This window comes from Anabrus simplex, chromosome 2 (genome assembly GCF_040414725.1).
Source record: "Anabrus simplex isolate iqAnaSimp1 chromosome 2, ASM4041472v1, whole genome shotgun sequence".
Taxonomy (NCBI): domain Eukaryota; kingdom Metazoa; phylum Arthropoda; class Insecta; order Orthoptera; family Tettigoniidae; genus Anabrus; species Anabrus simplex.
The window spans coordinates 1,143,070,947-1,143,143,035 of NC_090266.1; the positions used below are offsets into that span (position 1 = coordinate 1,143,070,947).

The 72,089-nt window shown below is 45.1% G+C and overlaps 6 non-coding genes across 6 annotated transcripts; 3 read left to right on the plus strand and 3 right to left on the minus strand.

The window, feature by feature from the left end:
- Nucleotides 1-12,922: 12,922 nt before the first annotated feature.
- On the minus strand, nucleotides 12,923-13,012 carry TRNAI-UAU (transfer RNA isoleucine (anticodon UAU)). Its single transcript is given in 2 exon segments — nucleotides 12,923-12,958; nucleotides 12,975-13,012. It is a non-coding gene; the product is annotated as a tRNA-Ile (tRNA).
- Nucleotides 13,013-14,400: 1,388 nt separating this feature from the next.
- Nucleotides 14,401-14,490, plus strand: TRNAI-UAU (transfer RNA isoleucine (anticodon UAU)). The gene is given in 2 exon segments: nucleotides 14,401-14,438; nucleotides 14,455-14,490. It is a non-coding gene; the product is annotated as a tRNA-Ile (tRNA).
- A 7,670-nt stretch (nucleotides 14,491-22,160) lies between these two features.
- TRNAI-UAU (transfer RNA isoleucine (anticodon UAU)) lies at nucleotides 22,161-22,250 on the minus strand. Its single transcript is given in 2 exon segments — nucleotides 22,161-22,196; nucleotides 22,213-22,250. It is a non-coding gene; the product is annotated as a tRNA-Ile (tRNA).
- Nucleotides 22,251-26,691: 4,441 nt separating this feature from the next.
- On the plus strand, nucleotides 26,692-26,781 carry TRNAI-UAU (transfer RNA isoleucine (anticodon UAU)). Its single transcript is given in 2 exon segments — nucleotides 26,692-26,729; nucleotides 26,746-26,781. It is a non-coding gene; the product is annotated as a tRNA-Ile (tRNA).
- Nucleotides 26,782-31,514: 4,733 nt separating this feature from the next.
- Nucleotides 31,515-31,604, minus strand: TRNAI-UAU (transfer RNA isoleucine (anticodon UAU)). The gene is given in 2 exon segments: nucleotides 31,515-31,550; nucleotides 31,567-31,604. It is a non-coding gene; the product is annotated as a tRNA-Ile (tRNA).
- A 6,452-nt stretch (nucleotides 31,605-38,056) lies between these two features.
- On the plus strand, nucleotides 38,057-38,146 carry TRNAI-UAU (transfer RNA isoleucine (anticodon UAU)). The gene is given in 2 exon segments: nucleotides 38,057-38,094; nucleotides 38,111-38,146. It is a non-coding gene; the product is annotated as a tRNA-Ile (tRNA).
- Nucleotides 38,147-72,089: the final 33,943 nt, after the last annotated feature.

Consider the following 72,089-nt stretch of genomic DNA (forward strand, 5'->3'; position numbering starts at 1 on the left):
ACAGGGGCCTTGTGTAGGGATGGGAAGATTTGAAGGGATAGGCAAGGAAGAGGGAAGAAGGCGGCCGTGGCCTTAAATTAGGTACCATCCCGGCATTCGCCTGGAGGAGAAGTGGGAAACCACGGAAAACCACTTCCAGGATGGCTGAGGTGGGAATCGAACCCACCTCTACTCAGTTGACCTCCCGAGGTTGAGTGGACCCCGTTCCAGCCCTCGTACCACTTTTCAAATTTCATGGCAGAGCCGGGAATCGAACCCGGACCTCCGGAGGTGGCAGCTAATCACGCTAACCACTACACCACAGAGGCGGACACAAAGTTACTTTTACTTTTGAAAATTAAAAATTAAAGTTCTATCACCTCGTCCTCTTCTTTAGTACCTACTGAATTAGCACCATTAGTGAAAGGATTTTGAACCCACTGATACGTATTTGACACAGCTTTCGGAAGGTAAATAAGCACCGAACAGAGATGAGTATCCTTCAATTATGGAAAACCGAGCTCGATACCTGCAGTCGCTTAAGTGCGGCCAGTATCCCGTATTCGGGAGATAGTAGATTCGAACCCCACTGTCGGCAGCCCTGAATATGGTTTTCCGTGGTTTCCCATATTCACACCAGGTAAATGCTGGGGCTGTACCTTAATTAAGGCCACGGCTGCTCCCTTCCCACTCCTAGGCCTTTCCCGTCCCATCGTCGCCATAAGACCTATCTGTGTCGGTGCGACGTAAAGCAACTAGCGAAGCCTGTAGAAAAGCTTAGGAGCGATGAAGACTGGTTGTGGATAGTTATTTGAATGAGATTTTCAGTGTTGTTTTCCTTAAGCGACAGCTCTAGGCTTTAGAAGTTGATCGGGCAAAGGGTGGGCAAACTTATACCGGGTAGGCAAAAACAAAATGGCCGGAAAATATTTATAAAACTGATGTGGAAGTGACACTTGTTACTGAATAGGAAAACTACCCATCATAGGAAATGCTGAAAATCGTCATTTCGATGCACCAATCAGTTGCTGTTACATGTCTCCCGCATGCTCAACCCGCGAAGAGCAAAATAAAACTGGCCCGGAAAATATTTATAAAACTATGGCTAAGATTTAATGAATTTTATCGGGTAAACACCAAATGTGTCAGCATACATCTTTTACATGCCGTCATGGTACGACATGGAGTGTCCAATGGATTTTAATCCGCCCTTCAATAATGCGACTACCTCTGCCGGGTTTGATCCGGAGGCCGACACTCTACCACTGATCTTTAAACAATAATTACAATTTGTGCTATATATTTTGATAGAATGCGTCAATATCTATGTTGGAGTGTAATATTTTTATTTAACTTGTGTGTCCGGCTCCATGGCTAAATGGTTAGCGTACTGGCCTTTGGTCATAGGGGCCGCGGGTTCGATTTCCAGCAGGGTCGGGAATTTTAACCACCATTGGATAATTTGGCTGGGTGTATGTGTCCTCTTCATCATCATTGCATCCTCATCACAACGCGAAGGTCGCCTACAGGAGTCAAATCAAAAGACCTGTAAACGGCGAGCCGAACACGTCCTGGGGCACTCCCGGCACTAAAAGCGATTTCATTTTCTGTGTTCGACAGACTGAAGAGCTTTTAAGTTCTAGTTAGGTTTTTGTCACATACGACGTTATCTAATCAATAACGACGATATGATTTTACATATTAGGTGCCAAGCCCCGCCTCCGTGGTGTAGTGGTTAGTGTGATTAGCTATCAACCCCGGAGGCCCGGGTTCGATTCCTCGCTCTGCCACGAAATTTGAAAAGTGGTATGAGGGCTGGAACGGCGTCCTCTCAGCCTCGGGAGGCCACCTGAGTAGAGATGGGTTCGATTCTCACCTTAGCCATCCTCGAAGTGCTTTTCCGTGGTTTCCCACTTCTCCTCCAGGCAAATGCCGGAATGGTACCTAACTTACGTCCGCTGCCGCTTCTTCCCTTCCAATCACCGCACATGGCTTCTGTTCAGCATAGCAGGTGAGGCCGCCTGGGCGACGTACTGTCCCTCCTCCCCAGTTTTATCATCCTCATCCAAGCCTCACGCTCCAGGAGTCAGAGGGGGATCCCTCGCTTCGTCCGAGGGAAAAAGCTACCCTGGAGATTAAACAGTTTAAGAAAGAGAGCTGCCAAGCCTATTCCTATGCTTCCTCCGACCAACCCGATCATAGCAGCGACACCTTCACACTATTCTTCACAGGCACTGGCAGCTTAAGGAAAGGTGTTACACTACCAATGAAATTTGTCAAATAACTTTTATAATATACCTTTTATGAAATATCTGATACTATGATGGAGAGCCTCACCGCAGGAGAGTGTCTGTTCAAAAGGGGTTCATTCCTTCTTCTTCTTCTTCTTCTTCTTCTTCTTCTTCTGCATCTTCTTCTTCTTCTTCGTCTTCTTCTTCTCTTTATCTGGTTACACTCCAGGGTCGGTTTTTCCCTAGTACTCAGCGAGGGATCCCATCTGTACCGCCTCAAGGGCAGTGTCCTGGAGCTTCAGATTCTGGGTCTGGGGATACAACTGGGGAGGATGACCAGTTACTCGCCCAGGCTGCCTCACCTGCTATGATAAACAAGGGCCTTGTGGGGGAAGGGATGTTTGGAAGGCATAGACAATTAAGAGGGAAAAGATCCGGCCGTGGCCATAAGTTAGGTACCATCCCGGCATTTGCCTGGAGAAGTGGGAAAGCACGGAAAACCACTTCATGGATGGTTGAGGAGGGAATCGACCCCCCCGCCCCCACTACTCAGTTGACCTCCCGAGGCTGAGTGGACCCCGTTCCAGCCCTCGTAACACTTTTCAAATTTCGTGGCAGAGCCGGAAATCGAACCCGGGCCTCCGGGGGTGGCAGCTAATCACACTAACCACTACACCAGAGGCGGACAATTAAGACTATCCAGCAAAGAAAAATGAGCAATTTCTTCAAACCGTGCTAGATTTCAAGCTTTGAGGCTTCATAACATTGTTCATGAAATTTTGAATTCGATTATCCGGAGTTTCGCTTCTCCGGATGACCCCTGGCACGGATAATCGAGTTCCTTTAGTTACATGGGTGGAAGTGTTACACGTATTCGTTTCGAAATCTCTCAACGCATATGTAAAATTTCACTTTTGGCCAGGGGGCGATGACCCAGACGTTAGGTCCTGTAAACAACAAGGATCATGCATCTGGCTTTTACATGTTTTGCTCCCCCCTTAATATTACAGCGTTACCCTATACTAATAAAACATACCCTGGGTGTGTCAGAATGCTCTAACCAGCTTCTAGGGATGATACAGGAGTCGAAATTGACGTGCGGGTGAACTGATATAGAGTGCGCGGTCAGGCAACACAGCGAGCATGGCTAGCGGTTAGCGTACGGAATAAACGTTTAGTTTACGAGGAGAGTTCTTATTGAGTGCACGTTAGTGTTACATTCCTACACTTGTTATTGAACGTTATTTGTGTTGGCAAACACGTATAATACTGGACACTTGATATTTCTAGTTCAAACACTTCTCATAAAGAAGAAATCATTTGACAGAAGCATTCGCAAATTTCTACTTCGTTTTCGTGGTGCTGCAGTGCCGTCGAAAGGATACAGACCGGGCGACATGGCCATACGGTTAGGGGCGCGCAGCTGTGAGGTGGTATTTGGGAGATAGTGGGTTCGAACCCCACTGTCGGCAGCCCTGAAGATCTTTTTCCGTGGCTTCTCATTTTCAAAGCAGGCAAATGCTGGGGCTGTGCCGTAAATAAGGCCACGGCCGCTTCCTTCCAATTCCTAGCCCTTTCCTATCCCATCGTCGCCATAAGACTTATCTGCGTCGGTGCGACGTAAAGCCACTAACAAAAAAAAAAGAGTACATAACAAAGTTAGGCAAGAAACAGGGTTTGTTTTAAACAAGAAATAACATATGTACAGTAAGCTAAGTTATTTTGGAATGTGTGTACTTGAAAATTGCAGACAGTACCGGTATCACATGTGAGTGTAAGTGGCCTTGGTCTAACTGTTGGCCTAAAATGGCACCTTCATGCCTTATCTTTATCTCACGACTAATAGTCCCACAGGGGAGCCGTGGAAATAATGCAAGTTATGCCAATAAATGGTTCGTTATTAACATCTGAGTTTTGAAAGACATATTTATTGTACCGGGCGGTACACCTCCACGCCGCTAATTTAAAATGTGCGCCAATTGAAACTCCTCTGCTGGAGGAAGTCTGAACTTTATTGACGGTATTAATTTTCTACCTTCTCAGAAGATGTCACTACCTGGAAATTTTGGAGTTTTAGAACTGTGTATTTTTGATGTGTTTTTGTTTTGCTTGAAGTAAGAAGTGTGAACTTTCTCTTCTAGAGGACACTACTGAAGATCAACAATAGTGCACCCTTGTGGGAAGTGAAAGAACTGGGTTTTTTTTGTTTTTTTTTTTTTTTTTGGAGAAAATGTAATTTCAAAAGTTTGTTCTTTGCTAAATTTCTTTCAGTCATTAGTTAAGTTGGCAATATTAACCCTTTCTTTCCCCTTGTTTTGTATGTATCCAATCCCGAATTTCTTCAATTTATTTCTGACCAATACGAGGTATCTTCCCCGAACTTGAATATGTTGCTGTATCCTACCCAATAAAGTGATTGTGGGCGGGTGTTTTCATTCCCCTAACGCCTAGAACCTTCCGCGAGAGTATATAAACTGCTGATTTTTGGGTCTCTGCGCCACTTCTGTTCCATCTTTCAGTGTGTAAAGTACATAGCAGGGGGCGGGAAGCGCCTCTTCCTTCGGCGACAGTCAACAACCAGGTAATGGCCGATTAATTCCTTCTTTTCTTGCTTGCTCAGCAGTTTAACTCTCGGGGCGGGTCCGAAGCTTTTTCCATTATGTAACCTTCCTTAAAATGTAAAGAAACTTGTATCTATTTCATCTTTTAAACTGCATATCGGGATAGAGAGTGCTTAACCCTCTCGAGCTCCCAATCATATTGTTTTGAGGTGAACTTATTTTTCTCAACCTATTCTTCGTTAATATAATGTAAATTGTTCTTTTCTGAAGTCACCTCTGTAGTATGGGATTAGCCCTTGCTTTAAAGGCCTAGCGCCAAGTAGGTTTTAAATAAAGTGTATTAGGAGTGCGGAGAGCCTCCTTTCAAGTTGGTATTTTAGAGGCCATATAATTAACCTTTTCTCACTTAATAGGCCTCAGTAGATTGGGTATTTTACCCCTGTGTTTATGTCCGTTGAGGACAGCTTGAAGGTGGAGTTTGGTGTGGCCTGGGAGAGGCTTACAGTAGAGAGCGAGTGGCTCTTTTTTTTGAAAACTGAGTGTTGTATGCCTCGAGGAGGCTTTACTGTGGAGCAAGTGCTCCAGGTTTTGATTGGGGTCTTCCGCCCCGTTGTTGAAATTTGTATATCGTAAAGTTGGGCTAGTTGCTCAAGAATTGTGTTTTCAGGGCTCGAAGCCCAAATCCTGTAAATACTGTAATTGTACCTTGTGGTCTTGCTACTCCGTACCTGCCATTCTTGTTATTTCTGAATTTTGGAAAGAAAATATAACCTTGTTAAATTTTACATTAACTTTGATTCCGTAGTTTGAGACCCGTTCACGCCCGCACCTTCTTTCACCTCTACCTACCGCTAAAACACGGTAACAGATGGTAGCAGAGCGTGGTTGAATGGGTCTCAATTTAGCCCCTTTTGACGGCTAAACATTGTTTTGTTCCGAACTCTAACAATTTTCTCAGTTGCTGGAATTTTTTTGATTTTTTCAAAATTGTTCTGTCATCATGCCCGGCCCTCGCGATGTTCTCCATCTTAACTATTTGCGCAAGGAGGAGTTAATCTATGAATTAACTATTAGAAATGTGCAATCTGGAGGCACGGTTGCAGTAGACACAAATAAGCTTAGAGAGTCCCTTGATTTGCCCATTTCCATCCCCACCTTGGGAGAGAAAGAAATTGACGACTCTCTTTCCACGATCGTCGAGAATATTACTGGGCTAGCCTCTGTAGTTAGTTTTTTTTGATGAAAATGATCCTTCTCCTAATCAAATTAAGCGTGTGCAAGCCAGGCTATATCACTTTTCAAATAGAGTTAACGATCTGTTGTCTCTGAAGTTGAATGACGTTCAGAGGAAGGAAGCTAGTACGCTGCTTGAAAATATGTCTGAATTATCTAGCAAGGTCACTCAATTGTTAACGGGGGAGGTTCCGCCCAAAAGCGATCTGCCCACCACAGTGAATATAGGTAGTGAGGAAGAGCCTCCTAAGGGAGAAGCAAATAGGAAAACCATTGCTGCTCAAACTATCTCTGCCCCATTAGACAACGAGTCTGAACGTCGTAACTCATTGACTAATGTACGTTCTGAATTAACTTCTTTGCCACTTAAACCTTTACCGACTATGTCACCTGGGTTCAGTAGTTTGCCCCATCCATTGGCAATGTTGCTCAGGGGTATCTCTAAGTTTTCAGTTAATACCACTAGTGAAGTAATTTCATTTTTAAGATTTCTAGTTGAATTTCAGGATCATGCCCTTGTGTTTTCTCTTTCTCCATGTCAAATTTTGCAAATTATCTATCCTTATGCAATTGGTATTCTCTCTGATAAAATAGTAAGAGCCATAGCCGAACAGTCATCTATTGAAGATTTTCATGCACACTTGCTTGCAAATTTTATTCCCGCCCGCGCGAGGTCATCTCTGATTCAGAAGTACTATTACCGTGTACAACGCTTGGATGAAAACTTGGCTGATTTCATACAGGACATTAAGTTTTATACTAGGGTGTTTGCTCTTCACTTCCCTGAGGATCAGATTGTACAAGCCATTGTAGAAGGCATTTCACCACCCTATAGGTCATATTTGTGTTTCGCGGCGTGCCCGCAAACCTTCTCCGAACTTGAAGCGTTGGCCGTCTCAGCGGAAGGAGTGAGATACGCCGATTCCTTGCGTGTCGCGAAAGAACCCCCGCCTTCTTTTAGTAATACTCGGCCTCCACCTCGCCGATCAGTCACACCCCGTAAATGTTATGCTTGCGGGTCGCCTGACCATCTTCGCAATAAGTGTCCACTGATCAAGTCGAGTGGGACAAGGAATGGGGCTGGTTCATCACAAGGCTGTTTTAAATGTGGGGCTTTCTCACATATCGCCAAGAATTGCCCAAACTCAAATAGCACCCCCTCCTGCTCAACTTCTGGTGCAAATTCCACCAATGCCAATAATAAAATGTGACTAGCGGTTTCGGCTGAGTCGACTAATTCTGCTTCCCAAGGCTCAGCCCCTGACAAAAAGGTCGTGAATTCAGGGAACGATCAGTCTTCAAATTCATCTTTTGAATGCCCTAAAGAATGTCTTAGGATTGCGGCGGATACCCCCGCACCTGTTCCTTTTCTTAAGATTGAGTTAAATAATGAACCTGTAACAGCTCTCTTAGATTCAGGCAGTGTTTGTTCAATTATTTCGGACCAATGGTATTCAAAATTGAAATCTATTTGTAAATTACCTGACTATGATTCATCTCCTGTTCAATATGTTTCGGCTAATTCATCCCCATTAGAAATTCTAGGTTTTGTAAATGCCAAAATTCGTATTTTTAAATTTACATGGAAAATCAAGCTGTTTGTGGCTAAGCACTTGTCTTGCCCCATCCTACTGGGAGCGGACTTTATTTCTCACACTGGTCTTGTGCTCGATCTCCAGAGTAAGGCGTGCACATTCAAGTTTGCGTCCAATTGTAAAATTCCCTTATTGAAATATAATTCAGTATCATGTTCATCTATTGCGCCTACCCAGGATGAGATGTTGTTAGACCTTAGACATCTACCTGAGGAGCAGGCTGATAGTATTCGTAAATTATGTCAGTCATTTACAGAGGTGTTCTCTGATACTCTTGGTGTTACTGACCTTATTGAATACAAAATTGAGGTCACGGATTCGATTTCTGTCCGTTTTCCACCATATAGGCTATCTCCACCTAAAATGAAGGCATTGAAAGAAATCATCGATCAAATGTTGAAGGATGGTATTATTAGGCCCTCTAAGTCGGCGTATTCGTCACCTATCTTTCTAGTCCCGAAACCCCAAGGAGGCTTCAGGCCTGTCATTGATTATAGGGCTCTCAATCGGAAGGTGGTGTTACAATCTGTGCCACTTCCTGACATTCATTCTTGTTTTTCATGGTTTCGTAAGGCCAAGTTCTTTACTATCTTGGACCTGAATCAGGCCTATAATCAAATTCCCCTTGCCGAAGAGTCTAAACACCTTACAGCGTTTGCCACGGACTGGAACTTATACGAATACAACCGCGTGCCTTTCGGGCTCCCCACGGGAGCAGCTGTACTCACTAGGCTACTAGATAGGGTCTTCTCCGACATCAAATTTGAGTACTTATATCACTACTTGGATGATGTCGTCGTATTTTCAGAGACTTTTGAAGAACATCTAGATCATCTGCGAGAAGTTCTTAATCGCCTTCGTAAGGCTGGGTTAACTGTCAAGTTGTCCAAGGTGGCCTTTGCTAAGCCCTCTATGTCATTCCTAGGGCATATTGTGTCACCTGATGGTGTAGCAGTCGATCATTCTAGAACACAGGCCATCCGTGATTTTAAACCTCCCAAGGACATCAAAGGTATCGCCAGGTTCATAGGTATGGTGAATTTCTTCAGGAAGTTTATTCCTAACTTCGCTAATAGAGCGGCGCCCTTGAACCTTCTTCGTAGGAAAGGCATCAAATTCGAGTGGGGACCTTCTCAACAAGCCGCTTTTGAAGATCTGAAATTAGCTCTCTGTAATGCCCCTGTCCTTGCTATGCCTGATTTCTCAAAGAAATTCATCGTCCAAACGGACGCGTCGTCGTCAGCAGTAGCGGCAGTCCTTCTTCAAGAGACTGAACTAGGGAGGCGACCCATCGCCTATGCATCTAGGACTCTATCGGCTCAAGAAGCCAAGTATTCTATCTATGAGCTCGAAGGTTTGGCAGTCTTATTTGCCTTAGAGAAGTTCCGTCTCTATCTGGAACATGTCAAATTCGACCTGGAGACAGATAATCAAGCCTTAAGCTGGGTCTTAGGTAGGCCGCGTCGTACTGGTCGTATAGCCCGTTGGGCCATCCGTATTTCTGCCTTCCAATTCGATGTCCGGCATATCAGAGGTACTGAAAATGTTGTTGCTGATGGACTCAGCCGTATGTTTTCCAACGACGTCGAGACCCATGAACCGGTCGACAGTTCATCACCTCCCGAGTCCATACTATTTGATGTTAATGCCATCTTAACAGATGCTCCCATGCTCTTTAGGGATATCGAGAAATACCAACGTGAAGATCCGACGCTGGCTCCGATAATGGAAACCCTTTCTTCTGGGGAACATGTTGTCCCTTATGTTCTGAGGAATGGTGTTTTATGTTGCCCTTCGAGGCATGATAAGATGATGAAAGTTGTCGTTCCAGCTGTTCTTGTACCTATGATCTTCAAGTACTATCATGAGACCCCATTAGGAGGGCATCTTGGAATCTTTAAAACTCGTGAGAAGATTCGTGAAAGGTTCATTTGGAAAGGTATGGACGGTGAAATCCGTGAACTCGTAAAAGCTTGTAAATCTTGTTTGCTTAGTAAACCCACCATGTCCACCAAGGTAGGCCTTCTGTCTTCGCATCAAGCGTCGCGCCCCATGGAACGCCTGTATATCGATTATGTAGGACCCTTCCCCCAGTCGAAGGGACATGCCAACAAATTCATCTTTGTATGTGTAGATGGTTTTACAAGATTTTCCTGGTTATTTCCGACTAAGCTGGCTACCGCTCAGTCCACCATTACTTGCTTAAATTCTATTTTTGCTTCTTTTGGTCCGTGCCAATATATTGTATCTGACAATGCTAAGGCTTTTACATCTAATTTATTTCGTAAATTCTGCTTTGACTTGTCCATCTCTCATGTAACTACTTCTGCTTATTACCCTCAACCATCTCTGGCTGAACGGGTTAATCGTAATCTCAGGTCCGCGCTTATTGCCTATCATCATGAAGATCATTCCAGGTGGGATACGTCCCTGCATTGGTTAGCTTTTGCTTTGAGTTCGGCGGTTCATGAATCACATAAGTTTACTCCAGCCTCGTTGATGTTCAAGTTTGTTCCCAACACGCCGCTCTCTAACCTCTGGTCTCTGAGTGACATTCTACCCGAGACAATAGATCCGGACAACATCAAAGATCTTTGGAAGAAGGCTAAAGCCAATCTTAAAGTCTCTCATGAAAAGGTTAGGGAAAGGTATGATCGTGGACGGAGACCCACCCCTTTGAAGGTAGGTGACCAAGTTATGGTCAAGAACTTTGTTCCCGCGGGCAAGCTTGCCCCCAGATTTCATGGGCCTTGTAACATTCTCGATTTTCTTACGCCGGTTACGTTGTTATTAAGTAATCCAGCCACCGAGAGGATATTTAGGGTTCACCTGTCACAGGTGAAACCAGTGTAAATGTTTGTGTTAACTTGCTTCATATTATTTCGAAAGGAATATGAAGGTTATATTTTTTGAGTTTCACTTTTAAGGCATTCTGCCCCTTCTATAAATTTAGTTTCATATTTAAGCATTTTTGTAAACCCTCCCCGCACCGTTAAACTGCCATTCTGTCCTTACCACGGCCATTACCACGCTCCCGTCTCCTGCTATACACACTGTGGCTTGCTTCTATTAAATGCCATGGATATCTGCACGCCGCTGGCCCCTCAACCTCTCCACCTAGCCTGTGCCCTCAAAAAAAGATGATGGTCCAACAATATTCTGCCGCCTAGCTTTAATGTTTCAGTGCCCCCGCAGCCGCGCGGCGCTGTGCCGCGACTGGGTTTGAGGACGGGCCCCCTCGACCCCAGCGAGGACGACATGCGCACGGCGAGCCGGAGCTCTCCTCCCGGCCAAGGCTGATGTGCGGCGCACGACCTGCTACTTGCCCGCAGCCTGTATATCTTCACCGCGGGCGCGGCGTGTTTCAACACCACTGCTCCCCTCATAGTGCGGGCGAGCGGTATCTCAGGGTACTTGAGGGGTCCGAGCGGCCTCCTTTGGACGCAAGCTGCAACGGCCGGTCTGGCCATCCAACTTAATCAACATCAACTACATGAACAGTTACTATAAGCAATGACTACACTTGGGAATTCAACAGCAATATTTGGTGGACATTGCAAAATTTTTCTTCACTTTCAAGTATTAAAAGTTTATCTTCTGAATTCCACTTCTACTACCATAAAGACTTTACTTCACCTGCAACAACAAAATTTTGAAACTGAATCAAACCACATTAAGAAAATCTTATAAATTTTTCGGCAATTAATCTCCATATCTACATCAAAACTTGGACCGGGTTTTCAAACAAATTTCATATGTCACCCCTGGAGGAACTTTTGGGGGGGGAGGTCTGTACCGGGCGGTACACCTCCACGCCGCTAATTTAAAATGTGCGCCAAATGAAACTCCTCTGCTGGAGGAAGTCTGAACTTTATTGACGGTATTAATTTTCTACCTTCTCAGAAGATGTCACTACCTGGAAATTTTGGAGTTTTAGAACTGTGTCATTTTTGATGTGTTTTTGTTTTGCTTGAAGTAAGAAGTGTGAACTTTCTCTTCTAGAGGACACTACTGAAGATCAACAATAGTGCACCCTGGTGGGAAGTGAAAGAACTGGTTTTTTTTTTGGAGAAAATGTAATTTCAAAAGTTTGTTCTTTGCTAAATTTCTTTCAGTCATTACTTAAGTTAGCAATATTAACCCTTTCTTTCCCCTTGTTTTGTATGTATCCAATCCCGAATTTCTTCAATTTATTTCTGACCAATACGAGGTATCTTCCCCCAACTTGAATATGTTGCTGTATCCTACCCAATAAAGTGATTGTGGGCGGGTGTTTTCATTCCCCTAACGCCTAGAACCTTCCGCGAGAGTATATAAACTGCTGATTTTTGGGTCTCTGCGCCACTTCTGTTCCATCTTTCAGTGTGTAAAGTACATAGCAGGGGGCGGGAAGCGCCTCTTCCTTCGGCGACAGTCAACAACCAGGTAATGGCCGATTAATTCCTTCTTTTCTTGCTTGCTCAGCAGTTTAACTCTCGGGGCGGGTCCGAAGCTTTTTCCATTATGTAACCTTCCTTAAAATGTAAAGAAACTTGTATCTATTTCATCTTTTAAACTGCATATCGGGATAGAGAGTGCTTAATCCTCTCGAGCTCCCAATCATATTGTTTTGAGGTGAACTTATTTTTCTCAACCTATTCTTCGTTAATATAATGTAAATTGTTCTTTTCTGAAGTCACCTCTGTAGTATGGGATTAGCCCTTGCTTTAAAGGCCTAGCGCCAAGTAGGTTTTAAATAAAGTGTATTAGGAGTGCGGAGAGCCTCCTTTCAAGTTGGTATTTTAGAGGCCATATAATTAACCTTTTCTCACTTAATAGGCCTCAGTAGATTGGGTATTTTACCCCTGTGTTTATGTCCGTTGAGGACAGCTTGAAGGTGGAGTTTGGTGTGGCCTGGGAGAGGCTTACAGTAGAGAGCGAGTGGCTCTTTTTTTTTGAAAACTGAGTGTTGTATGCCTCGAGGAGGCATTACTGTGGAGCAAGTGCTCCAGGTTTTGATTGGGGTCTTCCGCCCCGTTGTTGAAATTTGTATATCGTAAAGTTGGGCTAGTTGCTCAAGAATTGTGTTTTCAGGGCTCGAAGCCCAAATCCTGTAAATACTGTAATTGTACCTTGTGGTCTTGCTACTCCGTACCTGCCATTCTTGTTATTTCTGAATTTTGGAAAGAAAATATAACCTTGTTAAATTTTACATTAACTTTGATTCCGTAGTTTGAGACCCGTTCACGCCCGCACCTTCTTTCACCTCTACCTACCGCTAAAACACGGTAACATTTATGATCATCAGCTTTTCGCAAAGGGAAGAGTTTACATTTTTAAAATATTCCCCAGGTGAGGCTCGAACTCACAACCCCGGCATCTCTCGGCTACTGTCTTATAAGTACCGTGCGCTAACCAATTGCGCCACTGGGGAATGCGGTTGCGGTTTGTTACCACAAACATAATAGCCGAAACTCTCTCGAAAATGCATACCGCATTCTTCCGACGAGTCAGCACCACTAACGTCATCCAGCGGCTCGCGGTTATATTATAACTATATACTTACAGCTCTCGTCTGCTGGTGCTGGCTACTATGACATAATACTTGTATCAGGGATCTCGAAATTTAACTTGTATATGAAAACGTGTCCGCCTCTGTGGTGTAGTGGTTAGCGTGATTAGCTGCCACCCCCGGAGGCTTGGGTTCGATTCACGGCTCGGCCAAAATTTGAAAAGTGGTACGAGGGCTGGAACGGGGTCCACGCAGCCTCGGTAGGTCAACTGATTATAGGTGGGTTCGATTTCCATCTCATTCATCCTGGAAGTGGATTTCCGTGGTTTCCCACTTCTCCTCCAGGCAAATGCCAGGATGGTACCTAACTTAAGGCGACGGTCGCTTCTTTTCCTCTTCCTTGCCTGTTCCGTCCAATCTTCCCATCCCCCCGCAAGTCCACTGTTCAGCATAGCACGTGAAGCTGCCTGTCGAGGTACTGGTCATCCTCCCCTGTTGTATACGCCGACCCAGCGTCTGAAGCCCCAGGACACTGCCCTCGAGGCGGTAGAGGTGGGATCCCTCGCTGAGTTCGAGGGAAAACATACCCTGGAGGGTAAACAGATTAAGGAAGAAAAAAAACTTAGAATCAATACTATTTCATATCTTCTTCTTGGTAAACTGTTTACCCTCGAGGGTTGTTTTTTCCCTCGACCTTAGCGACGGATCCCGCCTCAGTGTCCTGGAGCGTCAGACATCAGTTCGGGGGAGAGAATGACCAGTGCTTCGCCCAGGCGGCCTCACCTCCTATGGTGAACAGGGGCCTTGTGGGGGATGGGAAGATTGGAAGGGCCGGGCAAGGAAGAGGGAAGGAAGCGGCCGTGGCCTTAAGTGAGGTACCATCCTGGCATTTGACTGGAGGATAAGAGGGAAACCACGGAAATCCACTTCCGGGATGACTGAGATGGGAATCGAACCCACGTCTACTCAGTTGACCTACCGAGGCTGCGTGAACCTCGTTCCAGCCCTCGTACCACTTTCCAAATTTTGGCAGAGCCGGGAATCGAACCAGGGCCTCCGGGGTTGGCAGCTAATCACGCTAACCACTACACCACAGAGGCGGACCACGTTTTTCATATACAAGTCAAATTTCGAGATCCCTGATACAAGTATTACGTCATAGGAGCCAGCACCAGCAGACGATAGCTGTAGGTAGCTATAACCGCGAGCCGCTGGATAACGTTAGTGGTGCTGACTAGTCGGAAAGCAGCGGTATGCGTTTCCGAGAGCGTTTCGGCCATTATATTTATGGTAACCATCTACACGCAGGTTCCCCAGTGGCGCAATTGGTTAGCGCACGGTACTTATATGACAGTAGCCGAGAGATGCCGGGGTTGTGAGTTCGAGCCTCACCTGGGGAATGTTTTAAAAAGTAAACTTTTCCCTCTGCGAAAAGCTGATGATCATAAATACGTCTTTCAAAACTCAGATATTAATAACTGAACCATTTATTTGAATAATTTACATTATTTCCACGGCTCCCCTGTGGGATACCCGGTAAATACTATCGATATTTTGACACTCCACTTACGATTTACTCGACACACAAGTTACAGTGCAGTACGGAAAACCTTTTACAAAGTTACTTTTACTTTTGAAAATTAAAAATTAACTTTCTATCACCTCGTCCTCTTCCTTAGTACCTACTGAATTAGCACCATTAGTGAAAGGATTTTGAACCCACTGATACGTATTTGACACAGTTTTCGGAAGGTAAATAAGCACTGAACAGAGATGAGTATCCTTCAATTATGGAAAACCGAGCTCGATAGCTGCAGTCGCTTAAGTGCGGCCAGTATCCCGTATTCGGGAGATAGTAGATTCGAACCCCACTCTCGGCAGCCCTGAATATGGTTTTCCGTGGTTTCCCATTTTCACACCACGTAAATGCTGGGGCTGTGCCTTAATTAAGGCCACGGCCGCTCCCTTCCCACTCCTAGGCATTTTCCGTCCCATCGTCGCCATAAGACCTATCTGTGTCGGTGCGACGTAAAGCAACTAGCGAAGCCTGTAGAAAAGCTTAGGAGCGATGAAGACTGGTTGTGGATAGTTATTTGAATGAGATTTTCAGTGCTGTTTTCCTTAAGCGACAGCTCTAGGCTTTAGAAGTTGATCGGGCAAAGGGTGGGCAAACTTATACCGGGTAGGCAAAAAAAAAAAAATATGGCCCGGAAAATATTTATAAAACTGACGCGGAAGAGACCCTTGTTACTGAATAGGCAAACTACCCATCATAGGAAATGCCGAAAATCGTCATTTCGATGCACCAATCAGTTGCTGTCACATGTCTCCCGCATGCTCATCACGCAAAGAGCAAAATAAAACTGGCCCGGAAAATATTTATAAAACTATGGCTAAGATTTAATGGATTTAATGGATTTTATCGGGTAAACACCAAATGTGTCAGCAGAGATCTTTTACATACCGACATCGTACGACATCGAGTGTCCAATGGATTTTAATCCGCCCTTCAATAATGCGACTACCTCTGCCGGGTTTGATCCGGAGGCCGACACTCTACCACTGATCTTTAAGCAATAATTACAATTTGTGCAAAATATTTTGATAGAATGCGTCAATATCTATGTTAGAGTGTAATATTTTTAATTTAACTTGTGTGTCCGGCTCCATGGCTAAATGGTTAGCGTACCGGCCTTTGGTCATAGGGGCCGCGGGTTCGATTTCCAGCAGGGTCGGGAATTTTAACCACCATTGGATAATTTGGCTGGGTGTATGTGTCCTCTTCATCATCATTGCATCCTCATCACGACGCGCAGGTCGCCTACAGGAGTCAAATCAAAAGACCTGTAAACGGCGAGCCGAACACGTCCTGGGACACTCCCGGCACTAAAAGCGATTTCATTTTCTGTGTTCGACAGACTGAAGAGCTTTTAAGTTCTAGTTAGGTTTTTGTCACATACGACGTTATCTAATCAATAACGACGATATGATTTTACATATTAGGTGCCAAGCCCCGCCTCCGTGGTGTAGTGGTTAGTGTGATTAGCTATCAACCCCGGAGGCCCGGGTTCGATTCCTCGCTCTGCCACGAAATTTGAAAAGTGGTATGAGGGCTGGAACGGCGTCCTCTCAGCCTCGGGAGGCCAACTGAGTAGAGGTGGGTTCGATTCTCACCTTAGCCATCCGCGAAGTGCTTTTCCGTGGTTTCCCACTTCTCCTCCAGGCAAATGCCGGAATGATACATAAATTAAGTCGGCTGCCGCTTCCTTCCCTTCCAATCACCGCACATGGCTTCTGTTAGAGCATAGCAGGTGAGGAAGAATGGGCGATGTACTGGTCCTCCTCCCCAGTTGTATCATCCTCACCCAAGCCTCACGCTCCAGGAGGCAGAGGTGGGATCCCTCGCTGAGTCCGAGGGAAAACCTACCCTGGAGGGTAAACAGTTTAAGAAAGAGTGCTGCCAAGCCTATTCCTATGCTTCCTCCGACCAACCCGATCATAGCAGCGACACCTTCACACTATTCTTCACAGGCACTGGCAGCTTAAGGAAAGGTGTTACACTACCAAAGAAATTTGTCAAATAACTTTTATAATATACCTTTTATGAAATATCTGACACTATGATGGAGAGCCTCACCGCAGGAGAGTGTCTGTTCAAAAGGTGTTCATTCCTTCTTCTTCTTCTTCTTCTTCTTCTTCTCCTTCTCTTTATCTGGTTACCCTCTAGGGTCGGTTTTTCCCTAGTACTCAGCGAGGGATCCCATCTGTACCACCTCAAGGGCAGTGTCCTGGAGCTTCAGACTCTGGGTCTGGGCATACAGCTGGGGAGGATGACCAGTTACTCGCCCAGGCTGCCTTACCTCCTATGATAAACAAGGGCCTTGTGGGGGATGGGAAGTTTGGAAGGGATAGACAAGGAAGAGGGAAAGAAGCGGCCGTGGCCATAAGTTAGGTACCATCCCGGCATTTGCCTGGAGAAGTGGGAAACCACGGAAAACCACTTCGTGGATGGTTGAGGAGGGAATCGATTCCCCCCCCCCTACTCAGTTGACCTCCCGAGGCTGAGTTGACCCCGTTCCAGCCCTCGTAACACTTTTCAAATTTCGTGGCAGAGCCGGAAATCGAACCCGAGCCTCCGGGGGTGGCAGCTAATCACACTAACCACTACACCAGAGGTGGACAATTAAGACTATCCAGCAAAGAAAAATGAGCAATTTCTTCAAACCGTGCTAGATTTCAAGCTTTTAGGCTTCATAACATTGTTCATGAAATTTTTTAATTCGATTATCCGGAGTTTCGCATCACCGGATGACCCCTGGCACGGATAATCGAGTTCCTTTGGTTACATGGGTGGAAGTGTTACACGAATTCGTTTCGAAATCTCTCAACGCATATGTAAAATTTCACTTTTGGCCAGGGGCCGATGACCCAGACGTTAGGTCCTGTAAACAACAAGCATCATAATCATCTGGCTTTTACATGTTTTTCTCCCCCCTTAATATTACAGCGTTACCCTATACTAATAAAACATACCCTGGGTGTGTCAGAATGCTCTACCCCAGCTTCTAGGGATGATACAGGAGTCGGTATTGCCGTGCGGGTGAACTTGGATAGAGTGCGCGGTCAGGCAACACAGCGAGCATGGCTAGCGGTTAGCGTACGGAATAAACGTTTTGTTTACGAGGAGAGTTCTTATTGAGTACACGTTAGTGTTAGATTCCTACACTTGTCGTTAAACGTTATTTGTGTTGGCAAACACGTATAATACTGGACACTGGATATTTCTAGTTCAAACACTTCTCATAAAGAAGAAATCATTTGACAGAAGCATTCGTAAATTTCTACTTCGTTTTCGTGGCGCTGCAGTGCCTTCGAAAAAATACAGACCGGGCGAGTTGGCCGTGCGGTTAGGGGCGCGCAGCTGTGAGCTGGCATTCGGGAGATAGTGGGTTCGAACCGCGCTGTCGGCAGCCCTGAAGATGTTTTTCCGTGGCTTCCCATTTTCAAAGCACGCAAATGCTGAGGCTGTGCCTTAAATAAGACCACGGCCGCTTCCTTCCAATTCCCAGCCCTTTCCTATCACATCGTCGCCATAAGACCTATCTGCGTCGCTGCGACGTAAAGCCACTAACAAGAAAAGAGAATACATAACAAAGTTAGGTAAGAAACAGGGTTTGTTTTAAACAAGAAATAACGTATGTACAGTAAGCTAAGTTATTTTTGAATGTATGTACTTGAAAACTGCAGACAGTACCGGTATCACATGTGAGTGTAAGTGGCCTTGGTTTAACAGTTGGCCTAAAATGGCACTTTCATGCCTTATCTTTATCTCACGACTAATAGTCCCATAGCATAGCGTCAGACATCAGTTCGGGGGATACAATTGGGGAGAACGACCAGTGCTTCGCCCAGGCGGCCTCACCTCCTATGCTGAACAGGGGCCTTGTGGGGGATCGGAAGATTGGAAGGGATGGGCGAGGAAGAGAGAAGGAAGCGGCCGTGGAAATAATGAAAATTATGCCAATAAATGGTTCGTTATTGATCGTTGCCTACGCTATAATACAAGGCCTGGAAATAGGGCCCGAAAAACGCTATAGAAGTGGTCACACTGCAGTTCATTGGCGGGCCGCTAGGATCGCTAACTTGACCCCAGTTTACCAGGTTCGCGTCTTTAAACGTGTGTATAGAGTTGGTTGTGAATGTGCGTATTCTTGTGATAATAAGCACTCGCCGGTTCAATCATGGTTTATTGCTGTGTTGCTTATTGTCATTCACGACAAATTAAAGGTAGTGGAATTTCATATGGTTGCTTGTTGCTATATCTCGCAGAGGAGACAAGCCGGGATCTCTCTGGGTTCCTACAGAAAAATCGAGGGTATGCAGTAAACACTTCAGAGAAGAAGACTTTAGTATAAGTACATCTAAAAAGACGCTCCTGCCTAATTAAGTCCCTTCAGTTTTTACAGAGTTCCCCAAACACAAACAAGTCACTTTAAAAATGTAGGAAAGCTCCTAAGAAAAGACACCTTGAAAAAACGGACAGTGAAAATGAGTATATAAGAAATAAGAGAAAATGTGTGGAACAATCGGATTCTCCTGTGCCTGATAATACTGGAGAATCTGACCTGATAAATGTAGGCACCACAACAGTAGGTACACAGTTTTCTCCCGTCCTAAAATCAACAATACCAAAATACATTACTTGGAAATTAAGGAAGGAAATCAGAAGAAATAGAAAGCACGTGACAATTATTAAGAAGTTGCGCGTAAAAATTCGTGACTTGGAAACAGAACTTAGTAAGGTAAAGAAGGATCCCGGAAATCTTGCAAGTCGAGTTTCTAAAATTCAGAAGGAAGCTGAGGGAGGTAATATGAAAGCAAACTTTTTGTTAGAACAACTTCAGAGCTTTGGAAAAAAGAAATGTAAATACCAGGAGACTACAGTTAAAATTTGTGTGCTATTATCTTCAAGGTCGCCAACTGGTTATCGGCTTCTCAGAACACTCGATATTTTGCATCTTCCTCATCCAAGAACGTTGAAATCGTATGTTGGATACTCAAAAGGGGAGACCGGCATGACTTCGCTAACTAAAGCCCGATTACTGGTAGAAAAACTGTCGTTAGTGAACGATAACGAAAAGGTTGGTTCCCTTATAATAGATGAAATGTCCATAAAGCCGAAACTTATGTATGACAGGAAATTAGATATGTTTATTGGACTGAATGACATTGACATTGACGCTCTTGGAATCGAAGATAGGTTAGCCAATAAACTACTCTGCATTTTGATCAAGGGACTCTACATATTACAGAATACCGGTGTCTTTCTATATCACTTCATCCATTACAGGCTCACAACTTGCAAAATTAACCTTGGATGCGTTAAATGCTGTTGAAGAGTGTGGTTTCAGAGTGATCAGAATTGTTACCGACAATTCTCAGGTAAATGTTTGGATGTGCGAAATATTATGTGGAGGAAGCATTACGCATGAGATACAACATCCAGCTGATAAAACTAGGCCTCTGTTCCTAAGTTTCGATCCCAGTCACTTCATAAAAAACGTGCGATCCCAACATTTGTCACGAGACTTTTTTTGTAAACAATGCTATCGTGACCGGCGATCATTTGAGAGGTCTTTTCAAACTCCAGAAATCTTCAATTATGAAGCCGGTGAGGAAACTAACCAGAAAAGTAGTTTACCCTACAAATTTGGAGAAAATGAATGTAGCAAGAGCCAAAATTGTATTTTCCCCTGAAACAATCGCTGGTTTGAAGGATATGGAGGTGATTTGTCCCGAGAGCATTAAAGACAGGAACAGTTTAAAAGAAACAATCTCTTTCATGGAGCATTTTATGAAGTGGTTCGATGCCCATGATGTCTGCAACACCTCGTATGGGTCATATTCCAGGAATGAGAACAAACTGGCATTTTTCAGCATTGAAGATGATCGCCTCAGTTGGTTAATAAATGATTTCCTGTCATATATCAAGAACATTCAAACGCATCCACAGAAAGAGAAAAGATTCACGAGGGAAACGTATCAGGCGTTGGTCTTGACTACCCAATCCACTGTGGCCTGCGTAAAATACCTCATAAGTATAAATTTTCATTATGTCTTGACGAGGAATCTAACAAGCTATGATATCGAGCTTTCCTTTAGCCACCTACGACGCAAAGCGGGATACATTGACAATGGACGCAAGGTCATGCCTTAAAGCAATCGAAACAAGGCTTCATACAAGAATTATTGCGGCTTCAAAACATGGCAATGTTGAGCTGAGGGATGAAAATAAGATCCGCAATGTACGAACCAGTTTACTACAACCAAGAATGTGCCAGATGGATGAAAGACATAGAAGGAATGAAAGTCGCGATGATGTGCAAATTCCGCAGCTTCCTGAACACGTAATGTCTATCATTGCAAAACCGTTGCAAGGTAAATTACATCAGATCTGTGTGAACAATACTTTTTTATTTAAGTGTTCGCTAGTACATACATATGATTAATTTGTTTCAGATTCAACAGCCACAATACCTGGTATTTCTCTAGCTATGGTAGCAGGATACTTAGTGCGTGTGGCAGAAGAACAAACAGACTGTGAAGACTGTTTAGAACATATCACTTCTCCAGCCAGTGAAGTCCAACATTGTGTCTTATTCGCTTTCAAGATCGAGGAGCCCTCAGATACCCGAAATCATCGTTTGTGGCTCTTCTGCAGTGCATGACGGAATTTGTTACCTCTGCTGTGCAGTATTTACCCCGACGACAGTTACTAAAAATGTGTACGTTTCTTCTGAAAACCAGGTTCATCAGTGAAATTAAGTGTAGAGAGTGTAAAGACGACAAACTACCTCTTTTTCTACTCCAAAAATTTCTGAGACCTCTATTAGACAACATTGCTTCGAGCCACTCAAGTAGAAGTGAGAAAGTTTTGAAACTCGATAAGAAGCCCCTGAGTAGGAAAGTTTTAAAAATGTAGACACCTACAGAATTCAGCTCTCTTTATTTAGGATATAATTTACTTATAGACATACACGTCCGACTCGTTGGCTGAATGGTCAGCGTACTGGCCTTCGGTTCAGAGGGTCCCGGGTTCGATTCCCGGCCGGGTCGGGGATTTTAATCGCTTCTGATTAATTCTTCTGACTCGGGGACTGGGTGTTTGTGTCCGTCCCAACACTCTCCCCTTCAAATTCAGACAACATACCACATTACAAACCACCACAGAAACCCGCAATAGTGATTACATCCCTCCATATAGGGTTGGCGTCAGGAAGGGCATCCGGTCGTAAAACAGGGCCAAATCCACATGTGCGACCCCACAGGTGTGGGAAAAGCGGTAGGAAAAGAAGAAGAAGAAGAATAGACATACACGGCCATGCGAACACAAGGGGGCAACAGCGCGATCCTAGTGGCTGAACGGTGAACTAAGCTGGCACCCGTTTTCATTAGTGCATTTCAAGGCCTTGTATTATAGCGTAGGCAACGTTATTGATATCTGAGTTTTGAAAGACATATTTATGATCATCAGCTTTTCGCAAAGGGAAGAGTTTACATTTTTAAAATATTCCCCAGGTGAGGCTCGAACTCACAACCCCGGCATCTCTCGGCTACTGTCTTATAAGTACCGTGCGCTAACCAATTGCGCCACTGGGGAGTCCGTTTGGTGTTTGTTACCACAAACATAATACCCGAACTCCCTCGAAAATGCATACCGCAGCTTTTCACAAGTCAGCACCACTAACGTCATCCAGCGGCTCGCGGTTATAACTACCTACAGCTATCGTCTGCTGGTGCTGGCTCCTATGACATAATACTTGTGTCAGGGATCTCGAAATTTGACTTGTATATGAAAAAGTGTCCGCCTCTGTGGTGTAGTGGTTACCGTGATTAGATGCCACCCCCAGAGGCCCGGGTTCGATTCCCGGTTCGGCCAAAATTTGAAAAGTGGTACGAGGGCTGGAACGGGGTCCACGCAGCCTCGGTAGGTCAACTGAGTAGAGGTGGGTTCGATTTCCATCTCAGTCACCCTGTTCTGAAATCTTTCAAAAATAGAAAAGCACCAGGGTTAGACAACATAAATATGGAGTTGTTCAAATATGGTGGGATCATTCTTAAATTTAGAATGTTACATTTAATTAATCTTTGTTGGAAAAGAAGAAATATACCCGAAGAATGGAGAAAAGCTAAAATAATGTCACTTTTCATCATCATCATCATCATCATCTGTTTACCCTCCAGGTTCGGCTTTTCCCTCGGACTGAGCGAGGGATCCCACCTCTACCGCCTCAAGGGCAGTGTCCTGGAGCTTCAGACTCTTGGTCGGGGGATACAACTGGGGAGTATGACCAGTACCTCGCCAAGGCGGCCTCACCTGCTATAGTGAACATGGGCCTAGTAGGGGGATGGGAAGATTGGAAGGGATAGGCAAGGATGAGGGAAGGAAGCGGCCGTGGCCTTAAGATAGGTACCATCCCGCCATTTGCCTGGAGGTGAAGTGGGAAACCACGGAAAACCACTTCGAGGAAGGCTGAGGTGGGAATCGAACCCGCCTCTACTCAGTTGACCTCCCGAGGCTGAGTGGACCCCGTTCCAGCCCTCGTACCACTTTTCAAATTTCGTGGCAGAGCCGGGAATCGAACCCGGACCTCCGGGGGTGGCAGCTAATCACGCTAACCACTACACCACAGAGGCGGCCATGTCACTTTTCAAGAAAGGAAATCGAAGTTTTTGCAGTAACTATCGAGGAATAAGTTTATTAAATGTTGGCTATGGTCCGCCTCTGTGGTGTAGTGGTTAACGTGATTAGCTGCCACCCCCGGAGGTCCGGGTTCGATTCCCGGCTCTGCCACGAAATTTGAAAAGTGGTACGAGGGCTGGAACGGGGTCCACTCAGCCTCGGGAAATCAACTGAGTAGAGCCATCCTGGAAGTGGTTTTCCGTGGTTTCCCACTTCTCCTCCAGGCGAATGCCGGGATGGTTCCTAACATAAGTCGGCTGCCGCTTCCTTCCCATCCAATCACCGCACATGGCTTCTGTTAGAGCATAGCAGGTGAGGAAGAATGGGCGAGGTACTGGTCCTCCTCCCCAGTTTTATCATCCTCATCCAAGCCTCACGCTCCAGGAGTCAGAGGGGGATCCCTCGCTGAGTCCGAGGGAAAAACCTACAATGGAGGGTAAGCAGTTTAAAAAAGAGAGCTGCCAAGCCTATTCCTATGCTTCCTCCGACCAACCCCATCATAGCAGCGACAACTGCACACTATTCTTCACAGGCACTGGCAGCTTAAGGAAAGGTGTTACACTACCAAAGAAATTTGTCAAATAACTTTTATAATATACCTTTTATGAAATATCTGACACTATGATGGAGAGCCTCACCGCAGTAGAGTGTCTGTTCAAAAGGTGTTCATTCCTCCTCCTTCTTCTTTTTCTTCTTCTTCTTCTTCTTCATCTTCTTCTCTTTATCTGGTTACCCTCCAAGGTCGGTTTTTCCATAGTACTCAGTGAGGGATCCCATCTCTACCACCTCAAGGGCAGTGTGCTGGAGCTTCAGACTCTGGGTCTGGCGATACAACTGGGGAGTATGACCAGTACCTCGTCCAGGCGGCCTCACCTGCTATGCTGAACTGGGGCCTTGTGGAGGGATGGGAAGATTGGAAGGGATAGGCAAGGAAGAGGGAAGGAAGCGGCCGTGGCCTTAAGTTAGGTACCATCCCGGCATTCGCCTGGAGGAGAAGTGGGAAACCACGGAAAACCACTTCCAGGATGGCTGAGGTGGGAATCGAACCCACCTCTACTCAGTTGACCTCCCGAGGCTGAGTGGACCCCGTTCCAGCCCTCGTACCACTTTTCAAATTTCGTGGCAGAGCCGGGAATCAAACCCGGGCCTCCAGGGGTGGCAGCTAATCACGCTAACCACTACACCACAGAGGCGGACTCAAACATTTCTCATAAAAAGAAATCATTTGACAGAAGCATTCGCAAATTTCTACTTCGTTCTCGTGGTGCTGGAGTGCCTTCGAAAGAATACAGACCGGGCGACATGGCCGTGCGGTTGGGGGCGCGCAGCTGTGAGCTGGTATTCGGGAGATAGTGGGTTCGAACCCCACTGTCGGCAGCCCTGAAGATGTTTTTCCGTGGCTTCTCATTTTCAAAGCACGCAAATGCTGAGGCTGTGCCTTAAATAAGACCACGGCCGCTTCCTTCCAATTCCTAGAACTTTCCTATCCCATCGTCGCCATAAGAAATATCTGCGTCGCTGCGACGTAAAGCCACTAACAAAAAAAGAAGAATACATAACAAAGGTAAGAAACAGGGTTTGTTTTAAACAAGAAATAACATATGTACAGTTAGCTAAGTTATTTTTGAATGTGTGTACTTGAAAACTGCAGACAGTACCGGTATCACATGTGAGTGTAAGTGGCCTTGGTCTAACTGTTGGCCTAAAATGGCACGTTCATGCCTTATCTTTATCTCACGACTAATAGTCCCACAGGGGAGCCGTGGAAATAATATAAATTATGCCAATAAATGGTTCGTTATTAACATCTGAGTTTTGAAAGACATATTTATGATCATCAGCTTTTCGCAAAGGGAAGAGTTTACATTTTTAAAATATTCCCCAGGTGAGGCACGAACTCACAACCCCGGCATCTCTCGGCTACTGTCTTACAAGTACCGTGCGCTAACCAATTGCGCCACTGGGGAATGCGGTTACTGTTTGTTACCACAAACATAATAGCCGAAACTCTCTCGAAAATGCATACCGCAGCCTTCCGACGAGTCAGCACCACTAACGTCATCCAGCGGCTCGCGGTTATATTATAACTATATACTCACAGCTCTCGTCTGCTGGTGCTGGCTACTATGACATATTACTTGTATCAGGGATCTCGAAATTTAACTTGTATATAAAAACGTGTCCGCCTCCGTGGTGTAGTGGTTAGCGTGATTAGCTGCCACACCCGGAGGCCCGGGTTCGATTCACGGCTCGGCCAAAATTTCAAAAGTGGTACGAGGGCTGGAACGGGGTCCACGCAGCCTCGGTAGGTCAACTGATTATAGGTGGGTTCGATTTCCATCTCATTCATCCTGGAGGTGGATTTCCGTGGTTTCCCACTTCTCCTCCAGGCAAATGCCAGGATGGTACATAACTTAAGGCGACGGCCGCTTCTTTCCCTTGCCTGTTCTGTCCAATCTCCCCATCCCACCGCAAGTCCACTGTTCGGCATAGCACGTGAAGCTGCCTGTCGAGGTACTGGTCATCCTCCCCAGTTGTATACGCCGACCCAGCGTCTGAAGCTCCAGGACACTGCCCTTGAGGCGGTAGAGGTGGGATCCCTCGCTGAGTTCGAGGGAAAACATACCCTGGAGGGTAAACAAATTAAGGAAGAAAGAAAAGTTAGAATCAATACGATTTCATATCTTCTTCTTGGTAATCTGTTTACCCTCGAGGGTTGTTTTTTCCCTCGACGTTAGCGACGGATCCCGCCTCAGTGTCCTGGAGCGTCAGACATCAGTTCGGGGGATACAACTGGAGAGAATGACCAGTGCCTCGCCCAGGCGGCCTCACCTCCTATGGAGAACAGGGGCCTTGTGGGGGATGGGAAGATTGGAAGGGATGAGCAAGGAAGAGGGAAAGAAGCGGCCGTGGCCTTAAGTGAGGTACCATCCTGGCATTTGCCTGGAGGATAAGTGGGAAACCGCGGAAATCCACTTCCGGGATGACTGAGATGGGAATCGAAACGACTTCTACTCAGTTGACTTAACGAGGCTGCGTGGAGCTCGTTCCAGCCCTCGTACCATTTTCCAAATTTTCGCAGAGCCGGGAATCGAACCAGGGCCTCCGGGGTTGGCAGCTAATCATGCTAACCACTACACCACAGAGGCGGACCACGTTTTCATATACAAGTCAAATTTCGAGATCCCTGATACAAGTATTACGTCATAGGAGCCAGCATCAGCAGACGATGGCTGTAGGTAGTAATAACCGCGAGCCGCTGGATAACGTTAGTGGTGCTGACTAGTCGGAAAGCTGCGGTATGCGTTTCCGAGAGCGTTTCGACCATTATATTTATGATAACAAACTACACGCAGGTTCCCCAGTGGCGCAATTGGTTAGCGCACGGTACTTATATGACAGTAGCCGAGAGATGCCGGGGTTGTGAGTTCGAGCCTCACCTGGGGAATGTTTTAAAAAGTAAACTTTTCCCTCTGCGAAAAGCTGATGATCATAAATACGTCTTTCAAAACTCAGATATTAATAACTGAACCATTTATTTGAATAATTTACATTATTTCCACGGCTCCCCTGTGGGATACCCGGTAAATACTATCGTTATTTTGACACTCCACTTATGATTTACTCGACACACAAGTTACAGTGCAGTATGGAAAACCTTTTACAAAGTTACTTTTCATCATCATTATCATCATCTGTTTACCCTCCAGGTTCGGCTTTTCCCGCGGACTCAGCGAGGGATCCCACCTCTACCGCCTCAAGGGCAGTGTCCTGGAGTTTCAGACTCTTGGTCGGGGATACAACTGGGGAGAATGACCGGTACCTTGCCCAGGCGGCCTCACCTGCTATGCTGAACAGGGGCCTTGTGTAGGGATGGGAAGATTTGAAGGGATAGGCAAGGAAGAGGGAAGAAGGCGGCCGTGGCCTTAAGTTAGGTACCATCCCGGCATTCGCCTGGAGGAGAATTGGGAAACCACGGAAAACCACTTCCAGGATGGCTGAGGTGGGAATCGAACCCACCTCTACTCAGTTGACCTCCCGAGGTTGAGTAGACCCCGTTCCAGCCCTCGTACCACTTTTCAAATTTCATGGCAGAGCCGGGAATCGAACCCGGACCTCCGGAGGTGGCAGCTAATCACGCTAACCACTACACCACAGAGGCGGACACAAAGTTACTTTTACTTTTGAAAATTAAAAATTAAAGTTCTATCACCTCGTCCTCTTCTTTAGTACCTACTGAATTAGCACCATTAGTGAAAGGATTTTGAACCCACTGATACGTATTGGACACAGCTTTAAGAAGGTAAATAAGCACCGAACAGAGATGAGTATCCTTCAATTATGGAAAACCGAGCTCGATAGCTGCAGTCGCTTAAGTGCGGCCAGTATCCAGTATTCGGGAGATAGTAGATTCGAACCCCACTCTCGGCAGCCTTGAATATGGTTTTCCGTGGTTTCCCATTTTCACACCACGTAAATGCTGGGGCTGTACCTTAATTAAGGCCACGGCTGCTCCCTTCCCACTCCTAGGCCTTTTCCGTCCCATCGTCGCCATAAGACCTATCTGTGTCGGTGCGACGTAAAGCAACTAGCGAAGCCTGTAGAAGAGCTTAGGAGCGATGAAGACTGGTTGTGGATAGTTATTTGAATGAGATTTTCAGTGCTGTTTTCCTTAAGAGACAGCTCTAGGCTTTAGAAGTTGATCGGGCAAAGGGTGGGCAAACTTATACCGGGTAGGCAAAAACAAAATGGCCCGGAAAATATTTATAAAACTGATGTGGAAGTGACACTTGTTACTGAATAGGCAAACTACCCATCATAGGAAATGCTGAAAATCGTCATTTCGATGCACCAATCAGTTGCTGTTACATGTCTCCCGCATGCTCAACCCGCGAAGAGCAAAATAAAACTGGCCCGGAAAATATTCATAAAACTATGGCTAAGATTTAATGAATTTTATCGGGTAAACACCAAATGTGTCAGCATACATCTTTTACATGCCGACATCGTACGACATGGAGTGTCCAATGGATTTTAATCCGCCCTTCAATAATGCGACTACCTCTGCCGGGTTTGATCCGGAGGCCGACACTCTACCACTGATCTTTAAACAATAATTACAATTTGTGCTATATATTTTGATAGAATGCGTCAATATCTATGTTAGAGTGTAATATTTTTATTTAACTTGTGTGTCCGGCTCCATGGCTAAATGGTTAGCGTACTGGCCTTTGGTCATAGGGGCCGCGGGTTCGATTTCCAGCAGGGTCGGGAATTTTAACCACCATTGGATAATTTGGCTGGGTGTATGTGTCCTCTTCGTCATCATTGCATCCTCATCACGACGCGAAGGTCGCCTACAGGGGTCAAATCAAAAGATCTGTAAACGGCGAGCCGAACACGTCCTGGGGCACTCCCGGCCCTAAAAGCGATTTCATTTTCTGTGTTCGACAGACTGAAGAGCTTTTAAGTTCTAGTTAGGTTTTTGTCACATACGACGTTATCTAATCAATAACGACGATATGATTTTACATATTAGGTGCCAAGCCCCGCCTCCGTGGTGTAGTGGTTAGTGTGATTAGCTATCAACCCCGGAGGCCCGGGTTCGATTCCTCGCTCTGCCACGAAATTTGAAAAGTGGTATGAGGGCTGGAACGGCGTCCTCTCAGCCTCGGGAGGCCACCTGAGTAGAGAGGGGTTCGATTCTCACCTTAGCCATCCTCGAAGTGCTTTTCCGTGGTTTCCCACTTCTCCTCCAGGCAAATGCCGGAATGGTACCTAACTTAAGTCCGCTGCCGCTTCTTCCCTTCCAATCACCGCACATGGCTTCTGTTCAGCATAGCAGGTGAGGCCGCCTGGGCGACGTACTGTCCCTCCTCCCCAGTTTTATCATCCTCATCCAAGCCTCACGCTCCAGGAGTCAGAGGGGGATCACTCGCTTCGTCCGAGGGAAAAAGCTACCCTGGAGGGTAAACAGTTTAAGAAAGAGAGCTGCCAAGCCTATTCCTATGCTTCCTCCGACCAACCCGATCATAGCAGCGACACCTTCACACTATTCTTCACAGGCACTGGCAGCTTAAGGGAAGGTGTTACACTACCAAAGAAATTTGTCAAATAACTTTTATAATATACCTTTTATGAAATATCTGATACTATGATGGAGAGCCTCACCGCAGGAGAGTGTCTGTTCAAAAGGGGTTCATTCCTTCTTCTTCTTCTGCTGCATCTTCTTCTTCTTCTTCTTCTTCTTCTTCTTCTTCTTCGTCTTGTTCTTCTCTTTATCTGGTTACACTCCAGGGTCGGTTTTTCCCTAGTACTCAGCGAGGGATCCCATCTGTACCGCCTCAAGGGCAGTGTCCTGGAGCTTCAGACTCTGGGTCTGGGGATACAACTGGGGGGATGACCAGTTACTCGCCCAGGCTGCCTCACCTGCTATGATAAACAAGGGCCTTGTGGGGGATGGGAAGTTTGGAAGGGATAGACAAGGAAGAGGGAAAGATGCGGCCGTGGCCATAAGTTAGGTACCATCACGGCATTTGCCTGGAGAAGTGGGAAACCACGTAAAACCACTTCGTGGATGGTTGAGGAGGGAATCGAACCCCTCCCCCACTACTCAGTTCACCTCCCGAGGCTGAGTGGACCCCGTTCCAGCCCTCGTAACACTTTTCAAATTTCGTGGCAGAGCCGGAAATCGAACCCGGGCCTCCGGGGGTGGCAGCTAATCACACTAACCACTACACCAGAGGCGGACAATTAAGACTATCCAGCAAAGAAAAATGAGCAATTTCTTCAAACCGTGCTAGATTTCAAGCTTTGAGGCTTCATAACATTGTTCATGAAATTTTGAATTCGATTATCCGGAGTTTTGCTTAACCGGATGACCCCTGGCACGGATAATCGAGTTCCTTTGATTACATGGGTGGAAGTGTTACAGGAATTCGTTTCGAAATCTCTCAACGCATATGTAAAATTTCACTTTTGGCCAGGGCCGATGACCAGACGTTAGGTCCTGTAAACAACAAGCATCATCATCATCTGGCTTTTACATGTTTTGCTCCCCTCTTAATATTACAGCATTACCCTATACCAATAAAACATGCCCTGGGTGTGTCAGAATGCTCTACCCCAGCTTCTAGGGATGATACAGGAGTCGGTATTGCCGTGCGGGTGAACTGGGATAGAGTGCGCGGTCAGGCAACACAGCGAGCATGGCTAGCGGTTAGCGTACGGAATAAACGTTTAGTTTACGAGGAGAGTTCTTATTGAGTACACGTTAGTGTTAGATTCCTACACTTGTCGTTAAACGTTATTTGTGTTGGCAAACACGTATAATACTGGACACTGGATATTTCTAGTTCAAACACTTCTCATAAAGAAGAAATCATTTGACAGAAGCATTCGCAAATTTCTACTTCGTTTTCGTGGTGCTGCAGTGCCTTCGAAAAAATACAGACCAGGCGAGTTGGCCGTGCGCTTAGGGGCGCGCAGCTGTGAGCTGGCATTCGGGAGATAGTGGGTTCGAACCGCACTGTCGGCAGCCCTGAAGATGTTTTTCCGTGGCTTCCCATTTTCAAAGCACGCAAATGCTGAGGCTGTGCCTTAAATAGGACCACGGCCGCTTCCTTCCAATTCCTAGCCCTTTCCTATCACATCGTCGCCATAAGACCTATCTGCGTCGCTGCGACGTAAAGCCACTAACAAGAAAAGAGAATACATAACAAAGTTAGGTAAGAAACAGGGTTTGTTTTAAACAAGAAATAACATATGTACAGTAAGCTAAGTTATTTTTGAATGTATGTACTTGAAAACTGCAGACAGTACCGGTATCACATGTGAGTGTAAGTGGCCTTGGTCTAACAGTTGGCCTAAAATGGCACTTTCATGCCTTATCTTTATCTCACGACTAATAATCCCATAGCATAGCGTCAGACATCAGTTCGGGGGATACAATTGGGGAGAACGACCAGTGCTTCGCCCAGGTGGCCTCACCTCCTAAGCTGAACAGGGGCCTTGTGGGGGATGGGAAGATTGGAAGGGATGGGCGAGGAAGAGAGAAGGAAGCGGCCGTGGAAATAATGCAAATTATGCCAATAAATGGTTCGTTATTAATATCTGAGTTTTGAAAGACATATTTATGATCATCAGCTTTTCGCAAGGGGAAGAGTTTACATTTTTAAAATATTCCCCAGGTGAGGCTCGAACTCACAACCCCGGCATCTCTCGGCTACTGTCTTATAAGTACCGTGCGCTAACCAATTGCGCCACTGGGGAATCCGTTTGGTGCTTGTTACCACAAACATAATAGCCGAACTCCCTCGAAAATGCATACCGCAGCTTTTCACAAGTCAGCACCACTAACGTCATCCAGCGGCTCGCGGTTATAACTACCTACAGCTATCGTCTGCTGGTGCTGGCTCCTATGACATAATACTTGTATCAGGGATCTCGAAATTTGACTTGTATATGAAAAAGTGTCCGCCTCTGTGGTGTAGTGGTTACCGTGATTAGATGCCACCCCCAGAGGCCCGGGTTCGATTCCCGGTTCGGCCAAAATTTGAAAAGTGGTACGAGGGCTGGAACGGGGTCCACGCAGCCTCGGTAGGTCAACTGAGTAGAGGTGGGTTCGATTTCCATCTCAGTCATCCTGTTCTGAAATCTTTCAAAAATAGAAAAGCACCAGGGTTAGACAACATAAATATGGAGTTGTTCAAATATGGTGGGATCATTCTTAAATTTAGAATGTTACATTTAATTAATCTTTGTTGGAAAAGAAGAAATATACCCGAAGAATGGAGAAAAGCTAAAATAATATCACTTTTCAAGAAAGGAAATCGAAGTTTTTGCAGTAACTATCGAGGAATAAGTTTATTAAATGTTGGCTATGGTCCGCCTCTGTGGTGTAGTGGTTAGCGTGATTAGCTGTCACCCCCGGAGGCCCGGGTTCGATTCCCGGATCTGCCACGAAATTTGAAAGTGGTACGAGGGCTGGAACGGGGTCCACTCAGCCTCGGGAGGTCAACTGAGTAGAGGTGGGTTCGATTCCCACCTCAGTCATCCTGGAAGTGGTTTTCCGTGGTTTCCCACTTCTCCTCCAGGCGAATGCCGGGATTGTTCCTAACTTAAGGCCACGGCCGCTTCTTTCCCTCTTCCTTGCCTATCCCTTCCAATCTTCCCATCCCTCCACAAGGCCCCTGTTCAGCATAGCAGGTGAGGCCGCCTGGGCGAGGTACTGGTCATACTCCCCAGGTGTATCCTCCGACCAAGAGTCTGAAGCTCCAGGACACTGCCCTTGAGGCGGTAGAGGTGGGATCCCTCGCTAAGTCCGAGGGAAAAACCGAACCTGGAGGGTAAACAGATGATGATGATGATGAAATGTTGGCTATAAAATATATGCTAATATAATAAATAATAGACTTAAAATCATTGCACACAATCTCTTATTGGAAGAACAATGTGGATTTAGGAAAGGCAGATCCTGTACAGATAATATATTTTGCCTCAAACAGATACTGGAGAAGAGAAGAAAATTTTACTTGAATACTTATGTCGCTTTTGTCGACTATGAAAAGGCTTTTGATAGGGTAGATAGAGAACAGTTATGGAATATAATGGTAAAAAATGGATACCCTAAACATCTTATTCAAGTTATCCAAAGTCTGTACAAAAGGACGAGAATTGTGTTAGATTTAGGATACAAACTAACGGAAGAAATATTAATTAAATCAATGTGTACGTCAGGGATGCAGCCTCTCTCCAACACTATTCAATATGTATATAGATGAAGTAATCAGAAATTGGAAACGAATTGTGCACTCTGGAATAAAATTGAACACAAACACATACATATATGCTCTTTGCAGATGATCAATTTATCTTGCAGGATGATGAAGATAAACTCCAGAAATCAATACATCAGTTAAACACCATTTGTAAAAGTTATAATCTTCGGCTATCCACAACAAAAACCGAAGTTATGGCATGGCAAGGGAAATAACCTATCAGAGCGAAGATAGTAATCGACAATCAACCAGTAGAACAAGTCACAAATTTTAAGTACCTTGGTTGTGAAATATCTTTTAATGATGATGACGAGGTGAAGAAGAAGCTTCATCGATTTCAATATATGTGTGGGACAATTCGCCGAACACTGAAAGGAAAAGTAAGAGAAGATACTCAACTTAAATTCTATAAGACTATGGCTGTACCAACTTTGCTATATGGAAGTGAGACATGGGTAGATAAAATAAGCTATAGGAATAAAATACAATCATCTGAAATGAGATTCCTAAGATCAGTGAAAGGATACTCCCTAAAAGATAAAATACGAAATGAAGAGGGAAGAAAAAAATTAAATATATTCTCAATGAATGAAAGAATATTCCAAAACAGGATAAATTGGAAAAACCACGTTCTGAGGATGGATAACGACAGAATCTCAAAACTTGCCCTGGAATACCATCCTACAGGAAGAAGAGATATTGGTCGTCCTATGAAGAGATGGAATGAAATCTGAGGTCGGAACAGGCTATTAGAATAATCCATGAAGAGGAAGTAAGTAAGTAAGTAAGTAAGTCATCCTGGAAGTGGATTTCCGTGATTTCACACTTCTCCTGCAGGCAAATGCCGGGATGGTACCTAACGTAAGGCCACGGCCGCTTCTTTCCCTCTTCCTTGCCTATCCCGTCCAATCTCCCCATCCCCCGCAAGGCCACTGTTCAGCATAGCGTCAGACATCAGTTCGGGGGGTACAATTGGGGAGAACGACCAGTGCTTCGCCCAGGCGGCCTCACATCCTATGCTGAACAGGGGCCTTGTGGGGGATGGGAAGATTGGAAGGGATGGCCGAGGAAGAGAGAAGGAAGCGGCCGCGGCCTTAAGTGAGGTACGATCCCGGCATTTGCCTAGAGAAGTGGGAAACCACGGAAAACCACTTCGTGGATGGTTGAGGAGGAAATCGACCCCCTCCCCCTCTACTCAGTTGACCTCCCGAGGCTGAGTGGACCCCGCTCCAGCCCTCGTAACACTTTTCAAATTTCGTGGCAGAGCCGGAAATCGAATCCGGGCCTCCCGGGCTGGCAGCTAATCACACTAACCACTACACCAGAGGCGGACAATTAAGACTATCCAGCAAAGAAAAATTAGCAATTTCTTCAAACCGTGGTAGATTTCAAGCTTTGAGGCTTCATAAAATTGTTCATGAAATTTTGAATTCGATTATCCGGAGTTTCGCTTCTCCGGATGACCCCTGGCACGGATAATCGAGTTCCTTTAGTTACATGGGTGGAAGTGTTACACGAATTCGTTTCGAATTTTTTTTTTTTTTTTTTTGCTAGTTGTTTTACGTCGCACCGACACAGATAGGTCTTATAGCGACGATGGGATAGGAAAGGGCTAGGAGTGGGGAGGAAGCGGCCGTGGCCTTAATTAAGGTACAGCCCCAGCATTTGCCTGGTGTGAAAATGGGAAACAACGGAAAACATTTTCAGGGCTGCCGTCAGTGGGGTTCGAACCTACTTTCTCCCGAATACGTTTCGAAATCTCTCAACGCATATGTAAAATTTCAATTTTGGCCAGGGGCCGATGACCCAGACGTTAGGTCCTGTAAACAACAAGCATCATCATCATCATCATCATCATCATCATCATCATCATCACTTTTGACCCTCATAACGTGAATAACTAATGACCATTTGTATTATACAGTACAGTTTTCGATACAGCGGATACTAACGGAGAAATCTGACTTTTACATGTTTTGCTCCCCCATTAATATTACAGCGTTACCCTATACTAATAAAACATACCCTGGGTGTGTCAGAATGCTCTACCCCAGCTTCTAGGGATGATACAGGAGTCGGTATTGCCGTGCGGGTGAACTGGGATAGAGTGCACGGTCAGGCAACACAGCGAGCATGGCTAGCGGTTAGCGTACGGAATAAACGTTTAGTTTACGAGGAGAGTTCTTATTGAGTGCACGTTAGTGTTACATTCCTACACTTGTCGTTAAACGTTATTTGTGTTGGCAAACACGTATAATACTGGACACTGGATATTTCTAGTTCAAACATTTCTCATAAAGAAGAAATCATTTGACAGAAGCATTCGCAAATTTCTACTTCGTTTTCGTGGTGCTGCAGTGCCTTCGAAAAAATACAGACCGGGCGAGTTCGCCGTGCGGTTAGGGGCGCGCAGCTGTAAGCTGATATTCGGGAGATAGTGGGTTCGAACCCCACTGTCAGTAGCCCTAAAGATTTTTTTCCGTGGCTTCCCATTTTCAGAGCAGGCAAATGCTGGCGCTGTGCCTTAAATAAGGTCACGGCCGCTTCCTTCCAATTCCTAGAACTTTCCCTTCACATCGTTGCCATAAGACCTATCTGCGTCGCTGCGACGTAAAGCCACTAACAAAAAAAAGAAAAGAATACATAACAAAGTTAGGCAAGAAACAGGGTTTGTTTTAAACAAGAAATAACATATGTACAGTAAGCTAAGTTATTTTGGAATGTGTGTACTTGAAAATTGCGGACAGTACCGGTATCACATCTGAGTGTAAGTGGCCTTGGTCTAACAGTTGGCCTAAAATGGCACCTTCATGCCTTATCTTTATCACACGACTAACAGTCCCACAGGGGAGCCGTGGAAATAATGCAAATTATGCCAATAAATGGTTCGTTATTAATATCTGAGTTTTGAAAGACATATTTATGATCATCAGCTTTTCGCAAAGGGAAGAGTTTACATTTTTAAAATATTCCCCGCAAGCCGCCTCTGTGGTGTAGTGGTTAGCGTGATTAGCTGCCACCCCCGGAGGTCCGGGTTCGATTCCCGGCTCTGCCACGAAATTTGTAAAGTGGTACGAGGGCTGGAACGGGGTCCACTCAGCCTCGGGAGGTCAACTGAGTAGAGGCGGGTTCGATTCCCACCTCAGCCATCCTCGAAGTGGTTTTCCGTGGTTTCCCACTTCACCTCCAGGCAAATGCCGGGATGGTACCTATTTTAAGGCCACGGCCGCTTCCTTCCCTCATCCTTGCCTATCCCTTCCATTCTTCCCATCCCCTTACTAGGCCCCTGTTCACTATAGCAGGTGAGGCCGCCTGGGTGAGGTACTGGTCATACTCCCCAGTTGTATCCCCCGACCAAGAGTCTGAAGCTCCAGGACACTGCCCTTGAGGCGGTAGAGGTGGGATCCCTCGCTCAGTCCGAGGGAAAAGCCGAACCTGGAGGGTAAACAGATGATGATGATGAAAATATTCCCCAGGTGAAGCTCGAACTCACAACCTCGGCATCTCTCGGCTACTGTCTTATTAGTACCGTGCGCTAACCAATTGCGCCACTGGCGAATCCGGTTGGTGTAAGTTACCACAAACATAATAGCCGAAACTCGCTCGAAAATGCATTCCGCAGCTTTCCGACGAGTCAGCACCACTAACGTCATCCAGCGGCTCGCGGTTATACATACCGACAGCTCTCGTCTGCTGGTGCTGGCTCCTATGACATAATACTTGTATCAGGGATCTCGAAATTTAACTTGTATATGATAACGTGTCCGCCTCTGTGGTGCAGTGGTTAGCGTGATTAGCTGCCACCCCCGGAGGCCCGGGTTCGTTTCCCGGCTCGGCCAAAATTTGAAAAGTGGTACGAGGGCTGGAACGGGGTCCAAGCAGCCTCGGTAGGTCAACTAAGTAGAGGTGTGTTCGATTTCCATCTCAGTCATCCTGGAAGTGGATTTCCGTGGTTTTCCACTTCTCCTCCAGGCGAATACCGGGATGGTACCAAACTTAATTCCACGGCTGCTTCTTTCCCTCTTCCTTGCCTGCCCCGTCCAATCTTCCCATCCCCCCGCAAGTCCACTGTTCAGCATAGCAGGTGAAGCTGCCGGTCGAGTTACTGGTCATCCTCCCCAGTTGTATACTCCCACCTAGAGTCTGAAGCTCCAGGACACTGCCCTTGAGGCGGTAGAGGTGGGATCCCTCGCTGAGTTCGAGGGAAAACCTACCCTGGAGGGTAAACAGATTAAGGAAGAAAGAAAACTTAAAATCAATACGTTTTCATATCTTCTTCTTCGTAATCTGTTTACCCTCGAGGGTTGTTTTTCCCTCGAGCTTAGCGACGGATCCCGCCTCAGTGTCCTGGAGCGTCAGACATCAGTTCGGGGGATACAACTGGAGAGAATGACCAGTGCTTCGCCCAGGCGGCCTCACCTCTATGGTGAACAGGGGCCTTGTGGGGGATGGGAAGATTGGAAGGGACGGGCAAGGAAGAGGGAAGGAAGCGGCCGTGGCCTTAAGTGAGCTACCATCCTGGCATTTGCCTGGAGGATAAGTGGGAAACCACGGAAATCCACTTCCGGGATGACTGAGATGGGAATCGAACCCACTTCTACTCAGTTGACCTACCGAAGCTGCGTGGACCTCGTTCCAGCCCTCGTACCACTTTCCAAATTTTGGCAGAGCCGGGAATCGAACCAGGGCCTCCGGGGTTGGCAGCTAATCACGCTAACCACTACACCACAGAAGCGGACCACGTTTTCATATGCAAGTCAAATTTCGAGATCCCTGATACAAGTATTATGTCATAGGAGCCAGCACCAGCAGACGTTAGCTGTAGGTAGTTATAACCGCGAGCCGCTGGATGACGTTAGTGGTGCCGACTAGTCGGAAAGCTGCGGTATGCGTTTCAGAGAGCGTTTCGACTATTATATTTATGGTAACAATCTACGCGCGGATTCCCCAGTGGCGCAATTGGTTAGCGCACGGTACTTATATGACAGTAGCCGAGAGATGCCGGGGTTGTGTGTTCGAGCCTCACCTGGGGAATTTCTTAAAAATGTAAACTCTTCCCTTTGCGAAAAGCTGATGGTCATAAATACGTCTTTCAAAACTCGGATATTAATAACTGAACCATTTATTTGAATAATTTACATTATTTCCACGGCTCCCCTGTGGGATACCCGGTAAATACTATCGATATTTTGACACTCCACTTACGATTTACTCGACACACAAGTTACAGTGCAGTATGGAAAACCTTTTACAAAGTTACTTTTACTTTTGAAAATTAAAAATTAAAGTTCTATCACCTCGTCCTCTTCTTTAGTACCTACTGAATTAGCACCATTAGTGAAAGGATTTTGAACCCACTGATACGTATTTGACACAGTTTTCGGAAGGTAAGTAAGCACTGAACAGAGATGAGTATCCTTCAATTATGGAAAACCGAGCTCGATAGCTGCAGTCGCTTAAGTGCGGCCAGTATTCAGTATTCGGGAGATAGTAGGTTCGAACCCCACTGCCGGCAGCCCTGAAAATGGTTTTCTGTGGTTTCCCATTCTCACACCAGGCAAATGCTGGGGCTGTACCTTAATTAAGGCCACGGCCGCTTCCTTCCCACTCCTAACCCTTCCTTGTCCCATCGTCGCCATAAGACCTATCTGTGTCGGTGCGACGTAAAGCAAATAGGAATTATGGAAACAATATCTGCAGAGAACTTTCTACTTTCTTAATCTGTTTACCCTCCAGGGTTGGTTTTTCCCTCTGGCTCAGCGAGGGATCCCAACTCTACCACCTCTAGGGCAGTGTCCTGGAGCGTGAGACTTTGGGTCGTGGGATAAAACTGGGGAGGAGGACCAGTACCTCGCCCAGGCTGCCGCACAGGATATGCTGACCAGGGGCCTTGTAGGGGATGGGTAGATTGGAAGGGATAGACAAGGAAGAGGGAAGGAAGTGGTCGTGGAGTTAGGTACCATCCCGGCATTTGCCTGGAGGAGAAGTAGAAAACCACGGAAAAACACTTCGAGGATGGCTGAGGTGGGAATCGGGAATCGGTTAGCGTGATTAGCTGCCACCCCCGGAGGCCTGGGTTCGATTCCCGGCTCTGCCACGAAATTTGAAAAGTGGTACGAGGGCTGGAACGGGGTCCACTCAGCCTCGGGAATTCAACTGAGTAGAGGTGGGTTCGATTCCCGCCTCAGCCATCCTCGAAGTCGTTTTCTGTGGTCTCCCACTTCTCCTCCAGGCAAATGCCGGGATGGTACCTAACTTAAGGCCACGGCCGCTTCCTTCCCTCTTCCTTCCAATCTTCCCATCCCTCCACAAGGCGCCTGTTCAGCACAGCAGTGAGGCCGCCTGGGTGGGGTACTGGTCCGCCTCCTCAGTTGTATCCCCTGACCCAAAACCTCACGTTCCACGACACTGCCCTTGAGGCGATAGAGTTGGGATCCCTCGTCGATTCCGAGGAAAAATCCGACCCTAGAGGGTAAACAGATTAAGAAGAATTCGATATCTATCGCGCTGTTGTCATTTTATCATCTACTGAAGTTAGCCAATCAGATCGCTTCGCGGACGAATTCAAATGAGGTTGCGAAGCGGTGTTGCTAAATCTTTACGCGGGTTAAGACAGGCTGGAGAGCCATGCCGAGAAATGAGCATCAAACACAAACACACGGTGGGCTTCAGCCAGTGTCACCGTAGGGTGCTTGCTTTGGTGCGATCTTGTCATTTCAGAAGTCTGTGTTAAAATCCCTCCACTGGTGATGTTCTTTTTCTTTGATTTGTGCTCTCAAACCGGTCTTATGCCATGTGCACGTCGCAAACCCCATTTGAATTCACTCACGAAGCGATCTGATTGGCTAACTTCAGCAACTGATAAAATGACAATGGCGCGAGATATGGTATTATTTTTTTTCAAATTATTTATCAGTATGACCAACCTATTATGCTCACAGACCCGGTTTAAGTTGTTTCCGACCACTCTGTATATGCTAACACTCAACTGGTGAAATAAAGCTAAATAATAATACTAATAATAATAATAATAATAATAATAATAATAATAATAATAATAATAATAATAATAATTTGTTTTTGGCGCTGATGCTCTGCTCGGAGGAAAGAATTGAATATGCGCTGCTCTAAAGTGAGGTACTGACACCTCCTGTGGCAGGTAACTGATACGCAAGGTGAGGTGCTATACAGGTGCGAGTGCTCCATGAACCGTGCCAGGTTCCTCGACCGTGAACACCTCACGGCAAGGTACCTCATATCTGTCTCCACCCAACGTTCCATTCTGCTGAAATCATTATTTGCAGTCATTGGCTTCCTCGTCCTTCAGCGTAATATTACTGTTAGTTGTAACACATCATCAGTTTATTTCAGTGTTACCTCTCGAGCGAGTTAACTGCGTGGTATGAGCAGCGTAGCTGCAAACTTGCACTCGTGAGATGGTGGGTTCATACCCAATCATCGACAGCCTTGAAGGTGGTTTCCCGTGGTTTCCCATTTTCACACCAGGGAAATCCTTGGGCGATTCCTTAATTAAGGTCATGGCCTCTCCCTTCCTGCTCCCATCATCGCCGAAAACCTGAGTTGGGTTGGCGATAAAGCGCCGTCTAAAAGAGTTATTTTATAAATTCCGTTAATAATCAACAGGAAAGTATAGATGACGTAATGGGAGGTGTGGTTCTCTATTGGAACGTCTGGTATCCTTTCTGATGATTTCTTGATTCCCCTCCCCCATTCCAGTGATATTATTATCTTCTACTTCTTGTGCAGTGATGGCCAACTGAAGGTCGGTGGGTTAGATGTGGCCCGCGAAGTGGCCCCCGGGAGCCTGAGATTTATTTTTCAAAGTCACATTTTAATCCCTGTGTTGACGTGGTATTTATTTTTTAGTTTGCAGCGTCTTGCTGTAGACGGTAGCCTACATAGCCTCACTGTGTTAGATAATATAAAGTTTCAACCTGTCTTACAAGAGTGGACACGTCTTGAATTTCGAGGAAAGAGCAAAATAAGCATCCTCCGACTCTATTCTAGATACTTAATTAAAAAATTCGAAATAGCAGGGTGTCTACAAGTCATGGAAGTCATGAAACTCATGAAAGTCATCACTCGGAGTTTTGGTCATGAAAGTCCTGATAAAAGTCATGAATTTTGTTTTCAGGTTATGAAAATAGCAAACGAAGAACTTAAGATACGGTATGTGAAGTTTATTAGTCTCTGCAGTGAATAAACTATCAGTGCCATGCTTCTTTTCATAAACACGTTCATTGTTATCATCATCATTTCTCCTAATCCAACTGGGTCGGGGCATTTATGGTAGTTCTCCAACTTCCTCCCTCGTTCCATTATGTAGTTCTCCAACATCCTCTCTCCCTCCACTATGCTTTTTCTTTAATTTTGTTCCATTAGGAATCAGCCCCATGTGTATTTCATCAATGTCTGCTGTTTTCATTTTTATACTTTTAATTGTTATTTCAACCTTTGTCATTGTCATATCGTTTTCTATTTCTGTCTCTTCATACTGTACCACTATTGTCTCCCACACACTATTTCTTACATTCAAGAATTTGTCAAAATAGTCTTTACATGTTTCCTTTATCTCTTTTGGCTGTGTTGGTAACTCTCAACCTTCATCTCTCCTCAGCTTTGTGCATTAAGCTTCTTACTAGCTAATATGGTCCGCCTCTGTGGTGTAGTGGTTAGCGTGATTAGCTGCCACCCCCGGGGGCCCGGGTTCGATTCCCGGCTCTGCCACGAAATTTGAAAAGTGGTACGAGGGCTGGAACGGGGTCCACTCAGCCTCGGGAGGTCAACTGAGTAGAGGTGGGTTCGATTCCCACCTCAGCCATCCTGGAAGTGGTTTTCCGTGGTTTCCCACTTCTCCTCCAGGCGAATGCCGGGATGGTACCTAACTTAAGGCCACGGCCGCTTCCTTCCCTCTTCCTTGCCTATCCCTTCCAATCTTCCCATCCCTCCACAAGGCCCCTGTTCAGCATAGCAGGTGAGGCCGCCTGGGCGAGGTACTGGCCATACTCCCCAGTTGTATCCCCGACCAAGAGTCTGAAGCTCCAGGACACTGCCCTTGAGGCGGTAGAGGTGGGATCCCTCGCTGTGTCCGAGGGAAAAACCGAACCTGGAGGGTAAACAGATGATGATGATGATGATGAAATGTATTACATAATAAATAAAAATAATTAGAAAGAATGCGAATGGGGATGCTTGTTGAATGTGCCATAAGGTCGAGTTGTGGGCATTCTTTCTTTCTTATTCATGTTTGCTTGTTTTGATCGAGTCAGGAAATATTTTAGGAAATGATCATGAATGTCATGGAGAAACGGTTTGCTCAAATTTGTAGACCCCCTGAATAGTTAAAAAGGATGGTTTTATTACGATAATGGTTGCCGCTTCCTGGAGGGTAGCTCGCGGGGGTTCCGATCTTTACTGTAGCAGTGAAGTACGTTCGACCGCTGTTTAGATCGAAGTACCACATAAATCAGAAACTTAATCTAAGTTATACAAGAGTAACAAAGCTATTTCCACTCCTAAACAAGAAATCGTCCTTTAACCGATTACACAAAGGTTTTCATTCTCCGCCTTGAAGGGGTAGGCCGGGCTACCTACATGGTTACGGCCTCTCTCTAGCCAAGAGATACGGGCGTGTTGGGGAGATGCGATGTAAGGAAGAGGTGGGTAAAGGATGTGAAGAAAGAGGAGATGGGAGAGAAATTATTGCCTATGTCTAAGAGTTTCACTTTTTTTTTTCCTGAAGATATACATCGTCCTTTAAATTAGACCTCTGAACAAATACCTGCTACGTCCATCATTCACCTACGTCTGTCCATTCTGCGGAGCGGCGGCTCGAACCACTAAACTTTCCCGTATCATCACCAATGTTCCTTGGTATGTTACATCGTGAACTTCAGTTAGACACACTAATAATTTAATTTCGGGAGGCATTTCTTAGCCTGGTTGCAGTCCTCCCCACTCCGAAATTTTAAAGTTTAGAACTTGTGATTAATTGTGGCAAACAAATAAATTAAGATTTTAGGTAGTTCATTGTTTTGCTGTCCGACTCGTTGGTTGAACGGTCAGCGTACTGGCCTTCGGTTCAGAGGGTCCCGGGTTCGATTCCCGGCCGGGTCGGGGATTTTAACCTTAATTGGTTAATTCCACTGGCACGGGGGCTGGGTGTATGTGTTGTTTTCATCATCATTTCATCCTCATCACGACGCGCAGGTCGCCTACGGGAGTCAAATAGAAAGACCTGCCCCTGGCGAGCCGAACCCTTCCTGGGATATCCCGGCACTAAAAGCCATACGACATTTATTGTTTTGCTTTAATCTGAACTACGTATTAGCCAACAATGTGCTGTTGCTTCCATAAATAAATAAATAAATAAATAAAAACGTTTCTTCTAAAACCAACCATCCTTAACCAATGGATTTCATTTCTGCACTTAAAATTTTGCGACAGTGATATTTTCCCAGTTTCCCACTTCTCCTCCAGGCGAATGCCGGGATGGTACCTAACTTAAGGCCACGGCCGCTTCCTTCACTCTTCCTTGCCTATCCCTTCCCATCTTCCCATCCCTCCACAAGGCCCCTGTTCAGCATAGCAGGTGAGGCCGCCTGGGCGAGGTACTGATCATACTCCCCAGTTGTATCCCCCGACCAAGAGTCTGAAGCTCCAGGACACTGCCCTTGAGGTGGTAGAGGTGGGATCCCTCGCTAAGTCCGAGGGAAAAACAGAACCTGGAGGGTAAACAGATGATGATGATGATATTTTCCCAACATTACATCGAGTACTTAAACTATTTGCTGTCTTACTAGCAACCACTGCCTTACCAGAACGCTCTTTTTTATCCCCGAAATATTTAAAAGGTTATTTGCGGAACATGACTGCACAGGGAAGACGGAATATGTCGACTCTTTAGTATATACACAAAGAGAAGCATGTGACCGTAGAAAGTATAATCCATGAACTGTCCAAAGAGCGCAGGAGACGTCTGCTATTGTAATCATCAACATGAATACACATGTGCCCTAATTAAATAACTGTGTTATTTTGAAAGTTTTAATTTAGTGTTTCTAATTTCCCGCCTCTGTGGTGTAGTGGTTAACGTAATTAGCTGCCACCCCCGGAGGCCCGGGTTCGATTCCCGACTCTGCCACGAAATTTGAAAAGTGGTACGAGAGCTGGAACGGGGTCCACTCAGCCTCGGACGGTCAAATGAGTAGAGGTGGGTTCGATTCCCATCTCAGCCATCCTCGAAGTGGGTTTCCGTGGTTTCCCACTACACCTGCAGGCAAATGCCGGGATGGTACCTAACTTAAGGCCACGGCCGCTTCCTTCCCTCTTCCTTGTCTATACCTTCCAATCTTCCCCTCCCTCCACAAAGCCCCTGTTAAGCATAGCAGGTGAGGACGCTTGGGCGAGATACCCGCCCTCCTGTCCAGTTGTATATCCCCGAATCAAAGTCTCACGCTCCGCGACACTGTCCTCGAGGCAGTAGAGGTGGAATCCCGCGCTGAGTCCGAGGGAAAACCTACCCTGGAGGGTAGACAGATTAAGAAAGACAGAAAGAAAGAAAGAAAGAAAGAAAGAAAGAAAGAAAGAAAGGAAAAAAGAAAGAAAGTTTCTAATTTCACAATATGACCAAACATTATTTTATAGAAGTTCTCAAATTTTAATATTTTGTACTACCCCTGCCCCGAAAATAATTTCTGCGTACACCCCTGTCTGCCGCGTATAGGAACTGCGTGTTTTTGTCGTGAACTATAGTGTGGTGTGTGAGTTGCAGGCATGTTGATGACAGTACAAACACCCAGCCCCGAGACAGGGGAATTAACCATTTAAGGTTAATCGAACCCCGGGAATCGAACCCAGGGCCCTCTGATCCGAGCGCGACTAGGCTAACCGTTCAGCCAAGGAACCTGATTAGAGACACTGGAACATGTGATCTCAACGCAAGCCAAAACGTTTTTCAATCAAGTACAAAAAATGCCCGGTGCTGGGAAACGGTCAGTACTTCCACGCTGTATTGGGCTAAACGTCGTCTTTTTCAAGATAATTTACTTCCGCCAAGAGAAGAATATGGAGATGATCAGTGAATGTTCTTGCTTATTGATTTCAATTCGTATGCTATTGCTCAGTGATACGTTTATCAACTGCCAAGTTAATTATTAATGCGCGAGGGATTGGATTTTTACTGTTTATTAACGCCTAATGTAGCCTTCGTGGCTCAGGTGGCAGCGCACCGGCCTCTCACCCCTGGATACCTAGGTTCAAACCCCGGTCACTCCATATGAGATTTGTGCTGGACAAAGCGGAGGCAAGACAGGTTTTTCTCCGGGTACTCCGGTTTTCCCTGTCATCTTTCATTCCAGCAACACCCTCCACTATCATTTCATTTCATCTGTCATTCATTAATCATTGCCCCAGAGGAGTGCGACAGGCTTCGGCAGCCGACACATTTCCTATCCTCGTCGCTAGATGGGGCGTCATTCATTCCATTCCTGACCCAGTCGAATGACTGGAAACAGGCTGTGGATTTTCATTTTCATTCATTAACGCCTAATGACAAGCCCGCGAAGTATCTAGCAGTATTGCTCGACAGTTGTTTAACATGGAAATACCACATAAATCAGAAACTCAATCTCAGTATGCAAGACTAGCAAAGCTACATCCATGCCTAAACAGGAAATCGTCTTTAAATTAAAATGTACCGAGCTCGATAGCTGCAGTCGCTTAAGTGCGGCCAGTATCCAGTATTCGGGAGATAGTAGGTTCGAATCCCACTGTCGGCAGTTCTGAAGATGGTTTTCCGTGGTTTACCATTTTCACACCAGGGAAATGCTGGGGCTGTACCTTAATTAAGGCCACGGCCGCTTCCTTCCCAGTCCTAGCCCTTTCCTGTCCCACCGTCGCCATAAGGTCTATCTGTGTCGGGGCGACGTAAAGCAACTAGCAAAAAAAAAAAAAAATATATTTAAATGTCGATTACTTCTGTACAAATAACTGCTACGAGTATCACAGGAAAACGGTTAATCAGAAACTGAAAATTGGATAATCACTTTGTGTTTGTGTTTGTGAACAATTGCATTTTTCTCTCTCTCTTTCAGCTGTTTTCTGTAGCAAACTGGGCTCTCTTGTATCGTTACAGAAGGGCCTATAGGAGGTCGACTTCACATAACGTTACTAGAAAGAGTACAGTTTTGACTTGTATTTTTATGTAAATCCACTTTTATTTTCAGTTTTCTTGTCAACATTAATCTGAAACTGCTGAACGATTAATAGCTACATTAAAAACCGTGCCGATAAATCTACCGACACGAGGCTGGGGTATTTGAGCACCTCCAAATATCACTTCCAACTGTGGCTATTCCTTAACAGATGCGCTATTTTTGCGTCTGTCTCTTGACACAGGTCTGTACAGTATTTGACAATCAATGTGCCGCCGATGCATGCTCTGTATCAAGTAGGATATCAACAGTTGAGCATATTTTCTAATTTAGTGCGCTCTTGTTGGGTTGGCGGAGGTTTTTGTTGATGAAATGTAGAACGCACACTCTTCCTCATAGCCGAGATGTTGCCAAACATTTGACGCCCCGCAGCATCCAAAAATGCATTTAATGAGTCAGTCTGGAGCTATGTTTTCGACTAATGTTCAGTTTAGAATGAAATATAACATTTCCCTACCTTTCATTATTGAAAGACACACGAATTAGTTCTACAGCAGAATTTACTCCATGCCCCAAAGTATTGCTGATGAATTGTGAAAGATCTTTGGAAATCTTAACTAAATACTATGTGGTATAGGGTAATTAGCTCTATGTCTGGCCGCTTTTGGCACCTGGTAAGTAGTATAGGAAGCTCTATGTCTGTCCGACTTTGGCACTTGGTACTAAGTAGTATAGGGTAGTTAGTTCTATGTCTGGCCCTCTTCGGAACCTGGTACTAAGTAGTATAGGGTAGTTAGTTCTATGTCTGGCCCTCTTCGGAACCTGGTACTAAGTAGTATAGGGTAGTTAGCTCTATGTCTGTCCGACTTTGGCACTTGGTACTAAGTAGTATAGGGTCGTTAGCTCTATGCCTGGCCGTCTTTAGCACCTGGTACTCATTTCTGATTCAGGATGAGTGAATCTCAGTGTCATATTCCTTTCCAGAAGCGAAAGTGTCGTGTCTAAATTTTCACAACTGGTTGCCAGGAAATCCCAACACACGTCCTTCTAAGTGAACGGAACTTCCCGTTCTAGACAGTCCCCTAACTTATAAACTATATTAATAGATTATATATCTTGTAATAATACTATTTTTTCTAGATTATTTCAGTTGTTATAAATTTTAAATGACGTCCAGATGTAGAAATTTTGCCACAAACGAACTATTAATTGCAGGCTACGGGGCTATAACTGTAAGCGTATGTTCGGGAGATGGTGGGTGCGAACGTGAAGATGGTTTTCGGTAGTTTTCCATGTTCATATTAACTACACGAGTGTACCTTATTTACGACCAGGGCCTCTGACTTCCCAACAGAAGTTGCAAACTTTGTGATATTAAACATCCGGTGTATCCATCGGTTGGTTTCCACGTGGAATCTTGAATTTTCCTTTAATTCGCTATGTAAGTACTCCTACCTGATACTCTCCACAATCTTTATTTCCAAATTGCTCACTATCCCTCTCTTCCTCTTGTCATCCCATTTTCTTGCTTTCTCCACACTGATTCTATATCTGCAATCTTCCAAACTTCCATTTCCTTATTTACACTCCTCCCTCAGTCTTTCCTCAAATCACAATTTCATTAACAAATAGTATTGGGCTCTCATCCGTACACCATGACGAGTTCCATGTACCGCCCTTCATGATATTATATGCGTACATTACAATTATAAACGAGTCCGCCTCTGTGGTGTAGTGGTTAGCTTGATTAGCTACCCCCGGAGGCCCCGGGTTCGATTCCCGGCTCTGCCACGAAATTTAATAGTGGCACGAGGGCTGGAACGGGGTCCACTCAGCCTCGGGAGGTGGGTTTGATTCCCACCTCAGCAATCCTCGAAGTGGTTTTCCGTGGTTTCCCACTTCTCCTCCAGGAAATTGTCGGAATGGCACCTAAACTTCCGTTTCCTTCCCTCTTCATTGATTCAATTATAATTCTACGATGCTAAACGACAGGAAAATTAATTATTCCATTCTATCCCGCCCCACAAGGCCCCTTGTTTAGCATAGCAGTTGAGGCTGCCTGGGAGAGGTACTGGTCCTCCTTCACAGTTGTATCCCCGACCCATAGTCTCCTGGTCCAGGACACTGCCCTTAATGCGGTAGAGGTGGGATCCTTCGCTGAGTCCGAGGGAGAAACCAACCCTGAAGAGTAAGCAGATTATAAGAAAGAAAAAATAGACAATTATAAACAGTTTTGGTGACCGTAAATTTAAATACTTCAAGACAAGACCATATCATTCAGCATATATATAAAGTAAGGTTCGATTCCAGGCCAAGTCAGGGATTTTTACCTGGATCTGAGGGCAGGTTCGAGGTTCACTCAGCTTACGTGAGAATAACTGAGAAACTATCTGATGGTGAAATTTCAGTCCCGGTCTAGAAAGCCAAGAATAACGTTCGAGAAGATACTTCGCGCTGTTCACGCGTCGTCTCGTAATCTGCATGCCTTGAGCTGAGCAGTGGTCGCTTCGTAAGCCAAGGCCCGTCAGAGGTGTAGCGCCATGGGGTATAGTTTTGGGGGTACATGAAAGATTCATTCATTTTACTACGTGATCTACTTTTTTTTTTTTCAATTATAACATTTATAACTCTACGATGCTAAAAGACAGGAACATTAATTATTCCATTCTATTATATTAGAATAGAATAGATATTTTGTCTGGCACGATTGAGGTCATTAATCCCTCCCTTCTATATAAGCAGAAAATAACATATTTACATGTGCAAAATTGAAAGAACTAGACTAGTATCGAAACATATTAGAGCACATTGTAATGAGAATTAAAAAATATGATGTACACAATTAGAGCATGACTATAGTGTTCACAAAATGTTAGCTTAACTAATCTTTATGATCCTTAATAATAACAGTTTATTTATAAACAATGGCTGGATCGGCTGAAACTGGGGAGCAAGCATTTATATGACAGATGCCTCGATTTTTCTTGTTGCAAATATTTGCCTTCTTCTTCTACCGCATTTCCCACACCAGTGAAATCGCGGGTGCGAACTGCGTCGAAAAAAAATAATAATTGTATTTGGCTCTGTTTTACGACCGGATGCCCTTCCTGCTGCCAACCCTATATGGAGGGATGTAATCTCTATTGCGTGTTTCTGTGGTGGTTGGGTAATGATGTGTGTTGTCTGGATATGAAGAGGAAAGTGTTGGAATTAATCAGAAGCGATTAAAATCCCCCACCTGGCCGGGAATCGAACCCGGGACACTGTGAACCGAATGGCAGCACGCTGACCATTCAGACAACAAGTCGGACATTACAAATATTTGTCTATTGCTACATTAAACAGAGTTTCCGTAGCTCAGGCGGCAGCGCGCCGGCTTCTCACAGCTAGATTTCATGGTTCAAATCCCGGTCACTCCATATCAGATTTTGTGCTGAACAAAGCGGGGGCGGGACAGGTTTTACTGCAGGTACTCCGGTTTTCCCGGTCATCTTTCATTCCAGCAACACTCTCCAATAGCATATCATTTCATCTGTCGTCCGACTCGTTTGCTGAATGGTCAGCGTACTGACCTTCGGTTCAGAGGGTCGCGGGTTCGATTCCCGGGTGGGTCAGGGATTTTAACCTTCATTGGTTAATTCTAATGGCCCGGGGTCTGGGACCCTCTGAACCGAAGGCCAGTACGCTGACCATTCAGCCAACGAGTCGGACAGGAGAATGTTCGATGAAGAAGACATAAGGAATGAAGATTCCGGCGCTGTTGGAGTTCTAGTCAACCAAGTTCATTGTAGGCAGGTGCAACAAGGTCATAGTAACATAGGTCACAGAAGTGCGTGTTGTAGTTGGTCATTAAGAGTAGCAGTCAAGTCGTTGTTCACGGCGTCCAGCAGTCAAAACGAGGTAATACCAGAATGCAAAAGAGGTGCTCTTTTAATATTCAGTCGCACCCCTTTCCCTTCGCAACGTCGCAGAAAGCCTGTTTATAGTAGTGCAATGTTAAATCACTCATTAACAAAGAAAAATGCCACCCTGAAATTCTTTGGTTGTCCGGAGCCCAATGGACTTTCCGCATTTAAACAGTCTCTCATGTCACCGACCTCAGTCGGCATCGAACCTGTTATCTTGCGTACATAAACCCAAGGACTCTCCTCTGAGGTTAGTTGGAATAATTTTTATTATGTTTCCCTTGATATAAGAGTTCCAAAGAACCCAAAATTACATCCTTTAACATCCTAATTTTTAAAATCATCTGTCGGGCTGAGTGGCTCAGACGGTTGAGGCGCTGGCCTTCTGACCTCAACTTGGTATGTCTGATCCCGGCTCAGTACTGTGGTATTTGAAGGTGCTCAAATACAGTACGTCAGCCTCTTGTCGGCAGATTTCTGGCACGTAAAAGAACTCCTGTGGGACAAAATTCCGACACCTCGGCGTCTCCGAAAACCGCCAGAGTAGTTAGTGGGACGTAAACACTGTAACATTATTATTATTATTATTATTATTATTATTATTATTATTATTATTATTATTATTATTATTATATTTGCGAATTGACCACTTAGGACCGCGCTACAATTTCGTTTTTTCTTTGTCGAAGTTTCCTCTTCCTCCAGTACTCCTCCATATGGGCGCTATGCTGTTTTTTCTGTTCATCCGTCCAGGCTCTTCCCGTCAATCACTACTGATCTGCATTTAGGGCAGTCGCCCAGGTGGTCGATTCCTTATCTGTTGTTTTCCTAGCCTTTGCAGTTCTTTCGAATCAATACCCTTCCAAATTTTGAATCATGGTCCGAAATGTTTTCTTGCCTGACATCTTAACTTCCTGGATGTTGGACTTTTCTAGATCTTTACGAACTTCCTTAATCCATGCCGTCATTGTCTTCTTGTTCCAAAGGTACCGTCGAGAGGGGGATTACTTGAGAATGGAGGGAAACTTGGGACAATTTTGGGTGTATTTATGTTGGTTAAAATTACCTACCCTGCATATAATGCTAATAGTGTTTTTGTTATTCTCAGCTGAAGTGAATGTTTTCAGGCTCACTGTCTAACCTTATTCAAGCTTTATAAGTTGAGATATGTACATAATACACTGACTGACAGAGCAAATGCAACACCAAGAAGGAGTGGTCAGAACTTTATGCCAGTTGCAGGGTAGACTGACGTCACTGAGGTATGCTCATGATGTGAAATGCGCCGCTGTGCTGCGCACGTAGCGAACGATAAATGGGACACGGCGTTGGCGAATGGCCCACTTCGTACCGTGATTTCTCAGCCGACAGTCATTGTAGAACGTGTTGTCGTGTGCCACAGGACACGTGTACAGCTAAGAATGCCAGGCCGCCGTCAACGGAGGCATTTCCAGCAGACAGACGACTTTACGAGGGGTATGGTGATCGGGCTGAGAAGGGCAGGTTGGTCGCTTCGTCAAATCGCAGCCGATACCCATAGGGATGTGTCCACGGTGCAGCGCCTGTGGCGAAGATGGTTGGCGCAGGGACATGTGGCACGTGCGAGGGGTCCAGGCGCAGCCCGAGTGACGTCAGCACGCGAGGATCGGCGCATCCGCCACCAAGCGGTGGCAGCCCCGCACGCCACGTCAACCGCCATTCTTCAGCATGTGCAACACTCCCTGGCTGTTCCAATATCGACCAGAACAATTTCCCGTCGATTGGTTGAAGGAGGCCTGCACTCCCGGCGTCCGCTCAGAAGACTACCATTGACTCCACAGCATAGACGTGCACGCCTGGCATGGTGCCGGGCTAGAGCGACTTGGATGAGGGAATGGCGGAACGTCGTGTTCTCCGATGAGTCACGCTTCTGTTCTGTCAGTGATAGTCACCGCAGACGAGTGTGGCGTCGGCGTGGAGAAAGGTCAAATCCGGCAGTAACTGTGGAGCGCCCTACCGCTAGACAACGCGGCATCATGGTTTGGGGCGCTATTGCGTATGATTCCACGTCACCTCTAGTGCGTATTCAAGGCACGTTAAATGCCCACCGCTACGTGCAGCATGTGCTGCGGCCGGTGGCACTCCCGTACATTCAGGGGCTGCCCAATGCTCTGTTTCAGCAGGATAATGCCCGCCCACACACTGCTCGCATCTCCCAACAGGCTCTACGAGGTGTACAGATGCTTCCGTGGCCAGCGTACTCTCCGGATCTCTCACCAATCGAACACGTGTGGGATCTCATTGGACGCCGTTTGCAAACTCTGCTCCAGCCTCGTACGGACGACCAACTGTGGCAAATGGTTGACAGAGAATGGAGAACCATCCCTCAGGACACCATCCGCACTCTTATTGACTCTGTACCTCGACGCGTTTCTGCGTGCATCGCCGCTCGCGGTGGTCCTACATCCTACTGAGTCGATGCCGTGCGCATTGTGTAACCTGCATATCGGTTTGAAATAAACATCAATTATTCGTCCGTGCCGTCTCTGTTTTTTCCCCAACTTTCATCCCTTTCGAACCACTCCTCCTTGGTGTTGCATTGTCACTGTCAGTCAGTGTAGTTGTGATTTAGATTTATTATTATTTTTGTGTGCTTTAGTAACTTCCTAAAACTTCTTATACCAAGGAGAGCTAAAGTATCATTAAAATCATTTTATTAGTGTCCCACATAACCTGGAATGTATTAAATGTAACAACAATGTATTGAGCTGATATCTGATAGTCTATAGTATATAAGTGAGATTTCATAAACAAATGTATGATGTGGGGTAACTTGGGACACCTTGAATTATTTTCCAGATATTTATCAGCATGCCTAGAAAGAACAAACGAGAGAGTGGGAGCAGGAAATACCATTATTTTACCCATGAAACTTTGGAAAAAGCCATGAAATGTGTGAAATTTGGAAGTATGTCATTTAGGGATGCATCAGAGTCGTTTAATACACCGAAATCTACTCTACGGAGGAAGGTGGCAAACAAAAATTGTATAAGTTATGGTCGCCCTCATGTATTGTCATCAGAAGATGAGAAATCACTGACTGATGGACTTATTGTAGCTAGTAAGTGGGGTTTCCCTTTCACAGCTTTCGACATTTTCTGCCTGGTGAAAGCCTTTCTGGATCAAACTGGTGTTAAGGAACCACGCTTTAAGAATTTCAAATTTAGGTTTGGTACCACGGCTAAAATGGATAAACTGACACTTTAATATTTCGTTTGGGAAAGTTTATGTTTAAAATAGGAATGTAATCATCGTAAACAATGAATACATTTATTTGTTTTAGTATAATAAACAACAAAATAGCAGTGTAACCAAAACATGAAAATTGTAGCAATTTGAAAATAAGATCTATTATGGTGAACTTAAATTAGATTATGTTGATGACTATATAACTTAAATCAAGGAGAAACCCCTTTCTGCGTGTCCCATGTTTGATTCATAATGAATCAATTGTTTCTGTGCAATTTGTATTACTGTCCCAAGTATCCCCTCCTGGAGCGAAACTTGGGACACTGTTTTTAATTAAATTAAAGCATTTTAAATAATATTTTCGCAGAGTTTATTGCACAGATGTTGACAGCCGTCCCAGACCTGCTCCCTGTAATTAATTCAAGTTGGTGTGATTATAGTTTATTTTAAAACTGTCCCAAGTAACCCCACTTGACGTTAGTCCATTATTATTATTATTATTATTATTATTATTATTATTATTATTATTATTATTATTATTATTATTATTTAGAAAATCATCTCGCTGCCACATCAGCACCCTCGACGATGAACGACTGGGACAACTTTCTTGTATACTTCTACTATGTCTCTTCCGGCTTTAGACCAGATAACCGAGAATTTTTTCATCATACAGGGGAAGAATCAACTTCTGGCCGCTCTACGCACGTCCATGAAGAGGCCGTGTGCTCAAACAGCTTCCGCCAGACAAGGTCACCTACGTACCTCCCTGGGCGTGTTCTCGGCGAGTAGCTATATAAGCTTGCGATTGTTGAGGAAGCAACGTCGACTTGCTTTCTGCAGCCTACAGCAGCACCAACAACCGCCAACTCTCAGCCGCCATGTTCAAGCTTGTAAGTGTAAACGCAGTGCCCTGGTGTGCGCAAACATTTTTATTTTAACGTATTTTACAGCTTAAAGAAAATATAACATTATTTACTAGCTCTAAATTTACAGACATTACGGAATTTGATATTAAGAAAATAATTTAATAATAGAATTTGATTTATCATGAGAAGAAATAATTTAGTGATGTAGTGGTTAGTGTGGAGCCTCCGAGGCTCAGACGGCAGCGCGTCGGCCTCTCACCGCTGGATACGTGGTTTAAATCCCGGTCACTCCATGTGAGATTTGTGCTGGACAAAGCGGAGGCGGGACAGGTTTTTCTCCGGGTACTCCGGTTTTCCCTGTCATCTTTCATTCTAGCAACACTCTCCATTTTCATCTCATGGCATCTATAAGTCATTAACATATCACTTTGGGAGTGGCGACCCCATCGTACTAATAGCCTATATCTGCTTCATTCATCACATCCCTGACCCGGCCAATGACTGGAAAACAGGTTGTAGGTTTTCATTTCAGTGGTTAGTGTAATTAGCTGCAACTCCTGGATGCCCGAGTTCGATTCCCGGCTCTGCCACGAAATTTGAAAAGGGGTACGAGAACTGGAACGGGCTTCACTCAGCCTCGGGAGGGGTTCGCTTCTCACCTCAGCCTATCTCGAAGTGGTTTTCCATGGTTTCCCCACTTCTCTTCCACTTAAATGCCGGGATGGTACCTAACTTAAGGCCACAGCCGCTTCCTTCCCTCTTCCTTGTCTATCCCTTCCGATCTTACCAGCCCCCCACAAGGCCCCTGTTCAGCACAGCAGATGAGGCCACCTGGGCGAAGTGCTGGTCCTCTCCCAGTTGTATCCTTCGACCCTCAGTGTCACGCTCCAGGACACTGCCCTTCAGGCGGTAGAGTAGGGATTCCCTTGCCGAGTCCGAGGGAAAAAAACCAACCCTGGACGGTAAACAGGTTATGAAAGAAAGAAAAATAATTTAGTACAAATCTTAAATAATAACAATAATTCTAATTTGAAATATACAAGAGAAGATTTCATATTTGAAGTTCTCCACTTTATTACATGATGTATTGAGCATTATCTGTGTTTCCATAAATACCAAAAAACTTATACACTATCTTAACACAGAGATACTTCGCGTTTAAACTCTACTACCATGAATCAGTGAGCATTCTGTTGTCGACGTTGTGAATCTTTATATTATATCAGCTGCCTTTTAACATTCTTCATTGTTGACTCTGTTCGTTTCTCGAAACCCTTACATGTCATACGTTATGTCTACATTGGGCTAAAGATTTGTAATGGTTAAATATTTGGGAAACAAGTTCTATGAAATTCTCAAGCTCAAGTTCTTTCAGAAAAATGAATAAAATAACATAACCCGTATGTAGATTTCGTATATAGGCCTACTAAATGTGCAAAATGAAACAGATATTCCAAAGCTAATTCGATGTAAGCAATACTAAGTATCACAAAAACGTTAATGCGAAAAGGTTCTCCTTCATAATTTTACTTCACTAGCAGAGTTACATTTATTAATATTTTATACATTATGCACAATAATAGAAAATTAGCATGTCAATGTTCTAATTCTTTAATAATATATTCTACATAAATAATTATGAGAATGTCACTAAAATGCATGATAACCACCTAGGGATCGCGACCCACCTATTGAGAACTACTGGGTTAAAACCATCTCCAGCCTAATGATTGCAATTGAAATCACTAACTTTCATGTTTTCTGTGAGTTTGCTAAGTAACTCTTTCATATTCCCCAATGATTCCACTTGGAATCACTGTTCCATTCCCCCCTCTTTTTTATAAATTGTATGGATCTTTACACGGAAATTTTATTCAAACCTATTTGAAGGAGATTTTAAAGAATTCTCTTTTTCATCTGTCAACTTAATTTGGGCTGGTTAACCAGCAAATTAGTTATTTTTTGATCTGTATTACGTGTTTTAGAACCCTTTGGTTTGGAATTTCGTGTGCTTATGTGTGTAATATGTGCTTCATAACCTATGCTGTAATATAATAATAATAATAATAATAATAATAATAATAATAATAATAATAATAATAATAATAATAATAATAATAATAATATCATCGTCATTTCCCTTTATCCAAATGCAGGCGAGTCAAGGCATATACCGCTCACCAGATTACCCAACCTGTTAACTACCCCTTATCTTTCATACATTCGAGCTCAGTTTTATTCTTTTATGTTGTCCTCAGATAACTCCAACCGCCAAGATTAGCTGTATCTTCCCTTGATTATCTTTCTTTCAACATGTACTTCAATTCCTTCGTTTTGAGTATCCTTCATAACTCATCCGTTTAATATGTTCAAAACACTCGTCTATTTTTCCCCATTTTTATTTGTGCTCGCGGTTTTAAAGTCACGCGAACACACGAGTTTTCGCCGACTGTAGGATGAGAAAGAGGCAGGACTGAGAAATTAACAGCCGTAGTCTTAACTAAAGTTTAACCCCAGCATTTCTCCATTTGATTATATTATCGTAAAGCCAATCGTTACCGCTCCTCTACTGTAAGACGGAATTCATTATCTTCGATTGTCCTGAGGAGCAGAGCGTTATAATTTTGTTCTGTTTTGTTTCACATAAAGAGTCTAATAATAATAATAATAATAATAATAATAATAATAATAATAATAATAATAATAATAATAATAATAATAATAATAATAATAATAATGTTATTTGGTTTACGTTCCACTAACTACTTTTACGGTTTCGGAGACGCCGAGGTGCCGGAATTTAGTCCCGCAGGAGTTCTTTTACGTGCCAATAAATCTACCGACACGAGGCTGACGTATTTGAGCACCTTCGAACCGCACCGGAGTGAGCCAGGATCGAACCTGCCAAGTTGGGGGTCAGAAGGCCAGCGCCGCAACCGTCTGAGCCACTCAGCCCGGCATTTTAAGGAGTCTGGGGCATGGCATATTTATGCAGTCTTTCTGATATCTCACAAGGCGTTGGTGTCTGTTTTGGTAATTAATAAGAGACTAAATGGAGCAGACAAGTGGACAATTCCGTTATATGGAAGTTGAATTCTTCCTCTTATTCGAAAATGGACTGCCCAGCCGAATTTTTAAAGATGTGTTCGGTTCAGCCAGGAATGATATGGGTTCGGTTCTTTGTCAAGAATGCGGAAAGTTTAGAAACTCCTGGAGAGGCACATGGCCCAGAGGTTCACTCAGCCTACACCAGCAATGAGACAACGACGGCGGGGTGTAGAGCTAACCACTGTATCCCACTTAGTGTCGAGGTTACGGAGAGTAGAAGATTTTACCTTGCACTCCTCCAAGAGCCTTCATTGCGTATACAGAGACGAGTTTGCTCTGCTTTGCATGGTTCTTATTCAAAATTTCACGATCGATTGCTGGCTTGTAGAACGATTTTAATCCTGAACCTCGGGTTGAAAATGGTTCGCTGAATCTAGTGTAGAGTTGGCTTGTGTGAGAGGCTGCGATCCCGGTGAAGAAAGCAGCTGACGAGTCATCACGCTCACCACGTGAGACTCCAACTTCTCTTGGTCATGTGGTTGGGTAGCAGTCATCTTGGTGAGCCGACCCTTCAGAGGACAGTAGAAGTTCACAAGCAACATACCATTGACCATATGTTAAGAATAAGTACAAGTGTCTCGAAATTCGGAATAAGACACTATCCTAGCATTTGACTGAAGTTAACGAGAAATATTGATCTCCGAATGGTGCTGCTTCTCAGCTCTAACGTTAAGCTAGATTTTACAGCTCTGCTATTGTGCGGAGGAAACCACTGATCTTTTCTGTTTCCCTCACGAAGCCAAGTGCTTCCTACCCCTAATAATAACGATAATATGTTTAACGTACTTACTACTACCACCGGTCTTGAGAAACACCCGAGTGCTGGTATTTTACCATTAAAAGAAGTTAACTATCGGTCTAAAATATTCTATTGACACGGGTTTGTCCTTTTTTTTAAACATCTAAGACTCAACTGACTGCGTCTGCAGCATTTAGCACAGGAGACGAACACCCGACGAACTAGAACTACTACTACTACTACTACTACTACTACTACTACTACTGCTACTAAATTGTTTTCATTCCTCCCCTGAAGGGGGAGGCGGGCCTCTTAGACGGTGACGCCGTCTCTCAGGCCGGGAGATTTCTTACTGTGAAGGAGATGCTCGAAGGTGAGGGGGTTGGCGGCCGTGGTCTGTACTAGGAACTGTCCCGGCATTCGCCTTAATGCAGGAGAATGGAAAACCACGGAAAACCATTCTCAGGACAGCCGACGGTTGGGGCCAGCCGTGAGGTCCAGCCATGTCCCGTCACCCGAATGCTGAGTCGTAGAGCCACGGCAGAGCCGTGGCCACTTATGGGCCGAGACACACTCTGCATCTACCGACCACTAGAACTACGCTACGCAGCCTGTTATAAGAGATCCAATTGCGTGGTATAGTGTGTGGGTAAACTAGAAACAAGGGGTAAACAGCCAACTAACACTTCAGCTGATCCCTATCACTGATTTATTCTGTGCCCTACGAACTCATTCCATGTAACCTTGGTATTGTTGTTGTTGTCTTTATTCATTCTAGGGACTACGTATAGTTCCACAACCAGTCAAGAGTACTCGCATATATATATACACTCTCTGATAGCCTGAGTTAAACGGAGGTCAGTAACATCATCTGTAACCGGAATTATATTGATTATGAAATTGAATGCGATCAGCTGTCTATTCAAGCGTATAAAGTTGCTAGTTGCTGTCTGAGAGGCTACGTATTCGATCCTTGGCCCTTCTACGATTTCAAACTTCCTTAAGTGTCTTATTCAACCTCGTGCGGATGAGAGCGTCTATCGGACGTGAAAGGTTCTAGTAAACTGGCACTGAAGAGACATCTAGTCATTCTCTGAACGAGGGAAGCTGACCGTCAGTAATTCAAGAGCCCATACGCCTCGTATTGAAAAATAATTTACTTCATTTAGAACCTGGATTTGGAGAAGTAATACTCTATTTCCTGGGTACAACTCATGGGCTGAATGATCAGTGCTGAGACCTTCGGTTCATAGGGTACCGGATTCAATTCTCGGCTGGGTCGGGGATTTTAATCGCGTCTGATTAATTCTTCTGGCTCGGAGACTGGGTATTTTTGTTTGTCCCAACACTTTCCTTTTCATATTCAGACAACACACTGCACTAGCAACCACCACAGAAACACGCAATAGTGATTACATCTCTCCATGCAAGGTTGGCGTCAGGAAGGACATCCGGCCGTAAAAGGGCCAAATCCACATGTGCGACACAGTTCACACCCGCGACCCCACAGATGTGGGAAAAGCGATAGAAGAAGGAGAAGATGAAGACTATATTTCCTGGAGCGAGTGCAAAAAATTCCGTGGAATGACACAGATAGGTTATCATGGCCTGAGTAAAATATCTCCTTACTATCTAGATTCTATCATAGTCAGTACCATAACGACCGAGCGTGTTAGGTGTACGGTTCGTCGCGCGTAGCTGTTAGCTTACATTTGGGAGATGGTGGGTTCGTATCCCACTGTCGGCGGCTCTGAAGGTGGTTTTCTGTGAATTTCCACTTCTACACCAACCAAATGCTGGATCTGTACCTTAATTAACATCACAGTCGCTACCTTCCCAGTTCTAACCCTGTCCTAAGACGTCGTCGCCATAAGATCTGCCTGAGTCGGTGTGACCTAAAACCCGTACCAAAGAAATATACCTTAATGCACTCGATTGCGAAGTGTGACCTTTCACGAACTGGAGAGACCGAGCGAGTTGGCCGTGCGGTTAGGGGCGCGCAGCTGTGAGCTTGCATTCGGGAGAGAGTGTGTTTGAACCCCACCGTCGGCATCCCAGAATATGGTTTTCCGTGGTTTCCCATTTTCACATGAGGCAAAGGCCACGGTCGCTTCCTTCCCACTCCTAGCACTTTCCTATCCCATGGTCGCCATAAGACATATATCAGTGTCGGTGCGACGTAAAGTCAGTATTGTAAAAAATCGAACTGGAGAATTTTTTAGAGGAATTGTCACTTTGCCAGACGTTCCTTGATTCGATTTTCGATCCTGCTGAGGATTCTTTACTCGCATTGGAAATCGTTTAAGGAAGTTCACTACGCTCGAAGTGTGATGGGGGCCAGTTTAATAGCTATCTAATAGGAAAGATACTGATCTCTGTCTTGGAAAGCAACGGTAAAGTCCGTCACACTGACCGCACGACACCTAAACACATCCTATGAGAACTCTGGCCCTAAGGGAAATGTTTGAATTAGTTTTAGAGTTGGGAAGAATGTCTTCTTACTTGTAATTTGAGCACTGACCTAGACAAATATTGTTGAAGAACTGGAGAAAATGAGACGCAGTTGCTTCCGGCGTGAACATTTTTGAACCCCTGGATTCTGAAAGAGAAATCACTGCTCTGCATGTCCCATTCTATTATAATTATTAAGGTTCGGAGATAGTAGGTTCGAATCCCACTATCGGCAGCCCTGAAAATGTTTTCCTTGGTTTCCCATTTTCACACCAGGCAAATGCTGGGGCTGTACCTTAATTAAGGCCACGGCGGCTTCCTTCCAACTCCTTGTCCTTTCCTATCCCATCGTCGCCATAAGACCTATCTGTGTCGGTGCGACGTAAAGCCCCTAGCAAAAAAATAAATAAAGAAAACCGCTTAAAGCAATTTGATGTTGCATATAAATGCATATTTCTGTCATTTTTATTGTTTTGGTCATATTTTGCTCATTTTAGTGACATAAGGTCATATTTGGTAATATTTTAGCATTTTTGTTTAAACTGAGGCGTCGCTAACATGGTACGTGTTATTTGCGTCGAGTTTCAAACACAGGACTTCGAAGTAGTGTAGTAGATACTGTATATTTTTCTTTATTTTCCCAGAACAGTTTTAGCACATTTTTCTGGACAGGTTATTTTTTTTGCTAGGGGCTTTACGTCGCACCGACACAGATAGGTCTTATGGCGACGATGGGATAAGAAAGGGCTAGGAGTTGGAAGGAAGCGGCCGTGGCCTTAATTAAGGAACAGCTGCAGCATTTGCCTGGTGTGAAAATGGGAAACCACAGAAAACCATCTTCAAGGCTGCCGACAGTGGGATTCGAACCCACTATCTCCCGGATGCAAGCTCACAGCCGCGCGCCTCTACCCGCACGGCCAACTCGCCCGGTCTGGACAGGTTAGACTGCGACACTATACGCGTGAGCTCACGGAATGTGACGATAGTTTGTTTCCGCCTTTGAATAGGATGTCACCACTCATGTCATATTTGATCGTTTTGGGGCCATTTACAAAAAATGTAGGTCATATTTTGCTAGTTATTAGTGCATATTTGGTACTTCTTTAGGTCATTAACTTCCGAACCCTAATGATTAAGTATCCCGTTCGTTTTAAATTAGTGCAGAACCAGTGGTAGAACCCGAAGTATCTTGGCGGAAAGCTAATATGCATGCTGTGATCGGTGAATGAACTATGTTTAATTTAAGTGCACTGTCCATCAGTGCCATACAAAGACAAATTTTACTAATAAACCTCGATCAGTAGCAGAACGTGCAAGGATGGTAATTTAAAAAATATATATTTATTCTTGTTAATTTTCTTGATGATGTCGAACATGACAAAGAATGCTAATCAAGCCATCTCAACAGTACTCCGAAAAACAAAAACATAAAGAGTAGAGTTAAGGTTGTTACAAGTATGTAACTGCATGGTACTGAACAAAACAAACAAATCCGTGGCCTACCAAGACCATTCCTGTCCAGATAGATGGCCTGCAAACACTGAAGTTCGACGTGGTCAGCGTGTCAAGATACTAAGCTGCATTGCTTTCGCGACAGGGTCCAATGACAGGGAAAACCGGAGTACCCGGAGGAAAACTGTCCCGCCTCCGCTTTGTCCAGCACAAATCTCACATGGAGTGACCAGGATTTGTAACACGGAACCCAGCGGTGAGAGGGCGGTGCGCTGCCGCCTGAGCCACGGAGGCTCTTAGAAGTAGGCCTACTACCAATGCCAATTACACAGACTTCACACGTACCAAGTTCACGCAGCTGTTAATTACGCTATCTCAACATAAAATCAAATAATAATAATAATTTGCTGAATAGTTCAGGATATGCATGAAAGTAGCATAAATTTTAAAATAATCACGGTGGCCATGATCGTTAATTCGTCGAGTCTATATGATCTGATACCGTGGTTAGCCGGTTCGAGTCCCGTTGGTCGAAAAAGTGTTCACCCGCGGAATGTAGGCGAGCAGGATAGGATAGGTGGTGGTATAGAATTTCTAATAACTAGATTACGTGCGAAAAACCTGGATTCACTTACAAACTTCTCCACGGTGTCCATGTGGAGTGCGGGCATATGCCGCTGTTGATGGTGGATGGGGACATTAAGCCTTGAGCAGATCCCTTGGAGTAGGCTATGTGCGGGATCGGATTTCACTATCTCCCTTCTTACGACCGCATATCACGTCAATTATTTCATCTCATTAACTCCTCCGATGAGGTTGACGTCAGGAAGTGCATCCGGTCGTAAAACAAACTTGCTACGAAGATTCATCTCACTTCATACCCTACCTCGTAGAGAAACAGAACAAGGGTTGGGAATAAAACTGTTATGTATTCTAAATTTGAGTCGTTCATTATCGATTAGGGGTTAGCGTATTGACTTTCCACTCTGATCATCCAGATTCGATCTCTGTCTCCGTCAGGAATGAAAGAGTGGTTTGAGGGCTGGGAAGAGATGTAGATTAAAACCCCTCTCTCGACTAACCTAGCCGGGCTGAGTGGCTCAGACGGTTAAGGCGCTGGCTTTCTGAGCCCAAGTTGGCAGGTTCGATCCTTGTAAAAGAACTCCCATGGGACAATATTCCGGCACATAAAATCAATAACAATACATTATTATTCGACCAACGTAGAAGCCGTATTCAAAGGTTTCCATACTTCAGCTCCGTATAGACGAATGTCAGGATGCTATCTGCCATATAGATACAGCGGCTTCTTTTCCAATCCTTGCCGCAATTATTTACAAATACAGTCAACATCAGGTACAGGAGACACACAAGTATCAAACTGATTTCACTCACCGATTTAAGAAGCATACACGGGTATATTTGTAAAGACTAGTGAAAGGATTCCCAAACTTATACCTATTTTCATACAGATAGGTCAATATATGTATTTGGGGACATGAAATGGAGCGAAATAAACACAATTTGTTGCAGCTTTTGCACCTCTTTTGTGACATTACTACATGTTGCCAGCTTTTCCCTTCTAATTCATGCTTCAACACCTTTCCCCTAACCTTTACCTGCGTTTTTTTAAAGAATAGACGGAATCTGTTTTCTCTTCTTCAGCACATTTTCTTGGGCGAAAATTTTGATAAAATTGAATGCTTCATTTGTGCCCTAGACTCAACGGACCATCAAGCAGGCCCAACAATTACTGAACAACAAAAACCTAAAGTTAGAACTTCATGCAGTGCATGGCTACAAGTATTTGCCTGATGTGATTCAGAGATTGTAAGAAGTTGATGAGTGTTAGGGAGAACCTTGATGAATATGAACATCTCTTTATTGCCCACCTTGATGGATTAGCTAAAGACAAGTTCGAATTAAATTTGAAGAAACTCCCTTCACGAGTGCTGACAAGATATGCTCCATTGGCTTCTGCAGATGTCGAGCAGAGTTTCTCTCCCTCTATAAGAATCTACCGAGCTCAAAGCGCCAGCAACTTACTGTCAAAAACATTGAAATGTTGTGTGCAATCCAATACAACAAGTTTATTAATTATTCGAATCCAGTAAATGGAAATAAGGAAAGTTCATGTAATTGGTTTAAATCTTAAAACGTGATTTCATCAACATTCTTTTTGCACCTTTTTGTATGTATTTAAAGAACATTTCCTCGCCCCCCCCCCCTTTTCTGACAATACTTTCCACCTTAAAATCCCTTCCCTAATAAGTACGTCTTTTTCATGAAACCACAACAGAGCAATATACCTACCAAGCGAATTGGGTACGTGGTTCGGATCACGTAGCTGTCCGCTTGAATTCGGGGGATAGTGGGTTCGAACCCCTGAAGAAGGTTTTTCATGGTTTCCCATTTTCACACCAGGCAAATGTACCTTCATTAAAGTCACGGTCGCTTCCTTCCCAGTCCTAGCCCTGCTCTATCCCATCGTCGTCTCAGGGCCTGTCTGTGTCGGTGCGACGTGAAAACCCATTCTTTTACAAACAGATTGCAGGTCACCTAAAGGTAATATTGTTGTTTCAGATTGTGTTCATCGCCCTGCTGGCTTTGGCTGCCGCCGCTCCTGGTCTGCTGCCCGGCCCCGTCATTGGAGCTCCCCTGGCTTACTCCGCTGTCCCCGCCCCATATGCCTACGTGACCGGCCACCGTATCACTTACTCCGTGGAACCTGTGGAGCAACATGGCTACAGGATCGCCTTCTAGATCTGCCTTCTTTCCTCTCTGTACTTCTTCTATCGTCGCTAAATAAAAGTTCCTTTATGCACGCTTATTGAATGTCTACTGTTTTCAATATCAGGGTACACACAGTCCTGAGCCCGAAGGGTGGTTGAATCCTCAGCAGTTCCACTATGCTGCCACAGAAAGCATGAAAAAGTAAACTACGTAAAAAGATGTAAGGAGCTTTCCCAATACTTTACTCACTGAATCAGATACAGGGGCAAATTTGATGATGATGATGATGCTTGTTGTTTAAAGGGGCCTAACATGGAGGTCATCGGCCCCAGGGGCGAATTTAGGTACTTGGATTCCCTAGGACAGCATCTTAATTAAGGCCATAGCCGCTTTCTTCCCACTCCTAGCCCATTCCTATCCCACCGTCACCATAAGATCTATCTGTGTCGGTGCGACGTAAAGCAAACTGAAAAAAAAACGCACACACATATACGTACATCTTCAGCGTTCAGTCTGCAAGCCTCCGTGAATTTATTAATTGCCGCCACAATTCTCTACTTGTAACTAGTTCTATAATAATAATAATAATAATAATAATAATGGAGGCCTTTGGGGCATAGTTGTTAGTGTGATTAGCTGCCACCCACGGAGGCCCAGGTTCCATTCCCGGCTCTGCCACGAAATTTGAAAAGTGATACGAGGGCTGGAACCGGGTCCACTCAGTCTTGGGAGGTCAACTGAGTAGAGGTGGGTTCGATTCCCTCCTCAGCCATCCTCGTAGTGGTTTTCCGTGGTTTCCCCACTTCTCCTCCAGGCAAATGCTGGGATGATAACTAACTTAAGGCCACGGCCGCTTCCTTCCCTCTTCCTTGTCTATCCCTTCCAATCGTCCCACCCCCCACTAGGCCCCTATTCAGCATAGCAGGTGAGGCCGTCTTAGCGAGGTACTGGTCCTTCTTCCAAGTTGTATCCCTCTGACCGAAAGTCTCACGCTCCAGGACACAGCCCTTGAGGCGGTAGAAGTGGGATCCCTCCCTGAGTCTGAGGGGAAAAGTAACCCTGGACGTTAAACCGATTAAGAAGAATATATATATACAGTAGCGTAGTCAGGATCGGCCGTTGGGGGGTGGGGGCATAGTTACAACATGATGAAAGAACACAATGAAGGTGCTTGTGCGTGTGTGGTGCGCGCATGCAAGACTTGCCGTTATAAGGATACTGACAAGTGAATTATATTGATAGGGCCTATGCAGACTGCAGTAAATTACAAAATCTTACATTAAAATACAGAACAAGAATAATACGATCAAGGTCAACAGTTTTACAGGAAATGATATGTTCAGTTTACGATCTAAAATCCAACTTTCGAGGCTTCTTAGAAAATAGATTCAACAGATCTGTTGGTTCAACAATATTATGTCTCTGGATGTTTATTCAGTTTGTTTACTTTTTTTTTGTAAAATTTCCATTGTGGGGGGGGGGTTCTGTCCCCCTGTAAACACCCGTTGGCTACGCCCCTGAATAAATACAAGCATATTGAACTCACCAAGAGAGCCCCGCGGTGTAGGGGTAGCGTGCCTGCCTCTTACCCGGAGGCCCCGGGTTCTACTCCCGGCCAGGTCAGGGATTTTTATCTGGACCTGAGGGCTGGTTCGAGGTCCACTCAGCCTACGTGATTAGAATTGAGGAGCTATCTGACAGTGAGATAGCGGCCCCGGTCTGGAAAGCCAAGAATAACGGCCGAGAGGATTCGTCGTGCTGATCACACAACACCTCGTAATCTGCAGGCCTTCGGGCTGAGCAGCGGTCGCTTGGTAGGCCAAGGCCCTTCAAGGGCTGTAGTGCCGGTTACGTGCCAGATTCGACCGTGCCGGATGCGACCCGGCCATTATAGTGCCAATAGCGACCGAGCGGAAAGCATCGTGCCGCATGCGACCCATCAATCACTTACAATTGATCTGCATTAAGGGCTGTCACCAAGTGGCAGATTGCTTATAAGTAGCTAACTTGGTCTTTTCTAAAATAAAGTTCTGACACCGTGGTTAGCATGTTCGAGTGCCGTTGGTCGAAAGAAAAATATAATAATGTTGCTGGCTTTACGTCCTAGTAACTACTTTAATGGTTTAAGGAGACGCCGAGGTGCCGGAATTTAGTCTCGCAGGTCTTATTTTACGTGCCAGTAAATCCGCCGACACAAAGCTGACGTATTTGAGAGCACGTCCAAATACCACCGGACTGAGCCAGGATCGAACCTGCCAAGTTGAAGTCGGAAGACCAGCATCTCAACCGTCTGAGCCGTCTGAGCCACTTAGCTTGGATGAAAAAAAAAAAAAAAAATCACCATCAGAATGTTGGCTGGCAAGGTAGGAAAGTAGGTGGTAGACAGTTTCTAATCACTAGATTGCATGCCAAAAGTCGGGATTCAAATCCAAACCTTTTCGCAGTGTTCAAATGGAGTGAGGGGATATGATGCTGTTGATGGTGATTCGGCCGTCGGATGGCGACGTAAAGCATTGAGCAGACCCCTTGGTATTATTCGAGATGAGTAGGCTACGTGCCAAAACCGGGTTTCATCTCCCTAGTTCATTATCATAATCCTACATCCAGACGCGCAGGCCGCCCAAGGGCCGAACACGTCCTCGGACACTCCTGGTACTAATAGGATACGATAAGTAAGTAGGCCTAAGTCGTAAATAATTTCAGAGAATTAGGATCTTTTTTAATGCTAGTGGCATTACGTCGCACCGACACAGACAGGTCTTAAGGCGACGATGGGATAGGAAAGGGCTAGGAATGGGAAGGAAGCGGTCCTAGTCTTAAAGTACAGCCCCAGCATTTGCCTGGTGTGAAAATGGGAAACCACGGAAAGCCATCTTCAGGGCTGCCGACAGTGGGATTCGAACCCACTATCTCCCGGATGCAAACTCAGGGCCGCGCGCCTCTAACCGCATGACCAACTCGCCCGGTGGGAAAAGACGTAAACGCATCACCATGTTTCGTGTTGTAAAACGAGTTTCCCCCAGAAGTGTTATGTAAAGTAGGTGCAGTAACTGCTTATAGGACTTACTGAAATGGCATTGCACTTCGTTTGCTTGTCAACGCCGGTCGCATACGGCACGGTTACAGATTATGCTGTCGCTAGTGGCACGGGTCGCATGCGGCACGGTCGCATCTGGCACGCCACCGTAGTGCCATGGGGTTTGGGATATTTTTTTTTGGTTTGAACTCACAAAACTCAAGTTAGATAACTTGTGGTTTACGGCGTGATTTCTTTTTTGCAAATTCGTCAATCACATATTCATACCGTAATCTAGTTTCTGTGTTACGTCAGAATTAATGCAGAGGATGGCAAGACTGTTACTCGATCTTGCGACATGGATGATCGTAATCCATTCTTGAGTCTTTTGAGGAGTGAGAAAGAGCGCTCGTCCGAACAATTCCTTGCAGCGATTGACAAAAATTTCCGTAATGCAATCTCTAAGTTAGGAAACAGTTCTTGAATGTGGTTTCCAAGCACCATTCTATATAATGCATTCGAGGAGAACATTCTTATTTCGTTGCTCTTAATACATACAGCACACTATTTTGTATTTTTACAATTTGCTTTATGTCGCACCGTCTTATCGCGGCGATGGGATAGGAAAGGGCTAGGACTGGGAAGGTAGCGGCCATGGCCTTAATTAAGGTACAGCCCCATCATTTGCCAGGGGTAAAAATGGGAAACAACGGAAAACCATCTTCAGGGCTCCCAACAGTCGGGTTCGAACCCGAACCTCCGGATGCAAGCTCACAGCTGCGCGCCCATAATCGCACAGCCAACTCGCCCGGTACCTCGTAATATATGCTTTAAAATAAACCTCATCACTGAAAATTTCTTCCAAGTCGTCTTTGCAGTGTTCTAGCATATTTCAATAAGTTCTTTAAGATCACATGAGTAAGCAAGACAGTGAAAAAGAGTGGTAATGATCCCATTGTGACGAGGTGACCTTATTACTGAAACAAAACCTGTCTTATTTCTGTTGCCACATCGTTCATTCAATTTGAGCTGATTGTTGTCAACATTATTCATATACATTTCATTGTGAGTTAGGTTCATGTTATCTTTTCAGGAGTTATGAATAAAAAATAAACAATAGGCAACAGCTTAAAATTCACCATCCAAGGCAGCTGCTCAATCTGCCCAGGCCTTAAATACCAGGGGTGGTGTGTGGTATTGTTGAAATGTTGCACAACTCCCAATAATTTTACACTGCATTGTCGTCTTTTCTTCTAATTTTTTAGTTTAATAAACATAATATATATTCTAAAATCTGTTTAAATCAACTGGTTGTGGTCGTTGGATGTTCTAATGCTTCTAATGGTCCAATACATGTCGCCGGCTTCGAATCAAGCTGAAGAGGTTTGCTTCCCTATGGCAACTCCCAAGAGGCCAGCGGCGAGCCTAAGCCTGTACGTAGCATCAGGTAGCACGCTCGCCATTATCGGTCCTTGGGTGTTGCACGAGAACAGCAATCCCGCCATCGAGAAACAATTCCAAATGTCACCTTTAGATTGCACCACTCTAGAGAGATTACTTCATTCCTGCTTTTTCTCCTCTCGCAACAGCAAACATTTTTCCACACCACTAGGGTACGCCGTGCCAGACCTCCTGTCTGGCTCCATGGCTAAATGGTTAGCATGCTGGCCTTTGGTCCAGAGGGTCCCAGATTCGATTCCCGGCCGGGTCGGAGATTTTAACCTTAAATGGTTAATGCCCTTGGCTCTGGGACTGGGTGTTTGTGCTGTCTGCAACATCCCTGCAACTCACACACCACACATAACACTATCCTCCACCACAATAACACGCAGTTACCTACACATGGCAGATGCTGCCCACCCTCATCGGAGGGTCTGCCTTACAAGGACTGGACCCGGCTAGAAATAGCCACACAAAATTATTTTGCAAATTTTTAGTTCAAATGAGGTAAGAATGACTCTAGTTATACTGTGCCATATACTGAGGGCTACCAAGGCTATTGGTGAAGCCCAAACATCAAATGAGAATGATGGAAATCTAAAGCACATTATAATGTAAGCTTCTGACGCATTGTTCCATTTAAAAACTTTAAAGCAATGAGAAAAAACGTCGCACGTATTTCTGAAAGCAAGGCAGCCTTTCTCCTCGACCCACATCGCACGGCTTGCTGATGTATGCCCGATAGGTGCAGGGACGGGTGGGGGGTCATGTGTGCTAGGTTTCGGTCCATCAGATCGCCACTGCTTACTAACAGCCACGCGTTCCTCATCATATATACTTCCTCACCTCATACTCATAGATAACAGAGTGCTGATATTTCACTCCCGTTACTTCTACATCCTTATATGAAGACACCAGAGGGCTGCTGTTATAGGAGTAATGCAGTTTTCTTTTTATAGGTAGATCTACCAAAATAAAATGCAGTCTTTCAGTTTTAGTGTTCTCTTTTGTTGGACACCACCACTGATCTCCCAAGGAAGCTAACAGACCAGTGAATGATGCGTACAACCTCTGGTAATGCTGTAAAATCCAAAATTTGTATTTAATAATAATAATGGTGCTTGGCATCTGTATAGGTTTGGTGGTGACCTAATGAGGATGAAATGAATGGTGAAGACGTCATAAATACAAAGTCCTCAATCTAGGGGAATTAACAGTACGAGGGGGTTGATTCAAGAACTGAATCGGTGTCACTGGACCAAAGGCAAGTGTTCTATCCATTTAGCCACAAAGCCGGACTTTAATTTGCTAAACCTAAGACTATCATCTCCACTGATCAGGTGTTGTGTATTCGTATTGACAGTAGCGGAGACCAGGGCAGTAGCTTGTGAAGCAGCCTTAACAACACAGCAGGATGTTCTGTTGGCTATTGGCTGCAGCTCAAAACTCTTAAAAGGCTTGACATTCACTAACCCATCCATCAAAAAGGGGTAACATCAATCTAGTGGTAGACCAAGTCTTGGACTCAACGTACACCACTGATAGCTAGCCTCTTATTTCCTGTCTTTTAACTACCGGATATATATATTTTAATAGGAATGTAGTTCATTACTTAACGATAATAGACTTTCTTGTTACGGTATTTCTGTAAACTTCTCATATAAAAATTCTACACTGAAATTTTGGTGCAATACCCAGTTTCAGATACCACCTGTCATCATTTCTAAGTACACCTCTGAAGGTGCCAATTCATATCAAGCTCACAATACACTGATATGTACACTGACTGACAGACAGAGCAAATGCAACACCAAGAAGGAGTGGTCAGAACTTTATGCCAATTGCAGGGTAGACTGACGTCACTGAGGTATGCTCATGATGTGAAATGCGCCGCTGTGCTGCGCACGTAGCGAACGATAAATGGGACACGGCGTTGGCGAATGGCCCACTTCGTACCGTGATTTCTCAGCCGACAGTCATTGTAGAACATGTTGTCGTGTGCCACAGGACACGTGTATAGCTAAGAATGCCAGGCCACCGTCAACGGAGGCATTTCCAGCAGACAGGCGACTTTACGAGGGGTATGGTGATCGGGCTGAGAAAGGCAGGTTGGTCGCTTCGTCAAATCGCAGCCGATACCCATGGGGATGTGTCCACGGTGCAGCGCCTGTGGCGAAGTTGGTTGGCGCAGGGACATGTGGCACGTGCGAGGGGTCCAGGCGCAGCCCGAGTGACGTCAGCACACGAGGATCGGCGCATACGCCGCCAAGCGGTGGCAGCCCCGCACGCCACGTCAACCGCCTTTCTTCAGCATGTGCAAGACACCCTGGCTGTTCCAATATCGACCAGAACAATTTCCCGTCGATTGGTTGAAGGAGGCCTGCACTCCCGGCGTCCGCTCAGAAGACTACCATTGACTCCACAGCATAGACGTGCACGCCTGGCATGGTGCCGGGCTAGAGCGACTTGGATGAGGGAATGGCGGAACGTCGTGTTCTCCGATGAGTCACGCTTCTGTTCTGTCAGTGATAGTCACCGCAGACGAGTGTGGCGTCGGCGTGGAGAAAGGTCAAATCCGGCAGTAACTGTGGAGCGCCCTACCGCTAGACAACGCGGCATCATGGTTTGGGGCGCTATTGCGTATGATTCCACGTCACCTCTAGTGCGTATTCAAGGCACGTTAAATGCCCACCGCTACGTGCAGCATGTGCTGCGGCTGGTTTCACTCCCGTACCTTCAGGGGCTGCCCAATGCTCTGTTTCAGCAGGATAATGCCCGCCCACACACTGCTCGCATCTCCCAACAGGCTCTACGAGGTGTACAGATGCTTCCGTGGCCAGCGTACTCTCCGGATCACTCAC